Source organism: Aedes albopictus, chromosome 2 (assembly GCF_035046485.1).
Source record: "Aedes albopictus strain Foshan chromosome 2, AalbF5, whole genome shotgun sequence".
Taxonomy (NCBI): domain Eukaryota; kingdom Metazoa; phylum Arthropoda; class Insecta; order Diptera; family Culicidae; genus Aedes; species Aedes albopictus.
The window spans coordinates 179,800,316-179,871,066 of NC_085137.1; the positions used below are offsets into that span (position 1 = coordinate 179,800,316).

Genomic DNA, 70,751 nt, shown 5'->3' on the forward strand with positions numbered 1-70,751 from the left:
ACCATCTACGGCGGAGTGCAGATGGAAGACGGGACATGGAGAAGGCGAATGAACCACGAGCTGTATCAGCTGCTAAGAGAACCAACCATCGTCCATACCGCGAAAATCGGGAGGCTACGGTGGGCGGGTCACGTCATCAGGATGTCGGATAGCAACCCGACTAAAATGGTTCTCGATAGTGATCCGACCGGTACAAGAAGACGTGGAGCGCAGCGAGCTAGGTGGGTCGACCAAGTGGAGGACGATCTGAGGACCCTACGCAGAGTGCGGAACTGGAGACAAACAGCCATGGACCGAGTGAAATGGAGGCGGCTACTATGTACAGCAGAGGCCACCCCGGCCTTAGCCTGACCGGTAAGCGGTAAGTATGCATGGTTTTGGTTAGTGTTAGACATACCTAACGCTTTGCTCTAGCAGAATTAGTCACGAGTTGAAGAATTTCTATCTGAGCATTGCTGCATCTTTTTTGAACATTTTAATGTTACTTCACAAATATTGCGCTTCAGGAATCCCCGGTCAACAAACTGGAATCTTTTTACTGATTTGGTTGCGGTCACCACCATCCATTGACACTCCAAGTGATTTAGATGATGCCGTTGATACTACAACGTTCTTCATCCTTCCTGGAAGCTTTTGAAGAAGTTTTGCGTCTGCGGACGTGAGGACCACAAGTGGAACCTCTTAATGGAACTCCAATCTGGTCAAGGTCACGAAACAATGTAGAAAAAGTTGGAGCAGACGGCGTTCGGCTAGATCGGAGGCTTTCAGATCAGCTCGCAAAGTATATCAGCTAGCTCTTCCGTCTTCTGGACGATCTGGCTGGAAAAAACCTTTGTACATACGTTTCCAGTTTGATTGAAGTCAGTTGGGTGAACAAAATCCTTGCGTAATCTAAGGATTTTCAAGTGAACGAATTTCGTTTGCAAAATGTCGATTACACATTTACTGATGAGGAAGTTCTGGAATGCTTATTCAGTACATACTTCCCGGGATGTGTGGATAGGATGAACCTGATGTCTTTTCTTGTAGTTATGATTATCTGGTTTTTGCTCGGAGTACTGTATAGTTACAGTACTTTCAAATCCCCTGGAGCAGATGGGATATCTATATATATATAAAAATGCAGTGGCATACGTGGGACCGCGCATAACTTGCGAACGGAAGGTCCGATTTTGGTAGTCTTAGTTTTGTTCTGTTAGTTTTCACCCAAGGAAGGTTTATGAGGCATAAAATATGGGAAAAATGAGAGTTTTTGAAAATTGATCTTCCATACATTTTGACCGGGGACATGGTCTTGGCTAGAAACTTGAAATGTCAAAAAAACGCAGTAGGCAAGACAAAGTTTGCCGGGTACAGCTAGTATCCTATATTTTGCTTCAGATGGGATTTTATTATTTCAAACATGCTTAGAGAAAACTACTTGCTTGCAGTTTTGCTACATGGTATATTCCCAAATCCTGGCGGAATAATACTGTAAAGTTCATTCCGAAAGTGGGTCGAGCGTCGTATGAAGAAGCAAAGAGTTTCAGATCTATCAGTTTGACCTCTTTTCTTCTGAATTGATTGGAACGCATTGTTGGTCAGAACCAACCATCGTCCATACCGCGAAAATCGGGAGGCTACGATGGGCGGGTCACGTCATCAGGATGTCGGATAGCAACCCGACTAAAAGATGTCATGACCCGACCGGTACAAGAAGACGTGGAGCGCAGCGAGCTAGGTGGGTCGACCAAGTGGAGGACGATCTGAGGACCCTACGCAGAGTGCGGAACTGGAGACAAACAGCCATGGACCGAGTGGAATGGAGGAGGCTACTATGTACAGCAGAGGCCACCCCGGCCTTAGCCTGATCGGTAAGTAAAGGTAAGTATGGTTTATGGGACGGAAGATGCCGGTGACATAAACCTGTCAGCCGTTTCAGGTAAGTGTCACCCGACCCTACTAAGTGGATAGAATGCCGTCGCTACCAGCTCATCTGTGCATAGTTACCTGAGCATGTACTTTGTACCATCTATAGTACCTCCACCAGATGATGACGTTGAATAGGTCAGTTATCAAAGCAATGACCAGTATGCCGTAATCAGCATGATACTGGCGTTTTCCTAATGTGCCTAAGGCACTCCTAGCTGGGCACTGTGGAAGCGGTACCGTGTCGCATGTACAGAGTAGTTTCCGGATGTGTGGGATTTCTGGAAAGGCCCAGCAAAGCTCACTAGGCTGACTCTGCTTGAGCAATCCGTATACCCCGGTGCTCGGTCACCTCCCAGTGCCAAAGGGGGTAAGTCCACACTGGTGTGTGGATATGGCATATTGGTCGGACTCCATACAAAGGGGCGACCAAAACTCCCCAGGTAACCAATAAGCAGTTAAAATTGCTTTTATTTAGCATTATATGCGCCTTTAATGCAGGTCATTAAATGCTAATATGCCGTATATGCGCCATAAGTGCTAATTAAATGCAGGTTTTGGCCCAATATACCGCTGATTAAATGCTTATCTTTCCTATCCCCAAAAAATCGAACATAAACAAAAATATTTTCCCCTGCGCATTTCAGTCGCTTCATATTCTTCCCTTTCTATTTTTACTCTCTCTCTCTCCTGTACGACTTTGGGGCTGTTGTTTATTTTTGCAGTTGTTTTTTTTTTGCTGTTCCCGCTGAAATTGGGATTCGATCCCACAATCCTCTGGCTGATGATGATGCTGAACCGCGCTACAGGATGAGCTATAAAAGATCAGATAATGTGCGTTGATTTTTTGATCTATTAAAGGCTTCAGTGCCACACAAGCAGTTTTTTTGCTGTGTCCGGACAATGGCTCGGACAAGTGCTGATAATCAAACCATCCACATAATACACGATGGCATAATTGGTTTCTTTTTCCATGGGATTTATTTGGAAAACATTTGTTCTCTCATTGATTTGCTTCGTTGCTACCATTAAATGATATTACATCTGAATGGTAATACATCCTATAGTCGTGGCACATGATTTGAAAGGTTGAAATGTGTAACAATTTTAACATCGCTTATCTCTCTTAGCAGTTTTATGGCAATAAAGTAGCAGTTAGGATGCTTATTAACCAAAAAATATCGTGCATTTGAAATGCTACACAACAGCTGTCAGATTTTAAGCAGCGTTTGAATTGCTAATACAGAGCAATTCAGCAGTCGAACTGCTATGATACAGCAGCAAGCATATATAATGCAGTTTTATAGCTGAAATGCAGCTTATTTAAATGCTTATTGGTTACCTGGGTCCCATAAACGAGTTTGATGTTATTGAACTTTAGTTCACCTTATCGTAAAGCCAATTTAATGTACTTTTATGATCCTTGATTAAAAATATATCAGTTTTTTTAATTTCAATGAAACTTTCACTGTCAAAGTTACCTAAGTTATAAAATTTTTAAACAAATCATTCAAAAAAAAAAGAAAAATATCGATATTTTGAGAATGGAATATTAGTTTTATGTTATGCAGCATAGGGTAAGTGTGCCGATCGTTGTGGTAATAAGGTAAACTAATTCAAAAACATATGATCGTACCATCTAATGAAGGTTTTCAAAACGTTAGTCGGTAGTTTTCTATATAAATGTGCTGGGAAAATATAAAAACTATCGTTTCTCTCTGTTTTTGATCCATAATCGCTTGCCACAACAATAGGCACACTGTTCCTATTATGGAGGTAAAATTTAATTTTGGTTCCTATTGTTGCGGTATCCCATTGAAATCATATGGGATACCGCAACATTAGGAACACAGCAGCAGAAATATTAACAAAATTATTTTTTAATAGGTTTTTGGGCAAATCCTAAGCACACAAAAAGTGCAATCTCATAATTTAAGCATAATAGTGTAGTGGCAGGTGTTTAAATCCTGCTTTCGGATAATCTGACGATACCCTCAGGCTGGGTACTCAAAGGAGTACCTAAGTGAGTTCTAAGTTTAAGAGATCTGATGTAATCTGAAGAAAAGAATAAATGAGTATGTTTTAGACCATGGACACGAACGATCGTATTATTTCCAACTCTGTTAATATCTTAATAAAAGAAACTCCATTATTGCTATCTTTTTATAGAATATAACAAATACATCTATTAAAAATGACTTTGGTAATACTTCAGTCGAAAAACCGCCCAATTGCCATTACCGCAACAATAGGTACTACCACAACGAAGGGAACAATTACCCTATGAAAGCTTATTGTTGGACAGTTGGTGTGTACAGTAGGAAGAAATCCAAGGTTCCAATCTGGTCTCTTTTGCTCATTACACCTTCTGTTGAGCCGGATGCCAGCACTCGACTCCTGACGGCATTTGATGACATCACTTCCTAACACCCAGCCTACTTATTTATTCATAGCATTTATTGCTTGATTTATTGTTTCATGGATAATTCGCATACACTTGTTCAAACCCTCTCGACTAGCTACCGATGATACTGTACAGCAATCCCTTCATCTGGCAAGCATTGGATATTTAAGCGTATCGTACAATAACTTCTTGAATTCATGACGCTATACAACAGCGCTGAATTTTTTGCAACTGCTGTAGAAGCACCAGTTTCGGCCAGTTGGGTGTTTTGACCATAGTGCGTTATTGAGTCTATTGCGATAAATCGGCATAAATTTGTTTTTTTTACTAGTGGATCTTTATAAAACATGATGATTACAACTATGAAACCCATGGAAAAAGAAAAATTTTCCTAAAAAAAACAGGTCCCATAAAAAATACACGTGATTGGCCAAAATAGAAGCCAAAGTAAGGGATATGTCCAAAACTGACGCAGTGCTTCTATTTTGCCAGTGCTTATATTAATGCAAGCCGTCTTTCAGTGTAGGATAATTCATCTCGGAACACACGCTTCACTTCCCTTCCGAAGGAAGAACTCACATTTTGTGAGTTTTTCGGGAGTGAAACTCGATCCCAGGACCTCGACGTTATAGTCACGTGTCTTAACCATCACATCACTTCCGTTCCACAAACTTGTATTCCCTTAGCAGATATAGCACGTGCTGGTCCACGGATAACATGCTTCGGAAGTCATAGATGTGAAGTCCTACAATTGTTCCAATATTGGTCCGGATCATTATCTTATACAGGGTGCGGCAGAAAAAAATGCGAAAATTTCAAGGCGCTATCACACGCTGAATATGGGATATACATTATCACCCTTTAAAAAGTTTGCACTCACGAACCTAACACCCTGTATATGACTACTTTTTTCATGACAGTGTATCAGTCAACGTTTTTATTCTACCACTACAAAATAAAAATGAACCTATTTGATTTTTAACATGTGATTTTGTAAGCCTAAAAAGTTGGTGTCAATGAACTGCCCGCTAATGGTCATTAGACAAAATGGCTAAAAAAGTAAAAAATAGCTTCAATTCGATGAAAAACCAGGCTACCCAAGTAACCACGATGCTGAAGCCTTATTGCATGCAGATATACGGTGTACTTAGAGCAATCATTACTTTACATGCAAACTTAAAGTTGATTTAAAGTGGAAATGGGCAATTATGCGACTGCTTCAAGTTTATACCAGTATAATCTTAATTTGATTGTATAATTGCCCACTTCCACTTTAAATCAACCTTAAGTTTGCATGTAAAGTAATGATTGCACTAAATACACCGTATATCTGCATGCAATAAGGCTTCAGCGCCGTGGTTACTTGGGTATACTAATCCAGACCCATGAAGTTTCACATACCAGATAAAATAATAGTTATTTATGTAACGAGTTGCAAAATAATGATTTTTACAGCACGAGCCGTACATTTATTCAACGAGGCTTGTCGAGTTGGATAAATACGACGAGTGCTGTAAAAATCGAGTTTTGCAACGAGTTCCAAACAAATAAACAACAATTCTATAGAACTAACAATATATTATAAGGAAGTTTTCGATCTATATTTAGTGGGAAAAATGCAGAAAACGGGTAAATTTTTTTTTTCAAATTGATTAAGGAAAAACATGATCATCGACTCGCAAACGCTTCTTGCGTTTCTTCTCATGTCAACCGGTTCTATAGCCGACTGGTAGCATGCGAGCCTGGTGATCTCAAGGTTCTTGGTTCAAATTCGGCTGCCAACAAAAACTTGTTTTTATTGGATTGTTTAGTGAATAAAATATTACTATTTTCTGTAGCCTAATCGTGATTTTCTTCTTCTTCTTCTTCTTCTTTGTGGATCTACGTCCTCACTGGGACTTGGCCAGCCTCGCTTCAACTTAGTGTTCTTTGAGCACTTCCACAGCTGGTATTATGTTTTCAGTTCAAAACCGAATTAGCGATTTTTTTTTTTCGTTTACTTCCGCTGCTTTTGCCTTGCGTTAAACACAATGTCGGAAGTGGGGCGCTGTATTGTACACCTGGTACTTTATACAGCGCCCCACTTCCGACATTGTGTTTAACGCAAGGCAAAAGTAGCGGAAGTAAAAGAAAAAATGTCGCTATTTCGGTTTTGAACTGGAAACATAATAATTGAAGGGCTTTCTTTGCCTGCCATTGCATGACTTTGTATATTGTGAGGCAAGTACAATAATACATTATGCCCAGGGAGTCCAGAAAATTTTCCCGACCGGAACGGGAATCTTCGGATTGGCGATCCATAGCCCTAACCACTAGGGTAACTGGAGACCCGTGATTTTATTGGATTAAAATACCTTCGTTTTGACGGTAAAATTAACAAAACAGTTTAAATTTTCGTGGATAAATTGACAGTTCAATCGATAAAATGACAGTTCGGCCCAAACAAAAAAAAAAAGAAAATCGACCTGGAAATGAAATCCAAAAGAAATAATTTTCTCCTAATATTGTTTGACTGGTTGATTTTTTCCGAACCCTTTGTTCGGAGTACTTTTTATACTTATAATATTAGTGCATTTGTCCAAAAGTACACGCGGCAAATCCCTGAGGAAAGAAACAGCCGCGTTTTTTACTCTCCTTACTCCATTCTTATGAGAGATAACATTGCGGCGTTTCCTCAAGTGCGGCTGTTCCATTCCAAGATGGAATTTCGTACAAATGCGCGTTTGGAACATTACAAAGGCCGCGCTGTGAATCATATTCAGCACACCCGACAATATCACATGTTTTTATCTAGAATGACAAATTCGTATCCCTTGAATTTGTCGAGCAATTGGGTTCTTTAGGTGTATCCAGATTAGGCCGGAACAAATCTCATTTTCTTCTTTTGTCACTTTACCCGTTGACTCGTCAAGGGGAGGGATGATAAATAATAAATGTATTTGATGAAAAATTACCCAAACAATTAGGCAAAATCATCAAACTCATCGGATTTGTTAAGAAATTTTCTCTGCGACTCTAATTTCACTTCAAATTTTTAATTTTTTTGAATTATTTATTTGTGTCCCCTCTCAAAAAGTCGAATTCCGACCAAAGTTTTCCAAGAAAGGGGGGGGGGGGGGGGTCTGACATAAAAGAAAATCAAATTTGGTCTCAAAATGTCCGTCCTAAAATTAGTCCAAATCCAAGATTTCATCAATTTTGGTGCCCGGGAGCTATTTTTAAAATGAATTTGAAGTATGTATGGGGCAATTTTTTTGTTCGGGGCGAACTGTCACTTTATCGATTGAACTGTCATTCTATCCACGGAAATTAAAACTGTTTTGTTTATTTAACCATCAAAACAAATTAATCGGGACGCAATAAAATCACCTTATACTCAGAAAAATGAGCTCTTTCGATTGGGCCAAAGAAAATGGCAATTTTTAATTCGCTAAACAACCCAATTGCCTATAAAAAAAAAACTATTTTCATAATGTAATCAAATCAATGCATTGTTTTGTTTTCCGCCATTAAAAATGAGAATATGATCTTTTTAACGGGAATATAAAAGTTAAAACAGCCATTCAGAGATAATAGGTGAGTTTTTTTATTTTACGAAAAAAACAAAAACTTGACATTGTGATATTGAGAATCATTTGGACCATCCTTATTTTACAATATAAAAAAAAATGTTCAAAAAATATGAAGAAGATTTTCTGAGGGAACATTAGGAGCCGTTCATAAACCACGTAGACTTTTTGGGAGAAGTGGGGAAATGCTTGCCAAAGTCTACATTCCATACAAATTTTAAAATTATTAACGGTCCCATAAACTAATAGTTTAGGCGTAAAACATTGTCCAGCTAGGTACGGCTGTTGGGTCATTTGTGCATTTAAATTATACTCAATATCGAATCAACCCTTTATGTGTATTAGAATTAGTGCTAAACACAAGACCACTGATCATATACCAACCGCTTTAATTCATCTATCGATGTTCCGAATACCCTTGTTTCTCACCGCAGTAGGGCACTGTGCAAAGCCATTGAACATTTGAACTCGACTGCTGCTGCTGGGTGCCATGAACTTGATATACGATTTGGCCCTCAGTGTGCATAACATACCAACAACCTACCTACATCAAAGAAGGACTCAACCGAACGTGCCTCGTTATGCGATTAGCGGATGAACTATGATGCTTCCGCCTGACCGTGATAGATGCACCTAATCATTCCAACAGCGAATGGTTTGTATTCTGCTTATTTACCTGTTTTCAGATAATAATCGTCGAAAAAATGCAAAGGTTAGGCCGTTAGGCTTTTTGAGCTAGACGGCCGTAGACTTTTGTCCAGCAAGTGATGCTTGAAGGAGTTTATCAAAGCGGAACCATGCCATTGACGCGCAGGCAGCATTGAATGTGTGGTGAGGATATGCTGTGTTACTACCGTACATTGATTGATAAGGAAGTCTAAGGCATAGGGGCTTCGCGTTTGCTTGATTTGTGAATGCTGGCCCAAAAACGTGGACTTTCTATCGAACTTTCTGAGTGATAGCGTTTATATCTATGCATATGCATGCAATCGGTTCATAATAAGGCCTTTTCTTGGATTTCAGTTTTCTAAGTGCATATTTCAAAGTTTATCAACAATGTATTATTTCAAGAGTTTTTGAAAGAAAGTCTTATGGGTACGATTCATTGCATTCTCTCTTATCTTCAATGGGAAAGTTCCTCAAAGGCAGCGCACTCAACCACAACTGTAGAATAAGAACATTAAAAACAAGCAAAAATGTTAAAATCGCAGCAGCTCAGCAGGAATACGAATAAAAGTTGATAATCCAGTTTTACAGTTCTACTTGCGCACGGTGGCGTTTGCCTACACTCTTTCTCCCAGTTAGTGTTTCAAGTACGTTGTTCTAGTGATCGACTCAGCTAAGCAAGTTCGGTGTTCAGTGAAATCACAACAATTGTCAAACGTAAAGGTATCAAATGTGAAAATCCAATCACATAGTGCAACTCAATCGCTCCCTTGACATTCCTCCGAACGCAATAAAACAAGCGTAACCGGCTAGTATCTCGTAGGTAGGGTATCGGGATGCTTCGTTGGCATAGTCCCCTCGTTCGGCCTATCCCAACGTAAACCAAAAACTCAAACAAACACGCATAACTGGATATCGGAAAAGCTATACGCCAAACAACTGTAACATTTCGTTTCAATGTTAACACTTTGGAGCATTAAAATTGAATGGAAATGTCACTTTGTTTAGCTTTTGTAGACGCCATGATTCTTCGGCTTAATGGGTACTCTATACACATGATCATAAATGGCATGATTCTGGAACATTTCGAATTGACTTTTCAATAAATGAACATTTGATGCGACGGTCAAGGACGCTATTTTGAAGCTGTGTATTTGTTTTCAACGAATAATAACTATTCCACAAATTGAATGTGGGCCGAATATTGAGGACATTTTTTTCACTATGTACCCAAATCTTGGCCCATCAGTCAAGTGACATTAAAAACACCGATAAAGTGACGTCATAACAACATTGCTTGCGTAAGAACCAGAAAGAACGAACAGGAAGAAAGATTTTGTGTGCGGTGACTGTAAAAACACAATAAAAAGGGTTGCGTTGTTTTCGTTACTAAATTAAGAAAGAATTTTAGTTTAAGTGATTTATTTATAGTTTTTTGAAAATTTGGCTTCGAAAATGTAATTTAAAAGTAAGAATGGTGAACAAACAGAGATAATACTTCAGCAGAAATATTTTAAAATGAGATAATTAGTGGTTCTAGTGCGTAGAAAGCAATAGGCCAACGTTGTATCCACTAATATGCCAATTTTTGTACCATAGACCAACTTTGCATACCATCGCATCGAATCTTTTCAACTTCTTTAAGTAAATTCTTAAATATTTACGTTAGTTTACTTCCAAATGGTGAAACATGCATTGCCTAGAGTGTGTAATAGGCTCAACATATTATTCCTAGTGCTATTAATTCATGAGTTATGGTCAACATTGTCAAGGCGGCTTGCAAATTAGGCCAAGGAATGGTACATATACCCTATATGGTTTTCACACCCAAAAGGCCGCAAAAGAGATTGTTGTAATGTACGGTGGCGCTAAAGGCAATGGCATAGCCTCAAACAACCGGTGTTACACTTCACCAGGTTGATGACACACTTGATTTGGGCAGCCGGCGCAGTGTTTTCATTTTGTAACAAACGGTGGTGGAGGCGCGTACTTATCGATAGCCTCATTGCTTGTTAGTTACATTCGAAGCCAATGCCAATACATACCAATAAAAGAGAATGAACGATAAAAAGTCAGATACGGTTAAATGTCAGGATGCATTATTACCTTAATCGATTTGAACGCAACTTTTCAAAATTAAAAAAAACGAAGATTATTAAAAAAAAAAAGCTAAACATTTCTCAAATTATGTGGCAGAGAAATAATAATGAATAAAGGTATATGATGGTTACGTACGTACGTATCGTACATATTAGCCGTTGCTTTCTAAATGTCTACGCCGTACACAAACCTTAATAGTTAAAGGGTAAATGTCTACTTGTTAGATAGGGTTCAAAACGCACAGCACATTAATACAATGACGGCTTTTTATCACTCCATAATAGTGCAGGTGGAGCAATTTGGCTGAGTTTTAATGCAACCACCGATAAAAAGACAATAGTGCGTTAATGCAAAGTAACTTAAAAAAATGATATGTGTACCTATTGGCAGCGAACAGCGTATAAGAATATTAGAAAATGAAGAAACAACGAAGGACAGCACTGGCATTATCTATTAGTGAAAAACGAAATGTGTCACCTTTACATAAAGATGTAAGATCTGGGGCCTACATAGTGGTAAACGCGCACCTATACAAGACTAGGCTAGCGATGACGGGTTAGATTCTCGGGCAGTCCATAATCTTTTCGTAATGGAAATATCCTTGGCTTCCTTAGGCATAGTGAACCAACCTGCCACACGATAGTTATGTCAAAAATAGCTCTCAGGTTATAACTGTGAAAGTGCTCATAAAGCCTGTACTCGCAATATTCGAGACATCGAAGTACGGCTGTAGTTCTGCATTGAATACATCAAAATTTCCCAAATTTGGCATGGAAACAAAATTTCATGTAAATCAGTGTTGTACTTTTTGGTGTAGCCCTAAAACAGTAGAACACGCGCATATAAATTCGCACAGCACCAAATTTGGCTTGTCAACTTTTGCAATTTTCAAAGAAGTGACTGAAATTTTGAACACAAAGTATTTCTCTGTTCTGTGGCTTAGTGTGAAAGAGAAGAAGAGAATTTCATGAAGTGCCCTATTCCCGGTACACCTTCTGAGTGACACTATGATACATAGGATGGTGAAATTTTTTTTTGACTGTAGGTGTTTGTTCGAAAAGTCGGTCTAATTCTTCGCAATTCAAATCAACTCATGCGTTCAAAGTACGGTTGAGTAGAGAGCTTTTAAATTGAGATGGATGTAGCTTTCCTGGGAAGCTGACAAAACTGATTAAAGCAACGATGGACGGTGTGCAAAACTGCATAAGGGTTTCGGGTGAACTATCCAGTTCATTCGAATCTCGCCGGGGACTGCGACAAGGTGATGGACTCTTACTCTTCAACATTGCTCTGGAAGGTGTGGATGCGACAAGCCGGGCTCAACAGCCGGAGAACGATTTTCACAAAATCCGGTCAATTTGTGTGCTTTGTGGAATACATGGACATTATCGTCAGAGCATTTGGAACGGTGGCAGAGCTGTACACCCGCCTCCGGGACAATTCCCAAAAAAAGTGAAATTTTCAAGATGTGGTTTTTCTCCGTTCCTGAGTTATGGCCAATTTTGTGGAAATTGTCCAAATGTGCTACAGTATGCGGCAGGGAAAAATGCGAAAGTGTTTTTCAACTTCAAACCTCGTTTTCGTCCATTTGACGTCAACCAATCTATGTTTCAATGTTCCATGATCTCTAATAGGCAAATTTTCTAAAAAGTTTATTAAAATTTTTCCCATTTTGGTCACTAACCTTTACAGGGCGGCGCCTGAAGCTGAAGACAATCAGAATTTTCAAACCGCAGAAAAGCACACAGGTTGCTAAATTTTGTATCTGATAAAACAAAAATTTTAATTTTCTCTACAATATCATCAAATACAGGGTGTTAGGTTCATGAGTGCAAACTTTTTAAAGGGTGATAGAGAACCATAAATGGTGAAAAAAAATGTTCTACGCATATGGTCAAATCTCAACCGTTACGTAGTTATTGAACTCCCCATGTTTTTGACTCTTATTGCCTTAGCTGGCTATAACATTAAAATGGTCAAACTTATCGCTGTTTTTTTACCCTTATTCGAAAGATTATTGAATTTTCTATCATATGGCATCTTTCAACCGATTGGTTAAGTTAAATAACTAAGTTTTCTAGAGCAAAATAGCTAAAAATAGCGTGTTTTAATTTGTTTTTGTCAATTATCTTTAAAAAATGCGTAATAAATTAAAATTCTTTCTTTGGCAAAGTTGTGGCCCCTGTTTCTCTCTACAATTTGTTGTTTGACACTAAACTTCTAGCTCTTATCGTTTTCTTGCAATTTTGATTAAAATGTGCGGCACAGTGCGCAAAAAAGTGCTTTCCATGACAGTTGCAAATTTATGATCTGAAATGCGATGTTAAAATCGAAATTGCAAGAAAACGATAAGAGATAGAAGTTTGGTGTCAAAGAACGAATTGTAGAGTGGAACAGGGGCCACAACTTTGCCAAAGAAAGAATTTTAATTTATTACGCATTTTTCAAAGATAATTGACAAAAACAAATTAAAACACACAACTTTAAGGCTATTTGCTCTTGAAAACTTAGTTATTTAACTTAACCAATCGGTTGAAAGATGCCATTTGATAGAAAATTCAATAATCTTTCGAATAAGGGTAAAAAAACAGCGATAAGTTTGACCATTTTAAAGTTATAGCCAGTTAAGGCAATAAGAGTCAAAAACATGGGGAGTTCAATAACTACGTAACGGTTGAGATTTGACCATATGCGTAGAACAATTTTTTTCACCATTTATGGTCCTCTATCGCCCTTTAAAAAGTTTGCACTCAGGAACCTAACACCCTGTATATGTACTTATTTCTTTTAGTATATGAAACTACATGGCTCTGGATCAGTGTGGTCTGGTTGTTCATCGAATTTAAGATAATTTTCTTACTGTTATAGTTATTTTGTTTAATGACCATTGGGCGCGCAGTTTATTGACACCCGCTTATTAGGCTTACATTATCACATGTTAAACATCAAATATGTTCATTTTTATTTTGCAGTGCTAGAATATAGGGCACTGCATGGAACTCTCTCCTTCTCTTTCACTCTTACAGAAATTTTGTAAACAACAAGGCCAAGAAACGTCAAAATCCCATACAAAATCAAAACAATGCAGTGCCCTATAGAGCTTGCTGACGTTTATTCACCTTTCTCTTTCAAACATGCAGGCGGAATAGGATTTGTTGTCATCAGGAAAGGTTTCCCGATGAAAACAAATCCTATCCCGCCTGCATGCTTGAAAGAGAGAGGTGAATAAACGTCAGCAAGCTCTATAGACATTGACTGATACACTGTCATGAAAAAATAGTCATATATAACCCATATTTAGCGTGTAATAGTGCCTTGAACTTTTCGCATTTTTTCCTGCCGCGCCCTGTATATGAGCCGTTTGTTTGAAAAATCATAACTTTAGAACGAAGCATCGTAGACACAATGTTTTTTGTGAAATCGTAAGCAAATTTTCTCAGCAATTCAAATAAAAATACAAGATGAAAATTGTTTTCCACAAAATTTTTCACTGTTGAGGAAAATCGGTTGGAAAAGTCGGATAAACTATTTAAGAAGTCCAGAAAAATTCTCATAAAAATATTTTGTGGAAATTGTCCAGATGTTGGTAGATTTTTACCGTATCTATTATTAATTTGCACATAATTGGTTATAACTCAGGAACGGAGAAAAACCACATCTTGAAAATTTCACAGAGTATTACTTATGTAATTCCCTTTCAAAAATATTTTTTATAAGAATTTTCCGGACTTCCTAAATAGTTTTCCGATTTTTCCAACCGATCCTCAACAGTGGAAAATTTTGTGGAATCATTTTTATTTTGTATTTTTTTTTTATTGCTGAGAAAATTTGCTTATAATTTCACAAAAAAAAATGTTCGAATGAGTGTAATCAGTTCTGTACCCTTTAACCCTAAAAGGGATACCTTCATGGCCGCAGTTTCGTCATCTCGCTGAGTGTGTTCCATCAAAGACGAGCTCTGAAATGCGCCTGGGGTCCAATGGACCCCAGGTATCCCTTTTAGGGTTAATTCCGCCCTATAGGCGGACTCATTCCGCTCATTCGAAGAGGGTATTCTGCTTAGAGGGTTCGAAAAGTCGGTACAAGAAAAAAATGTGTCTACGATGCTTCGTTCTTGAGTTTTGATTTATCAAAGTAGGTGGTGTCTGTGGAAAATGTGTGTTTTCCACTGGAGTTTTCCAGAAAATTAGGCGACCCTGATTATTTTCAATTTAGTTTTTCTTCATACACATATGTTCTATGATGTTATGCATAGCGCTAAAAATTATCGCAAACAGTTGTGCGAAAACGCTAATAGATTTGTGCAGTTGCATTTAATCGTTTCGGTGTCTTCTTTTTTATCTGTATTAACGAGATTTTTAGCCCTAGGCTACTTCATCTCGGGACCCACGCTTTACTTCCCTTCCGAAGGAAGAACTCGCATTTTACGAGTATGTCGGGAGTGGGATTCGATCCCAGGTCCTCGACGTGATAGTCAAGTGTTCTAACCATCACACCAGATCCGCTCCCCATCGGTGTCTTCTGTGCGAACAACGCTTAACCAATTTCCACACTTAAGCGCAGTCTCGAGTTCGAAAGGAATCGCTCAAGAAACTTCTTGAGTGATTCCTGGCAGAAACTTTCTTCGGTGACTGCCATTTGAGCTGTCATTTCTTCACTACTGCGTACTGCAATCGAAGAAAAACCGGTTTCTTGAGCGATTCAGGTAAGGAATTTCCCATGTATCAAGATAGGCTGAGAAATTGCTTCTGATATGCATTCAGCGCTTTATTGTAGAAGACACGAAGATAATATGATGTACAGGTGATCTATGGACGATTTTGAACATTTTTGCGCGATAATCTACAGCGAAACACGCAATATTTCAAGAATAAAAAAGTGATGAGAATAATGAACTCAATAAGCGCAACGTGTAACTAAATCATAAAAAGGTTTAATATGTAACTATTTTCAGGTCAAAATACAATAAGTTAATTGCTAAGAGCTGTAGTAGCAATATGCTGAAATACACACCATTCAGGAAATTTATTCCAATTGTGTTAGCAGTGCAATTCAGGTAAGATATTAACTCATTTTTTTGTGGGCACCAGAGAATGTATTGTACCCGCATAAATATTGCGCTTAGCAAGAAAAATTTTAGTTTCACACTTTTACCGATCTGTCAGTCAGTTGTGCGCAAGGGTGAATCTCTTATCATGGGCAGTATCCATATTTGCATTACTTAAAACATACCCAACCGGTATCAACCGCGTTCGATCAGTACAAGACTGAATGCAACAAATAATGGCACAACCAATCGAATCAGTAACAATTCCAGAAAATATTGTTTTATTTCCATTTCATTAAAACAATCTCGAAAGGGACCATAATGAGTTAACTTACCTTTCCACACAAGTTATCAACAACAACAATCAGCCGGTGGGCGAGCGTCGATGTTTGTTTTGGTCGCAGACAATAGAAACGTGCTGCGAGTAGCTTTGGCGCGCAACGACGTCGTCTGCTTCCTTGCGCCTGATTGGCTGCGCGCAACTGCAGCGGAGCTGCGCGTAACTGACCGGCGCGCAAATTGCGCAACGACAGAAAAACTATACAAAATATTCGCAATATACACGAAACAAGTTTTCTCGTGATAGGGTGTTTTTTTTTTTTTTTTTTTTTTTTTTTTTTTTTTTTTTTTTTTTTTTTTTTTTTTTTCTTCTAAACCATAGGGGGATAATCTGCTCAACAGACACCCTAACAGAAGGTTAGGGTAGTGTAGGTCTGACAGGCCGTCTTCTACAACAAAAGTAAAATCCAGGACTACTCTCTCCTCGTACCCACTAAACCATTCCTATGGTCGCCAAACCCTACGTCTCTCCGGAACCACCAAGAAGGTATTGCTTCAGAGAGGGGCTAGTGCACATCGCACCCACAAGGTTAGCTGCGTAGCCTGCAGCAACGAACATCGATGACTCGTCGTGATAGGGTGTGGAACCGTTTAGGTGGAGGGGGTTCAATGTTGGGCACTTTTCTATAACTCATTAATTTCCAAGTCAATTTCTTACTAAGTGACTTGAATTTCTGTCACCGGTCCATCTTACCTACCCTATCCACCAGCAAAAATCGACGGTCAAAAAGTTATCAACCCTTTCCAGGCCATGGTGTCTGTAGAGCACCATAAATTTCAATCCTTGTATCTCTGAAATTGAGGTTTTTTGAATGTTGTTTATTTTAAATCATGATTTCACATGTTTTTCTTTGTGTAATGGCATTCCGATTCCACTAAGTATGCGCATACAAAATAGATGTTTTTGTTAAAAAAAATCACAAAAAGCTATTTTTTCGACAAAAAATAATAATGGCAATCTTTGACGGCTTAATTAATGACATGAAATGAAATAAAAATAGTTTCCTATTTACCGTGATTTCGGGTGAAATTGATCTTTTTTTGTAGTTTTTAACTAATAATTTTTGAATACTAATCGATATGGTTAAATTAAAGGCTTTAAAACAAGTACGACCATGCTTTTCATCAGTCAAAGAGGTTAAAAATTCTACCGCAAATCTTTTTATTACAAAAAATATCATTTGAAATAAAAAATTTAAAAAATAATTTCGGGGTGAAATTGATCAGTCAGTAAAATGTTTTTGTAAGTGCTGAAAATACGTTTTCCTTCTGTATTAATCACCCCGGAATGCGAAAAGCTATGCAAAATTTTTACAAGTTTACTATTTTTTTAATTATTTAAGTTTAAAGTCTAATAAATCCTTAGAAAACGCCTGAAAGTGTGCAATTTCCATACTAAATATGTTATAACTTCCGGAAAAGTACAATTTTATGCAAAACTTCCAATATTTATAGAATTATTGATGACAAAATCGGGTTTCGCGAATACTTGGCAGCAAGAAATATTCATTCGAATATTCATTACAATGTCATGTCATGTGCGATACAGCTACGGTAACAAAAGTTTGAAAGTGTCTTTGAAGTTCGCCTGACAGGCACTTTCGGAAAATATTTAATTTTATACAGAAATATAAGACTTATGGGCTGTAAAACATGTAAACTCATCATTTAATAGCTCTTGAGCCAGATGATGAACATTTTTTATAAACTGTTCTAAATTTAAACCGTTATTTTTAACAAATAAAAATGAACCTCTCGTCGATCAATTTCACCCCACTGATCAATTTCACCCGAATTCACGGTACTATTTATATGTGTAGCCATACATTGAAAAGAACGGAAGTATGTAAAATCTTAATTTGATACAATATGGATGATGCATGCACCGCTGGGCACATGGCGTGCAAAAACTAAATAGTTTTCCAATGTAATATTATTTGCATCCCATTCTAGAATTCTGGTGGCATAGAAGATAGAAGTTCGTAGTTTTTTTTAGAACAACTTGTCTCGAATTGTAATGGATTTGTATAAAATCGGCTCGGAAAGGGATTTTTGAGGATTATCAAATGAAGCATCCTGTGCTTTTATCTTTTTAAACAAGAAAAATCAAAAAATAAAGTTCTCAAAATGCCTGGTGGTGCTTCAGAGCACCACCTTATATTTCAGTTCTAATAGCCTTGGACGATAATTTTGACATAAAACATAAAGATTTTGTTCTACCATTTTGAGCAAAAGTTGTCAAAAATATTTTAAAATACAAAAAGAAGTCATGGGCGGGATAGGGTTAAGGCCGCACGGGACGACATGTAATTTTTCCTATCTTCCCTCTCTTTCTAACAATTTGCCTCGCGATTTTGAAGAAGCAAATATCAATTTCCACTGCACTGACGTAGCTGATCGATTGTGCACCACAAGTGAGCAAATGAACGATTAAATTTCTAGTCAATAATATGAAGTAGAAGTTGAGATTTGCATCTTACTAGCAACAGAGCAATGGCGGACGATTCAACCACCGTCCCGTCCGGCCTTAAAACATTTGTGCGCTGTTAGACGAAATTTATAGTTTTAATGCCCTTTGCTCGGAGAAGCAAACAGTCTTTTCAACTAAAAATATTTATTTATCAAATGAATTCATGTTAAAGCAATTGTGTACATTTTCAAGTATTTTACGATACACTCCTTACGAACATGTATGGTTTCAAGTGCACTGCGCTCTACAAACCAAATCTTTATTTCATGAATAGATCTCACAACTACCGGACAGCACTGGCACACACTACATACCGGGCCATGTGAATATATTCACATGTTATGATAACAAAATCCACTCGAAGGGTGGCAGTCTACACAGAGATATCTATAGGTGGGACTAACGCGCTATCGCACAATAACAACACCAGTGCGTATTATCGCCTCATGGGAGATAGAACTGCGACATTACCAGCAAAACGAAAAAGATCCACAATTTCTTGTTTAGAATTGCATCTTCTATTGGAAAACTGTTTCAATCGTCCAGATTCCTTCTTAGGTTGCTTCATTCCCATCTCATTTGCAGCTGCACCATGTCCACCGGGCAACAAACGGGGCGTCCGAAGGTTCTAGTAACCAACAAGGAAACCCCGGAGAAAGGTATAACAATTCTCCGCCACAAGTAAGTCCATCAGAAACTCGCACATCATTGTTTGGTCAAGATAACAATACGCTGTTTCTTTGTTCCAGGTGTGACGTGATTTTTCCAGAGAATGTACCAGCAACCAGGGCTGATATCCTGAAGCTCATTCCCGGTGTAGACGGTATCATGTGGGTTGGCCACTACGCGCTGAATGGAGAGGTTCTGGACATCGGAGCTCCTACGTTGAAGGCTATATCCACCATGTCCGCCGGGATGGACTACGTGGACCTTGAGGAATTCAAGCGTCGTAACTTCCCACTGGGATACACTCCGACGGTGCTGAATGATGCCGTAGCCGATGAAGCGATCGGACTGATGATCGCAGCCGGCCGGCGTTTCCATGAAGGTCGTTTGAAAATCGATAACTCTCAATGGCAGGGTGGACCACAGTGGATGCTCGGGCGTGACATCAAAGGAAGCACGATTGGAATCATTGGTTTGGGGGAAATTGGGCTCACCATTGCCAAACGTTTAAAGGGCTTCGAAGTGGGCGATATTATTTACAGTGGAAGAAAGCATAAGCCCGAAGCAGAATCAGTTGGCGCGAAATTCGTTTCGCAGTCCGAGCTGCTCAAGGAGAGTGATTACGTCTTTGTTTGCGTACCGCTGAACAACAGTACTCGCAATTTGATTAATGCAACCACCTTGAAGCTGATGAAACCAACAGCGGTGCTGGTTAACATTGCTCGCGGGGAGATTATCGATCAAGACGCTTTGGTTGATGCCCTGAAGAATGGAACGATTTTTGCAGCAGGCTTGGATGTGATGACCCCGGAACCACTGCCCGCCGATAGTGAACTGTTGAAGCTTCCCAATGCCGGTAAGAGGCCATGACCACAACTTGTAAGACCTGGAAATTTAATTACATTTACCATTGCTTTTCAGTTGTTGTGCCCCATCTGGGCTCGGCCACGCAGCGTACCCGTGAGGATATGTCGGTTATTGCAGCACACAACGTACTCGCCGGTATTGCTGGAACTCCGATGTTGGCGCCTTATCCTTACTGATGTACCTCAATGTAGCTGGTGGATGGATTTTGAACCGCGACCTAATGCCTTTACATGTGTATTTTTAAACGTTTCGCTATTTATATATTGAAAACTAAATTATTGATTATATATTTTAGAAGTAAAATTTCAACGGAAATTTATTAAGTAGGTTAAGGTACTGAGAACTCTCCGCGGCGAAGCATCCTGCTTTTTAACATTCAATTTCAAGAAACGAAATCCCTAAGTTTTTTCAACTAATCGTGTGTCATGCCATTGCAGAATTGTTCGCATAGCATGATCTTCTTGTATGCCCTGACTCTGTCTTCAATCTGTTATCAATAAGAACGGTCTGACACTTGTCTTTGGTAAAAGGTTAGATTTCCGGGCGGTCGAAAAATGTTTCGTATTAGATTTGGATGGATACCTAATGGATTTTTGTAGCTGAATGAGTGGATAAAAGAAAACAACGTAGTCAACAATCTGTGGGAGTCTATCTACGGAACAGTGAGCACAGCAGCGTGGAAGGTGATAGTTACTGATCAAAGAAGACACAGAAACGGTTGAATCGATGATGAGTGCCAGAAAGTGACGAATGAGAAGAACGTTGCCATAAGCCGCACACTGGGGCAGGATTGAAAATACACGGGAAAAACCTCTAGCTCGTCGAGATCCACACTTGGTGTCTTCAAAGAAAATAATTTCTATGAACAAGGTCGATATTCTGAACGGTAGCATATTTTTCTTACGTTATTCGCATAAAAGTCCTAAAAGTCATTTTGGCCACCTTTCATTTTAGCGGGTATGGTGTCTTCGGCAAAGTTGTTCGGCTATTTATGCTAAAAACGTTTGCCGAAGACGTCAAATTTCCAAAGCCTACTGTTCTTGAGATATTAGACGTTTTATAAAATATGTACCTATCTAAAATCGAGTTTTTTCATTAAATTACGTTCGTAAACAAATTTAATGTCCGTTTTCGAGTTGTAAGAATGAAAAATACTAAAATTAAACATATACCAAAGAAATTAGTTGGAAAAAAACAAAATATGCATTGATTTTTTATAGAAAGTTCCTGAAAATCACTCAAAATGTAGGGTAATTCGCCAATTGTTGAACACTACCCAAATGTTGAACAGTTTCTGAAAATGTTATTACATATAAATTTTACTTTAGTAATATTCCATCAACGTAAACGTATGATGTAGATGCGTATACATGTGTGTCATGATAATACTCCAATAAAGTTACAAAATTATACATATTTCACGTCAAAAGCATCGATTGAAAATTTTGTACCGCTGATGACACAAAAACTGCACAATTCTTAAGATTGATTTTAAGAAATTGCTGTTACGAAATAAGCTTTGCTGGCAAATCGACCGCAACTATCAAAGTCACACCATAGTTACAAGAACAACAAGGATGTCCTTAACAGTTTAATATTGTTAAAAATCACATTTTCATTGTAATTTCATTTGAAAAAAATATTTTTCTTATCACACTGTCATTATGCATCTAAAATCCAATTGTTGAACGCTTGGCATAGCCTACAATGTTAGCATGACCGCCAGATTTTTTTTTTCACTTTACCTAACCGTGAATTTCATGGGGTTTCAAAGACGTTCCAGGGGTGTTCCAGAGGGCGTCAGGATGGTTTCAGGGATTTTCAATGATTTTCAAGTGCGTTCCAGAGATGTTCCAGAGGGATTCATAATGCTAAGGGGGTTCCAGCAGTATTTCAGGGCTTTCCAGGGGGGTTCAGGAGCGATCCACGGGTTTTCAAAGGATTTCATTGCACAATTTACAATTTGTTTGAAGCTTAAAAATAACTAAACCTGTGACTAGATTGCATTTATACTTCTCATGGTTCACTAGGCAACATACAACGTGGTTATATATCTGCAAAAATGTTGTAGGGTGGGACGGGGCAAGATGGGTCACGGGGCAAGATGGGTCAGTGCCATTTTCGGGCGCATTACTCATGTTTTGTTTAGATTAATAATTTTGTTAGATGACCAGCATGAATATACAAAAGTTTGGGGCATTGATTGAAAAATTATTCACTCTCATTGGAAATAAAAAATAAAATGGTTTTTAGCCATTTTTCTTATGCGATACATTCCATATAATCTCCATATAAACGGCCGCGGGGCAAGATGGGTCACCTTCAATTTTGAACGTATTTTTGGAGCATTCAAAAGTTATTTATTTTTTATTACAAGACTATCTTATAAATAACTTCAATCAAGCGGAATGAACACTCAAAATTATAACATAAAATTATGATAATTTTTTAGTGAAAACATCGATTTTCAAGACGCCTTAGGACCACTCAAATCGTAAAGTTTTTTATATTCCAAATAAATCTACAAAATGTTTACTAGTAGCTCTTGTTTATTCAGTATGGATATGGAGCATATATCAATGCGGAACAAATCTTATATTTTGACGTTTTTCGTTGAGAAAATGTGAATTACTTAAAAGGTGACCCATCTTGCCCCGCACTTTTTTCACGGTGCAAAATCGATCACTTTTTAAAACTGCTCGTTTAACATCATATTTTGTATTTAATGAACTTTTTATCGACTTTTAGCATAGCTAACTAGTGTATTAAAGAGTAGCGGACGAATACAAACCAATACGGTTTGTATTTACAAAGTTATGGTGATCCATCCTTATGCGACCCATCTTGCCCCGCCCCACCCTACTAATTCACACAAAACAGTAAACTTTGAACGCTATTTAAAAAAAAAATCATCAAATATCACGTCGGTGAAAAAAATTTACATGAAAGCTTATGTATTTTTTTAGGTGATCGCCGATGAAAAAACTTGCACGCAAAAACGGCTACCCTCAAAAATGTGTTCGGCCTGCACATTTTTAGTAAACATCCATGCCGCACATGACTGTGTTGGAAACACACATTTTTTTTAAATTGCTGGTACGCTCACATGAGCATTTATTTTGCAATAATTTCGACATGGCAACCTCACTGAGTTTATAAACCACCTTCAAATACCGAAAAATATTGATATTTTGCAAAAATGTGAGCGTACGAATAATTTTAAAAAATGTATTTTTCCAACACAGTCCCTGTGCGGCATGGGTGTTAACCAAAAATGAGAGTTTTTATTTTAGAGAGTGTCCGAACTTGCCCGACTGCAAGAACGTCCTATATACATTTTGCGTGATTTTCAGGAACTTTCTATAAAAAATCAATGCATATTTTGTTTTTTTTCAACTAATTTTTTTGATATATGTTTAATTATAGTATTTTTCATTATTACAACTCGAAAACGAACAGAGTTGTAATAATGAAAAATACTATAATTAAACATATATTATTACAACTCGAAACGAACATTAGACGGGCTTGGTGGTCTAGTGGTTATCGCTTCTGATTTATATGCAGAAGGTTCTGGGTTCAATCCCTGGCCCGTCCCTTTCCTCCTACTTTGTATCTTTCTATATACTTTCCCTCTGCTCTCTACATATACAACTCATGTATATAAACATGTTCATAGCCGTCGCTAGAACAGAAACGGGTTGAAAAAGCCGTTTCCCTTCCTTCCAAACTTTCACAGCACAGTGTCACAATCCTATTAGAAAAACGCCTACAAGTTATGCAATCAAGCGAGCTGTGCCGCACATCTTCAAAATAATAAAAACACACAATTCTCTCACCTTCCTCTGGTATCCACACACCAATGTGTGAACCTTCTGCCAACCAATTCCCACCAACACTCCAACATCCGCATGAATTTGTGCTGGCGCAGAGGTATATTCGGACAGATGTGGATACAAACGATTGCAATCATCACTTCCTTACCCCTTCCCCACATTGACCTGCAACCTGACGTGGCAGGCGCCATTGTCGCCTAAAAATAGAAGATCACCAACGCTCACACACTGAAGATGCCTGCTAGTCCCCGGCAGTTATCTCATTGGTCCTTGTGTGAGTGTAGCTGGTCTGGCGATACTGGAGTAGCATCCACGGGCGGTCAATCAAGCTCAAGCTCAAGCTCAATTACAACTCGAAAACGAACATTAAATTTGTTTACAAACGTAATTTAATGAAAAAACTCGATAATAACGTAAGAAAAATATGCTACCGTTCAGAATATCGACCATGCATATAGAAATATTTTCTCTGAAAACACCAAGTGTGGATCTCGACATCTCGACGAGCTAGAGGTTTTTTCCGTGTATTTTCAATCCTGCCCCAGTGTGAGCCGGATGTTAATGTCTCGTACATGGCAGAATACAGAGTGGTATATGGAAACTGAGCTGTCAAGTAAAGAAATCAGCGCAGAAAGAAGCAGTATGAGAAGAATGTACTGAGGCGCAAACCAGTATGAAACAAAATGATATGCGGAAATTTGTTACGATTACGTCTAGGATGTAGAAATGTTGTTATAGTAAGTCTGTACGCGAATAGTAAACTGCCCCCACTCGCATAACAATCCCATTTGACTTTTCATCACTTTTGAGTTAACTTTATGAATAGTCATCATTTTCGATGTGTAGAGTCTGTAGAGTCATACCTTAAGTTGGTTAGCTTCATACCCCCTACCGAATGTAAGTGTAATATCCTATCCCTTGAGACAGCGAACGACACACACGAAGAGAGAAGGGGGATAACGGGGAGAGCGAGAAAGGTTGGTCCAGGGACCGGGATACGAGACGAGGACGCTCTGATAAATTAATAAAAAGTGAAAGTATTTCTACGTGGTTTAAATCCGACCGTATTTCTATTATCGGCTCCGAAGTATACCTCACAATTTGGCGACGAGGATTTCGGAAAACGTGAGTATTAGCGATGTTATTTCATGTTTTACGAACTGGATACTGCACTGCTTGTTGTGTCAAAATGGCGGGTGGGTTGAAGATTTTTTTTTCATGTCGAAATGGTCAGTATTAGTGAGATCACGAGTGAGATGCAACAGTACGTGGCTGCCGGGGAATCTTGTTAGAAATTCCTATAAGAACGCATCATCATTTGTTTTGATATGGGAGTGATGTTACTTGAATGGAAAAGTGTACTATTGATGATTCTGATGATGTATCGTTTGCTTCCATGACAGTTCTTCATAAGAGCTACATTGAATGTTGGTTGTGGAAAAAAAAATCAGCCCGGTGGTGTACACGCTAGTTCGGGAATACCCATTAAATGAGTCTCAAGTACCCATTTTTCGAAGGAGTACTGAGCTGTCACATAATGAGTATTTTTCAAACTTCAAATAATGGGTGTATTTTCCACATTTTGGAGTTCAGCCGGACAACCTCACAATGGGTAAATAATACACATGGATAGGTTTGACGAATGACGCCGCCATTTTGAAAATCGTCTTGGAAATTTTTTTGTTGTGTTTAGAATACTCTTTCAATTCGTGAAATCCGGCGGCTGCTCAATCAAATTCGGGTGAAATTTGGCAGTGAACGGGCGACACCAGAAACAAGCCGATGAAAATACATTCCGGGAGCTGGAAAGTAAGTTTTTGACTCGGTTTTTGATCACTTCATCCATCTCCAAGAAATGTTTCCTAAAGCTTATTTTAATGAACTTTCAGGGCAGAGCAACGCCAAATGATGGACATCCAAGAGGCCAATCTTGATGACGGACATCGCCGGACTTGTCGCAGAACATAAGGCATGAGATGAGCTACGGTGCTACCGGTGCAACCCGAGGTGCAACCTACCCAACCTGCTTCGAAACCCCGTGTGCATGGCAGAAAAAAATTAGGTTTATTTTATAGATTGCATCTTTATAATATGTATCAAAATGGTTCATTGGAATAAAATTTAAGAGTAAACGTAAAGAAAAATTCAATTGTTTTAATTAAAGTATTTGTGCTTATAATAGCTGGTCCGGCTGAAAAATTTCCAAAACTGCGGCATTTTTACCCATTTATTATTGAAAAACAATGGGGCATTTTTACCCATTTATTATTAAAAACAATACCCATTTTTTGAAGTTCGAGTCGAATACCCATTAATGGGTAAACGGCGAATACCCATTAAATGGGTTAAGCCACTTTAGTTCGAAATGGGTACTAAAGTACCCATTAATGGGTATTCCCGAACTAGCGTGTACCTATACGACTGAATCAAAGAGGTGTTCAAGTGATTTGAACGAAACAAATGTTGAACTAGTGCCATTAGCTGTAGCTTTTGGAGGTGATCACAACAAGATCACGGGTATGGATATTATGTGTCTATGGCGATTGCTGTAGAAGGTGGTTAATTGTAATTGAACACGGGTCTCTGGTAAAGGTACCTGCAGTAGTTGCTGCAGGTGGTGGTCAATGATCACGGGTGTAGGAAGTACCTGTAGTAGTCGCTGCAGGTGGTGGTCAATGACCACGGGTGTAGGAAGTACCTGTAGTAGTCGCTGCAGGTGGTGGTCAATGACCACGGGTGTAGGAAGTACCTGTAGTAGTCGCTGCAGGAGGTGATCAGTAACAATTGACCATGGGAAAATATAAAATCATGCAGTAGTCGCTGCAGGAGGTGGTCATTCACTTCGACCATGGGTAGGAATCGCGATAACAGCGCTGTGACGTGAGCAACGATCATGGATTACAAAAAGGACTAACTATTGATTTGATGCATCAGCAGATGTATATGAGTGGTGCATAATAAATAAATGATGATACAAACCTTACTAGCGTTTATTCTTACCAATGGGCAAACGACTTTTTATATTCGTCGACTAGTTGAAAATTCCATCATATAATCTTTAGGGTACTGTTGGGTCACTGATTGCATTTCCATTCAAATGAATCTATTACAGATGGATAGCAGTCGGGCCATACAGCAGTTCCGGTGTGACGATATAGAAAAACATCGTCTGTTTAACGAGTGGAGGGTTTGGAAAGGGGCTTTGGAATGCTACTTCGAAGCATATGATATCGAGGACCAAAGAAAGAAGCGAGCCATACTTCTTCATTTGGGTGGCCCACAGTTACAACGGGTTTTTCAAAACCTTCCTGATCGCGAAAATTTTCCACTTGTATCTATTGAAAAACAGTGGTACGATGTTGCTATAAACGCACTTGACGGATTCTTCCAGCCTTGCCGGCAGGATTGCCTAGAACGGCATAAATTGAAGCAAATGAAGCAAAAAGAAGGAGAGAGGTTTGCCGATTGCATGCTGCGTTTACGCCAGCAAGCGTCAGATTGTGGGTTCGATAAGTATTCGAACGAAATCCGGGATGTTCTGACAGACATATTTTTGACGGACGCAGTAGTTGAAGGCTGTGCGTCCACGGAATTGCGACGTCGGATTCTACAGCAAGATCGTTCACTCGCGGAAATAGAATCTTTGGGAGTCGTTTTGGAAAGCATTGACATTCAAGTCAAAGATTTAAATGGAAGTTCCAAGGTGGCCTCAAATGGTCAACAAGCGTTCAAGATAACTGCTGCAATCAAGGGAGGCCACGATCGAATGCCACAAAATACACGTCGCGATCCGATGAAGTTTATCCCGCCGCGAGACAATCTGTCCTACCCAAAGATTATCCGTTGTTACAACTGCGGTCGTCGTGATCACATCTCAACAGATAGAAGATGTCCGGCGCGTAACATCGTGTGCCATGGATGTAAAGTGACTGGGCATTTTGAGTCTTGTTGTCGTCTGCGAGGTTCTAAGAAGAAGGCTTTGCCAGATAAAGATCGTATTCGTGCCGTCGAAGAGGACAAAGTTGCAGGCCCACCAGTTCAACATAACCCCGAGAAGACATATTATGCATTTTATTCAGGAAATGATACCAACGTACTTTCCTGTGAAGTGGGCGGAGTAAAACTGGATCTTCTGATTGATTCAGGCTCCGATGCAAATTTAATTCCGGATACGGTTTGGGAAAGCTTGAAGCAGGCTAAGATCAGAGTACGTCAATGCGTAAAAGGAAGTGGCCGGATCCTTAAGGGTTACGCGAGTGATATGCCGTTACCCATATTAGGTACATTCGTGGCAGATGTCAAGGTTGGAACTAAGTCGACAGCAGCTGAATTTTATGTTGTACAAGGTGGACAACGATCCCTGCTTGGGGACAAAACATCCAAGGAGTTAGGGATCTTAAAAGTTGGTTTGGATGCCTACCACGTGACAAGTGATGATAAAGCGTTTTCGAAAATAAAAGATATCCAAGTTCACATTCATATGGATCCAAATGCGAAGCCTGTATTCCAGCCCATACGTCGGGTCCCGATTCCTCTCGAAGATGCCGTAAATCAAAAACTTGACCAGTTGCTGACCAAAGACATCATCGAGGTGAAGCAAGGTCCAGCCTCTTGGGTATCGCCCCTTGTAGTTGTCGGGAAGCACAACGGTGAACCCCGTATCTGCTTAGATCTGCGACGAGTCAACGAAGCGGTCCTTCGTGAGAGACATCCTATGCCAGTCGTCGATGAATACATAGCGAGGTTGGGCAAAGGAAGATTTTGGAGCAAGCTGGACATCAAGGACGCCTTTCTGCAGGTCGAGCTAGCACCGGAGTCGCGGGATGTTACAGTGTTCATCACAAACAAAGGATTGTTTCGTTTCAAAAGGCTTCCTTTTGGTCTCGTTACGGCACCCGAGTTGTTCCAAAAGGTGATGGATCAAATACTGGCAGGTTGCGAAGGGACGTCCTGGTATTTGGACGATGTGATCATCGAAGGAAGCACACGAGAGGAACATGACGAGCGACTGAAACAGGTACGTTGACAAGTGATTGATACAATGCAAGGGGAAATAAGTGATGCGTTGATGTTTGATTAATTTTATTGAAATTTGAGTTAAAAACAAAATAAAAATAAATAAAGTTGTCTGTTATATCATTCTATTAGGTGCTGAAACGTTTCGAAGATCGTGGAGTCGAGCTAAATTGGGATAAATGTGTGTTTGGGGTAACAAAAGTTGACTTTTTGGGCCATACAATTTCTTCAGACGGGGTCATTCCGGCAAAGGATAAAGTGGTGGCTATACAATCATTCCGGCGTCCAGAAAACGAGGCAGAAGTGCGAAGTTTCTTGGGGCTGGCCAATTATCTTAACAAGTTCATACCCAATTTAGCTACATTAGACGAACCACTCCGAACGCTTACAAAGAAAGATTCTAAGTTTAGCTGGACTGAGCAACATCAACAGTCGTTCGATAGCATTAAGGCAGCTATGGTCGAGATCTTACGGCTGGGGTTCTTCAATAAGGATCATCGAACTACTATTGTGACTGATGCAAGTCCTATCGGATTAGGAGCCATACTGATTCAAACTGACTCGTTAGGGAATAGCCGTGTTGTTACGTGCGCTTCAAAATCCCTCACTGATACCGAAAAACGCTATTGCCAGACGGAAAAAGAGGCCTTGGCGATAGTTTGGAGTGTGGAGCGTTTTCAGATATATCTATATGGTCGCCAATTCGATATTCTAACGGACTGTAAGGCTTTAGTATACCTGTTCACTGAAAGGTCACGGCCGTGTGCAAGAATAGAACGTTGGGTTCTTCGCCTTGATTACTTAGTGACCCACATTTCGGGTGACAAAAATCTTGCAGATGTCCTGTCACGGTTGAGTTCTCTTAAACCAGTGCCATTCGATCAGAGGGAAGAAATGTTCGTTAAACATGTGGCCTTGTCATCAGCTACGTCCGTTGCTCTTCGTTGGGACGAAATCATTGAAGCATCGCAGAAAGATTTAGAGATCCAAGAAGTACTTGAAGCGGTTGACAAGGGAAACATCGAGGAATTGCCTATCTCTTTTCGAGTGATTGCAAGCGAACTATGCCGATTTGGAGAAGTTTTGCTAAGATCCGATCGAATTGTGGTGCCTGTTTCGCTGCGTGATAGGGTAATCAGAATCGCACACGAGGGGCATTTAGGAATGCGTACAATGAAGTCCCATCTACGGACTGCCATGTGGTGGCCAAAGATGGACCTGGCGATCGAAGCTTTCGTTAAGAAGTGTAGAGGATGTCTTCTAGTCTCCACACCTGATCCTCCGCAGCCTATGGTACGAAAGGAAATGCCAAATGGTGCTTGGGAAGACATAGCGATAGATTTTCTTGGCCCGCTTCCAAATGGAGAAACACTGCTTGTTGTTGTAGATTACTACAGTCGTTATCTCGAGGTCTGCGAAATGCAACGAATTACCACAAAACATACTATTGACGAATTAGGTAAAATCTTCTGCCGCTATGGGGTGCCACTAACTATACGAGCAGATAATGGCCCACAGTTTAGTGCAAATTGCGAGGAGTTCAAAAGTTTCTGTGAAGAGTTTGGCATCCGATTAGTCAACACAATTCCGTACTGGCCTCAACAAAACGGTGAGGTTGAAAGACAGAATCGTTCCATCCTGAAACGCCTCAGAATCGCACAGGAATTGGGTCAAGACTGGAAACAAGCGTTGGTTCAATACATCCTTTCGTATCATGCTATTGCGAATCTTTTCTGAAATCCGCATACTGGCCAACAACTTGTGCGCCGACAGCCCATGCGCCGGGTTGTGCGCCATACAAAATGTAAATAAACAAGTGTCAGAATGGTTCGCGCCAAGAGCTCAATCTCTCCTAGGGTTCGGATTTTTTGTCTAAAACATTGGACTTCCCTATGTCTGGAAATAATGTACAAGAAAGATATTATTAACGGTAACAACGCTTTTACTTCATTAAAACACTGATTAATAGTGATTTGGCTAGTGAAAAACTTGGCGCATAGGCAATCGGCGCGCAAATTGTGCGCTGATGTGCGGATTTGTGTTAATCGTCGCAAAGTGCCCAACACACATTATACCCTGGCGCACAACCTAGAGGTCGAAGAGAAACTTATCGAAATGCTGAAAATTCTTGAGAAGCTCAATACACCTCATCCAACTACAGGGATCTCTCCTTCGGAATTGATGTTTGGCCGTAGAATTCGTTCAAAGCTGCCACAACTTCCGCGTAGCTCCCAAATAGATGAAAACGTGCGAGATCATGACAAAGTCCAGAAAGAAAAGGGGAGAATGGCAGCTGATGTGAAGCGTCGTGCACGAAGGAGTGCCATATATGTTGGTGATCGAGTTCTACTAAAGCGTATGCGTAAGGAGAATAAGTTGAGTTCCACTTTTGGCCCAGAAGAATATGTTGTAGTTCGGAGGAGTGGTGGAGACACAACAGTGCGTTCATCCGAAGACGGTAAGGAATATCGAAGAAACGTAGCTGACCTAAAGCGGATCGAACCGGAAGAAGCAGCGCATGCACCGCATGGCGAATCCGAGGTTACAATTGAGGGAAGTCCGAAGGAAGCACATCACCATCAAGGTCAGACCGACCATGTGCCGTTGGAAATCGCTCCAACGTGTTCGAAGCGGGTACGGAAGGAACCCTCCAGATTTTCGGATTATATTCCACATTATTTTGAGTTTCAATAAAACCTAGAGAGGGTTGTAGAGTCTGTCGAGTCATACCTTAAGTTGGTTAGCTTCATACCCCCTACCGAATGTAAGTGTAATATCCTATCCCTTGAGACAGCGAACGACACACACGAAGAGAGAAGGGGGATAACGGGGAGAGCGAGAAAGGTTGGTCCAGGGACCGGGATACGAGACGAGGACGCTCTGATAAATTAATAAAAAGTGAAAGTATTTCTACGTGGTTTAAATCCGACCGTATTTCTATTATCGGCTCCGAAGTATACCTCACACGATGTACTTCCAAAAACAATAATAAAAATTACGAATATTTATGTCAATGTGTGAAAAAAATACCAAGTCATGAGCGTCCCATATGAAAAGTACCCGCATAACAGTCCCATCATGGATTTTTGTGTCACGTCACGCAAAACTGAACAACTTTGTAGTGATTGTAATAATATTTTTTTTTTGCAATTTCCCATCGTAATAGGCTGTTTTACCTCACGCAAATTTGGCAGGAAAAGGCCTACTTTCCCACACCAAATTAGCAGTGCGATAATGGTTCATTACAGCACTGATTTGCGTTGCGTAATGAACCATTACAGCACTGTATTTCAGTTTTGATTAACTTCTTGATGCTTTCTGGACGCAGTTTTGAAAAAATGTGACAGCTGCACAGTAAGGAGTGTATCGTAAAGTAGTTGAAAATGTTTACAATAGCCTCAAAAATAGTTTAATACAACTTTTAAGAAATTTTATTTTTGGAGATACTGTATAAATCCTTGAAAAAAGAAATAGCTTTTATGATTTTCTAAAAATATTCATTTAACTGGGTTTTTATCCAAGATTACTGAGCACATGTTTTTAAAATTTTGCACACCTTCAAAAAAAATTAAATTGCGAAAAAAGTTCGATAATGTTCGAAAATTGTTAACTTTTTTGTGTAAATATATTAATCTCCAAAATGCTTATGATATAGCCAAATTTTTTTTTTCAAGAAAAATCTGCACTGCATTTTAGCGCAATTCTTAAAAATGAAAAAATGTCATTTTTGAGGAACCCCTTTTTTCTATGCTCCTCCAAATCATGTTTACGCAAATAAAAAATACATAAAATGAAAAATTCACATTTTTTAAAATAGGATATGTTTTTTTAATTTATGGACAAATAAGTTAGAGCAAAAAATGGAATTTTATATCCTTTTAAAATATTAAAAGCAGAACTTCAAAGTTTGACCACAAAGTAGGCGTTATTTGGAGTGGACCATTTTGTAGATATTGGAGATTTTTCTATCAAAAATATGAATTTTGAAAGTCGGTGTTGAATGATATGTTATGTATACATAACTGTTAACAAGCATCAATATTTTCCAGAATTTTTATCGTACAAATTTTATTCGCTACAGATTTTTCAAATGTTGAAAAATCTTAACAAAATTGCATTTTGTGCAGATTTTTATTTTGTGAGGTGTATTCATTTAACCATATTTTGAAAAATACTAAACATTTTCCGATTTTTTTCAAGCTGTTCTAAACTTAACTATATTGTGAAGATTTCATAGAAGAACCGAAGTAAAAAGACCAACCCAGCTTCGAGATAGAGCATCCTGAACATTTTCAACTACTTTCCGATACACTCCTTATAACCTTCTATGATAAGACTTTCTTATACATGGTTATAAACATCAGTGTGCAGTTTGATGAAAGTTTTGATAAAAACTATCCTCAAGCGGTAATTCATGAAATTACAAAAAAACGTTGTACGTAACTCGGTGCAGAACTCGATTTTTACAGCACTCGTCGTAATTATCCAACTCGGCAAGCCTCGTTGAATAAATGTACGACTCGTGCTGTAAAAATCTTCATTCTGCACCTTGTTGCGTAAACTACTATTACAGTTATATATTCATGTGCAAAGCAATCTGTGAAAATTTCGAGATGATCGAAATATTTTTCAAATTTTGGCGATTTTTCAAAGTTTTATATGGAAACAAGTTTTTAAACTTCAAATGTCGTTTTCTCAATTCCTACTTTTTGCAAATGGGACTGTTATGCGAGTGGGGGCAGTAAACACCAATGTAAATTAGTTTGAGCATAGCGAGCAGTATACTATCACCTTAAAAGCCGAAATACCCCTCGTCCCGAGCGCCTACGCAATTGATAGCACGAATTCCGCGAGGCCACAATCGAGTACAAAGGGGGCACGTGAGCTGCAAGTGGCGGTCAGGTTACCACCACTGACTGTGTCTGGCCGTACCGTGTATGCACCAAACTTTGCGCAGTTAAGAAAAATCAAATTTCTAGTCGTTATAAAAAATACAAACAAACAAAATATATCATGAACAACTTGCTCATACGATAGACTAATGATCCTTCTTTGAGTCTGCAATATAAAAAAAAATCATAATATTAACCAAAAAATACTTAAAATAGAAAAACTATTTCATTGCCTTGTTCCTAACTTTGCGCACAAAATCTTCGATTGCTCCTAACTTTGCGCATGGTGTGCCTAACTTTGCGCATGCTATGAATTGCTCAAAAAGGTCATCAAAAATACTATTATTTAATGTTTTCTTATTAAACCAAAGTTGTTCAGGTAATGTGCCCTTAACTGATCTTTGTTGAAATACTTTGTCCTACGAGGCAGGGGAAACGGAGACCTCCGGAGTTCTTGAATTCGTCTGCGATTCCTACTAGGCACTTACCGTGTGGACAATCCAAACTTCATGAGAGGTTTTCCAGTGTCTAGAGATCAAAGGTAAAAGCTTCCTGATAATTGATGTGACCGTTACGGATAGGAACAATAAGAGGCCATTTAAATATGACGTCCATATTTTGGGGGAGGGGGTTGGGTTGTTTAAAAAGTGTGATATGCCATGTATTAGGTACACTATGAAGCGTGACGGAGCGGCTCGGGGGAGAAGGGGGTTCTAAAATCCTCAAAAATGGTAAACGTCATATTTGAATGGTCCCTAACATTGACCGCCGAGAAAGCCAAATGAAGGACTGTTCACAAATCACGTCACATTGTAGACAGACGGAGAATGCCTGCCGTAGTGCTACGATTCATACGATTTTCTACTAATTTATATACAAAATCTGCTACATGGTGGAGAGGCAGGCCTGAAATTGTCAGTTCTAGTGTTACATAATATTTGAATGGTTCGTAAGTCATGTATTCACGTTCAACTTGCATTTACTAAAAGTGCGCAAAAATTAGGAACACAGTGCAAATAATGGTTCCAAACATTGCGCACCACTATTTCCTAATTGAATTGAAAAAAAATATTACGAACTGTGATTGATATTACTAGAATATCACCTTTTTTGTCAATTAACTGCAAAATTAATCATCGTTGTACAGTTTTATCGAGGAAAATGTTGATTTTTAGTAAAGTTAAGGTACCCCGGGGCAAGTGGGACCTAAAAAAATGCTAGTTTGGTTTTGTCAAGCCAAAAAATTCTAAACATAAATAATTTTATAATTCCAATGGTTTTAAAAGACATTGTTGGTATATTTTTTCTTATTAACGGGCATTGAAACTGTTTCAAAATTTTTAAATTCTGTATATTATGCATATAATGAAAAGTGGAGCAGATCTTCATTTACACCGTATCACGGGGCAAGTGGGACCTATTGGGAATTTTTGTTCAAATGACCTAATATAGTTGCTGCATATATGTAAGGTAGCATAAATTATAGATATCTTATGCGAATAACTTTGTTTAGCGATTTATGTTGGAAAAGTTTTGTGGTATCGTGCATAAATTACGTAACACGTAACGTATAATATCGAACCACTGAGAAAAAACAATGATTTAACTCTAGCAGCGCGTGCAAAACAAATTGATTTTACTTATACGAAAAGCGCCCTAAGATTAAATTCCGAAAGATTTCCATACTTGCTTTTCATATTACGTAGCTGATAAATATCGCCAAAAGATATTTCAAGATTTACAGATGTTATGTTTTCCCTAAAATAATTTTACGATCATTAAATACAAATTTTTAAATCGTGAACTTTGAATAAGTCGTTTTCCAATTTTTTTCATACTTTATGGCCGGTTCCTTAATATTCAGAAAAACTCATTATGCAGCGAAAAACGAAAAAAAAATAATAGAATTTGCTTGAACAAAAATATGAAAAATAGATGATTTCAAAAAAATATGTTCTACCCATGACTTTACCATTTTAAACAATAGCTTCATCATCAGAATAGAAGTAATTAAGTGTAATTCAACGACTGTTTACTTAAGACTCCAATTTTTACTTCACTTTTGTGTAAATTTCGACTTAGGCTGAAGAAAGCGAGATCAAACTATGAAATTGTGTTTGTTTACTCTCATAGGTCTCACTTGCCCCAGATGCTGAAATGCACTAGGGCATGTGAGAGCAGTTAACTAAAGGTAATAAATGAAAATAAATTACAGCTTTTTCGCTTAAAATAATTTGCAAGCACTCCAAATATTATCCTGAAACCGAAAAAGTTTTACTTTATCTGTTATTCTATTTTTAAACGACGAATGTAGTAGAGTACGTTAATTTCACTTAGTGAATTGAAAATTACATATGATCAACAATAACATCTATGGTCTCTTTATGGTGAGAACAATAATAATTTTTGAATTCAAAGTATCCGTTGGTGTGAAACCTATGTTTTCTATGAAGAATGTTTGCCTTAAAACTAAAAAATAAAAAAGATTATAGCTGTAGGTCTCACTTGCCCCGGATTCTCACTTGCCCCGGGGTACCTTACTTCTTGGCAACCGTGTTAAAGCGAGGCAAATTTTGACGTTTTTGTGTATTTTTTGTTTATTATTCAACATAAAAAAAGATTTAATGGCAATTAAATATTCGTCAAATACTGTTTATGTTTGCACAATGCTACTGCAATGATTAAATTGGTAAAAATGTTGACATTTAGTTATTTTCTTCGTTATTTTACAAGAATGCGCAAAGTTAGGTGCGCACACGGTACCGACCGTAAGTGAAGCAAGATGAACCTCGCCAGCAAAATAAACTAATAAGCCATCATGATTTAGGCACATCAATATTCAGGATTCGCTCTTCCAAACGAGGACGGAGTTCGCACTGGCCTGGGCGCACGTTCCGCTAGGCAGAGTGAGTGACACGTGTACTGAAATGTTGCTTGAGAACTAACGGTACTATTCTACCACACATAGGCAACAAAAGCTTCAAGTCCGGTATCAGCGACGCGAGATCTTCTTCTGCAAACCAACGAGCCCCGTCACAGAGTAAGCATACCTAAGCACGCACCTCAAATCGATCCCTAATTACAGATTTTGACAGGGCTTTGTTGCACATCCCACAAATCACGGTTGAGGGATCCACCGTCGGCCACGAGACTCGATCCGTTGTGCCGATCGCGCGTCGAGATTAGGCCAAAGCTGGTAGAGCGAACCAAAGGGAACACCAGAAGGGCATCGCGGGGATACGCAACACGGCAGACAGAACGAACAGTTGTCGGCAAGGCCGAGGTCGATTGGCAATCGAAATTGCGTTCTCAGGGCACCATGGAAACGGTGGCCGAACGCAACACGAGGACGAGCAGCCAGGCATGAGATTGCGTGGTCGAGGTTGAACGTTGAACCCCACGGTCGGTGAGCGATCCCACTAGATTAGGCAAAAATTGATCTAGAATAAGAAAGATTAGTAGGGACAGTTAGGCTCTCGAACCATGAGCAATAAATGAAAATGTTTCACGTAGTTTGGGCTGCGCACATTGAATATCGTATTTTGAGCAATTCCCGATCCCTAGTGCGGGCAGAGCTTTTTCGAATAACAAATTTTACAAACTGTACTTGCAGACAGACAATGACTAGTATGGTTGCCAGGTGAGGAGAGGTGTGCGTTGTGAAAGCATTTCTAATGTCGAATTCGTTTTTGATTCAGTTCCAACCTGGGTTGGAACTGGATGAGATCACAGTTTCAACCCCAACCCGACTTCGGTTTCGCTTGTACTAAAGTTTGTTTGACGTTTGTTTGTTTACACATTTTCCGCCAATCCAGTTCCAACCCAGGTTCAAAAACGAATTCGACATAAGAGATTTTGATGTTTTCGAACGTTTCATGGAAGATAGTAATAAACTGGCCCCTTTCGCACAACAGTCCCATGTAAATGGGAAACCCAGCAAAAATGGGACTGTTATGCGAGTAGGGGCAGTGAACAAGGTGGCCACTCAGAACAGCAAAAAAAATCCGAGTTTTTTCGGTTTTCTTGGTAACTTTTTGAATATTTTCATAGTTGCAGTAGAAATAAAGGACATAGAATCCCAAAATGGCTGCCACAATGGCCGACTTTGGCACCTACTCACGATTTCAAGCACACAAATCTCTTCGTAAACAAAACCACCGCACCTGATCCTCTTATTTTAAGCTTATTACAAATGAGCAAGAACAGAATAATAAAATGGCGTATTGAGGCTCAAACTTCCACCGGGCGTAAAGCTGGTCGGCTTCGCCGATGATATTACCCTCGTGGTATACGGCGAGTCGATAGAGGAAGTGGAACTGACAGCAACTCACGCAATTGGCATAGTGGAGGATTGGATGAGGTCGAGACATTTGGCACTCGCGCACCACAAAACGGAGGTGGTGGTGGTAAACAACCGCAAGTCTGAACAGGCAGTGGTCACCACAGGTGGATGCACGATCAACTCTAAGCGCTCACTGAAGCAATTGGGGGTCATGATCGACGATAAGCTGAAATTCGGAAGCCACGTAGAATATGCCTGCAAAAGGGCAAGCATGGCGATAATGGCATTGTCAAAGATAATGTCAAACAGCTCGGCAATAGTCTCGAGTAAGCGTAAGCTGCTCGCGGCAGTAGCGGTCTCCATACTACGCGTACTACTACGTAGCTACGGTATGGCGCCGCTGCATGGTCGAAGGCGCTAGTGGTTAACCGAAACGTGAAGAGACTTGAGAGTACTCACAGGATGATGTGCCTTAGGGTGGTGAGCGCGTACCGCACGGTCTCAAAGGACGCGGTATGTGTGCTAGCGTGCCTTGTAGCGGGCATGATGCCCATAGCTTTAGTGGTGGCAGAGGATGAAGAATGCTTCGAGCGACGCGGCATAAGAGGCGCGAGGCGTATCGCCAGAACCTCGTCTATGCTGAAGTGGCAGAGCGAATGGGATTCCTCCAGCAAGGGTAGATGGACACACAGGCTCATACCGAGCGTGTCCAAGTGGACGAGCAGGCCCCATGGCGAGGTGAATTTTCACTTGACTCAATTTCTGTCAGGCCATGGTTGCTTTAGGTGGTATCTGCACAGATTCGGACACGCAGGCTCCCCCGCATGTCCGGAGTGTGCAGACTGCGACGAGACCGCGGAGCATCTCTCTCTCTCTCTTCTTGGCGTAACGTCCTCATTGGGACAATGCCTGCTTCTCAGCTTAGTGTTCTATGAGCACTTCCACAGTTATTAACTGAGAGCTTCCTCTGCCAATGACCATTTTGCATGCGTATATCGTGTGGCAGGCACGAAGATACTCTATGCCCAAGGAAGTCAAGGAAATTTCCTTTACGAAAAGATCCTGGACCGACAGGGAATCGAACCCGTCACCCTCAGCATGGTCATGCTGAATACCCGTGCGTTTACCGCCTCGGCTATATGGGCCCTGCACCGCGGAGCATGTGCTCTTTGAATGTCCACGTTTCGTGGAGCAAAGGTCGAGTATGCAGGAGGTATGCGGTAGAGATATCACGCCTGACAACATTGTTGAAAGGATGTGTATGGGGGAGGACAAGTGGGACTCCGTTACTTCCACGGTTTCTCGAATCGTACTTGAACTACAGAGTAAATGGCGAGCCGAACAACAGCTAGTTGAGTTGGCCCCCCTTCCCCATCCAGGAGCTTGAGTTCAACGGGTAGTCTAAGTACTAGCCAGGACCCGAGCCTCCAGGGGAGAGTGAACAACTTAAGGCGGTAGCTGGTGGAACGCTTACTATTAGAGTGTACTCATGTATGGTCCCCCCCTTCTCGAAGTCATCCCTAACGGGCGTACCGCGAAGGTAAGGAAGAGAGAGAATGAGTTTTTAGTGGGTCGATCCCCACATCACCCGAGGAACCACCTCTTGGGTATCTGTTGCAGATTTTCTCATTCTATAAAAAAAAAAACAAGAATAATAAAATGCACTGTTGCTTGAAGCTTGCTTCTTGAGATTTGTGCGTCTGAAGTTCTGATGCACTGTTGTAGCGGGATTTTAAGACGTTTGTCCTTAAAAGTAGCCTTTTCAGGAAAATTTAAGTGAATTAAGGTGAATATATAATGAAGCCACCCCTCGAATTTTAAAGAGCACAAATCTGAAGAACCAAATGTCCCTCTACGCTGAAAAGTTGATCGATTGATCACCCGCTGATGATGACCAATCGATCAACTTTTCAGCGTGGTGAGACATTTGGTACTTCAGATTTGTGCTCTTGAAAATTTGAATGGTGGCTTCGTTATATATTCACCTTAACATTTTCAAAACCTTACATTTACTATTAGTACTCAGAAATCTAAATTTACTATTTTTTTAAGTCATTAGACACATTCTACGGGCCCCGTAGGATCAATACTCATTTTTCAAAGTTGAATTTTTGCATATTTCACATTACTCTTGTCGTTCAAAAAAAGATTAACAATAAATTCGTAATTTTAAGGCATTTAGGCACACTATTCATCAAAGCTGCCGTATTTTAAACACCGACGCACTGATTTTTAAAAATTCTTCCAGGATTAACAGATAAATGTATGTAGATTTTTTAGCATACAAAGAATTATAATTATAATACTTTATAACTCTGAGGTATGGCTGGTCAAAGTATAGGTTTTTTAAGCATTGTAACATCACGGAAAAGCAACTTTTATGAAATTTATTCAAACTCGGAACAAGTTTCAAATTTGAAATTTTGTATGGTCTTTGTACTCCAGAATATCTTTCAAATGAGACTTAAAGAAAGAAAATCGGTTCACTGAGTTTCAGCTGGTTGAATTTTGCGTGGTAACGTCACGAAGAAAAAGTTCTGTGTAAAAGACCAAATTTCTCTGGCTTGGACGGCTTCTGCAGTGGGCAAAAGTAGGGTGGGGCGGGGCAAGATGGGTCGCAGGGTAAGATGGGTCAGTGTCATTTTCGGGCGCATTACTCATGTTTTGATTATGTTAATAATTTTGATAGATGACCAGCATGCAGGGGCGTACAATTTCGTTTCAATGATACACTTTCATGCAACATTTGAATGAGTCACTTCAAGTGTTTCATACATTTTTCTAATGACTCGGTCGTTAAAAAAAACTTTTCCACTCATCGTAGCACTCGGTAGTCTCCCACCCGGTCGCATTGCTTGTGCTTCACCCGTCAGAGCATTAGTGTCTCACTGGTGCGCGCTAGTCTCTCAATGGTTACGGGCGCCGGTTAATTGGATTTAAGTGGTCGAATTTGTTATCCTCTTTCATAAAACATAATTATCATTCTATTGGCGTGCACCACTATTTAAAAATGTGGTTTAAATAGTGTTTTTAGCATGTTGAAGTATTTCAATGACTCATAAATGAAACGAAAATCCAAGTGTATCATCCCATGTTTCATACACACTTGTTTCTGTAGGAGCAACCTAGGATAGGATACGACAACTAGTCAGCCCAAAAGGGACCAATTTGGGGACCAATAATCTTAGCAACGCGGAAAAACAAGACAGCAAGCTGTGAAATTAGACAAAGAAGTTGCAGGTGTCACATCCTATCCTAGGGAGCAACGAACGAGTGTGTTGCTGGGTGAGAGACGAAGCATCCCAGCAGTCCGTTCGCATGGGAAACGATTTGCTACAGTCGTCGTACGTCATGTTTTCCTTTCGAAATTGCACGACCCTGCCAGCATGAATATACAAAAGTTTGGGGCATTGATTGAAAAATTATTCACTCTCATTGGAAATAAAAAATAAAATGTTTTTTAGCCATTTTTCTTATGCGATACATTCCATATAGGGAGGGGCGGGGCAAGATGGGTCACCTAAGGAAGGATCACCATAACTTTGTAAATACAAATCGTATTGGTTTGTATTCGTCCGCTACTCTTTAATACACTAGTTAGCTATGCTACAAGTCGATAAAAAGTTCATTAAATACAAAATATGATGTTAAACAAGCAGTTTTAAAAAGTGATCAATTTTGCGCCGTGAAAAAAAACGGGGCAAGAAGGGTCACCTTTTAAGTAATTCATATTATCTCAACGAAAAACGTGAAAATACAAGATTTATTAAGCATTCATATATGCTTAATTACCATAATGTTATGTTATAACTTTGAGCGTTCATTCCGCATGATTGAAGTGATTTATTAGATAGTCTTGTAATAAAAAATAAATAACTTTTGAATGCTCCAAAAATACGTTCAAAATTGAAGGTGACCCATCTTGCCCCGCGGCCGTTTATATGGAGATTATATGGAATGTATCGCATAAGAAAAATGGCTAAAAACCATTTTATTTTTTATTTCCAATGAGAGTGAATAATTTTTCAATCAACAGCCCCAAACTTTTGTATATTCATGCTGGTCATCTAACAAAATTATTAACATAATCGAAACATGAGTAATGCGCCCGAAAATGACACTGACCCATCTTACCCTGCGACCCATCTTGCCCCGCCCCACCCTAATCTCCATATAAACGACCGCGGGGCAAGATGGGTCACCTTCAATTTTGAACGTATTTTTGAAGCATTCAAAAGTTTTTTTTTATTACAAGACTATCTCATAATGACTTCAATCATGCGGAATGAACGCTCAAAATTATAACATAAAATTATGATATTTTTTTAGTGAAAACATCGATTTTCAAGTCGCCTTAGGACCACTCATATTGAAAAGTTTTTTATATTCCAAATAAATTTATAAAATGTTTACTAGTAGCTCTTGTTTACTCAGTATGGATATGGAGCATATGTGAATGCGGAACAAATCTTATATTTTGACGTTTTTCGTTGAGAAAATGTGAATTACTTAAAAGGTGACCTATCTTGCCCCGCACTTTTTTCACGGCGCAAAATCGATAATGAACTTTTAATCGACTTTTAGCACTGGCGTAGCCACGGGGGGGGTTTTAGGGTTAAGCCCCCCCCAGAGCCAAAATTTGTGGAACAAAATTTCAGTATAAAGCGCTTTGTGACGACAAAAATTTTCGGCTGCGCCGCTATTTTCAAACTACGAATACAATTGCTCATTACTGTTTATAAAATGTAAGTGTCAAACCAAAAAAGGTATCATTGACCGTTGAAAACCACTCCCAGAGACAATTTCTGGCTACGCCACTGACTTTTAGCATAGCTAACTAGTGTATAAAAGAGAAGCGGATGAATACAAACCAATACGATTTGTATTTACAAAGTTATGGTGATCCATCCTTAGGTGACCCATCTTGCCCCGTCCCACCCTATAAATTCATGGGATCAAACAAATCTCTTCTGGTGTTCGTCTAGCATTTGGATATTTCATCAGAAGTGCAAAATAAAATTGTCAGAAATTCAGCTTCATGTGGCATTTTCAAGAATTTTTCCGGGTTTCTTCGGAAAATTTATTTCTTTTTTTTTTCACCAGTTCAACAAAAATTTCTCTGAGAATACAGCAGAAATTTATAATAAAAAATAGAAATTGCTTTATTAAATCTACTGAGAAAGCTTTGAGAAATTTCTCCAGAAACTAATCCCGCAGCTATTACTAAAAAAACCTTTAATATATACTTCCAAATGTTTTTACGACTTATTTTTAAATTGTCAGAATGTTCTACGCTTTTCTCCAGAACTTTTTTTTATCTGTATTAACGAGATTTTTAGCCCTAGGCTAGTTCATCTCGGGACCCACGTTTAACTTCCCATTTTGCGAGTTTGTCCAGAACTACTCATCCAGTCTTGTACCGATTTTTCGAACCCTCTAAGCAGAATACCCTCTTCGAATGAGTGTAATCAGTTTCGTACCTTTTAATTCCGCCCTAATTGCTTATCCTTTGACAGATACGCGTATCTGTCAAAGGATAAGCAATAGGGCGGAATTAAAAGGTAAGAAACTGATTACACTCATTCGAAAAAAAAAGTTTTTCAAATTAAATATAATTCACCCTGGCCTTTAAAATCAATAGAGAATTGCATACATTTTAGATGTTTTTTGTCTTCATTAACGTGGCTTTTCGTCGTAGGTGAGTTCGGCACGAGCCTTTTTTTAGAAGTCGTCAGAGAGTCCTCATTGGAAATTCCCGAGACTAACGAGAATTCCCGAGCTTTTGCCAGTTTTTCCGAATTTCCCTACTGGGTGGCCACCCTGAATAAAGATTCTGTCCAGGATGGGAACACTCACTTGCAAAGAGTTATACTCACTTGCTGTTTTCTCAGCTCAGAAGCGTGGAAAGTGGCTTACTCTGATCAGCCAACTTTTAGACAAAATAACAAGGCAAAAATCGTTCATACACCATTCCTTGATAGTACTCTTCTGAGCTGAGATAACAGCAAGTGAGTGTAACTGTTTGCAAGTGAGTGTTCCCATACCTGGACTCTGTACAAACTTTTGAAAGCATTCATTAAGGATTTCTTTGATAGCGTTCGAAACTCATATAAAGAGAATCACTAAAGATATTCCTGATTTTTCGACATAGTAAATACAGTCAAGAACAAATCTACAGATATCTAGCTTTGATTAAATTACAATGAAGAATTTTGAAAAAGAATTAACCCTAAACAAAATAGATTGGATGAAGTTCTAAGTATTCTCTAATGATCATCACTTTTTCATATCGCGAAAATTATCCAATTGCTTTCTTTACAAACACTTTGCCAAGACCATCAACAATTAATCTTATCTGCTTCTTCCTATATTACACCACCACAGAAACCGATCACTTATACGCCGGCTGACTGTTCGCATTGCCCGGCAAAATAAATACACTTCAAGTGAACCTACTTAGTACAGTGCAGCTCAGCAACAAGGACAAGGTGATATGCGCTTCAGCCCGTTGCGATTAATCAATCATCTCCCGAAAATGCTCGAAGCAGCCGTCCTGGAATCGCACTTCCCGGCGAACTATCGTCCCAAACTCCTAGTCACCTGCTCGGACGTACCGGTAAGCTACATCGAAACACTTCGGCGCAAGTTAGTTGACCTTGGTTTGGCGACCTCTCTAGCCAGCTGATTGTTGTTCCATTCCAGATGCGACGTAACCGTGTGTCCTGGCAGTAATCGGAATGAAATCCTGAAGGCCACTCCCGGTGCGGAAGGAATCCTCTGGCTGACCGCCGATCGACTCGACGATGAAGTGTTGGATGTGGCTGGTCCGCAACTAAAGGTGGTGTCGACCCTAACGTCCGGAATGGATTACGTTGATGCCGAGGCGTTCCGAAAGCGGAGGGTAGCTTTGGGTCACACGCCGAAGGTGGTGAACAATCCAGTGGCGGATATAGCAGTAGGATTGATGATTGCTGCCGCTAGACGGTTTCACGAAGGACGAGAGAAGATTTTGAACTCCGACTGGGAAGCTACGCCCCAGTGGATGCTGGGACAGGACGTACCGGGATCGACCGTAGGTGAGGTTTACTTAATAAGGTTGTTAGGGCCTATCCATAAACTACGTAGACTCTTAGGGGAACGGGGGGAAGAGGGCTATTTCAAAGTCTACGCGCAAGTATAGAAGTGAATTTACGCAAAGTTGCGTTACATATTTGCACAATCTCAATCTGAACTTTGCGGTTGAGGGATTGAGTGCTGGGGAAAACTGAACAAAAAATTAGATAGATATGTCTTTCTTCTCCAACAGGTATCGTTGGATTTGGTGGAATTGGTCAAACCATAGCCAAGCGGTTGCGGGGATTCGACGTGGGACGTTTGCTGTACACAGGGCGCACCAAGAAACCAGAAGCCGACCGATTCGCAGCGAAGTATGTTAGTTTCGACCAACTGCTGCTGGAAAGTGATTTTGTGTTCATTGTTTGTCCCTTGACGAACGAGACCGGCAAGTTGTTCAATGCTGATGCGTTCAAAAAGATGAAACCGACTAGTGTGCTCATCAACGTCGCTCGTGGTGGCATTGTAGATCAACCAGCCCTGGTGGAAGCCCTGCAATCTGGTGCGATATTTGCGGCCGGATTGGATGTCATGACACCGGAGCCACTTCCACCCAGTGATCCGATTATGAATCTTCCGAACTGCAGTGAGTATTTAAACTTTAAAGCTTAACATTATGCAAAGCTACAATTCAATTGTACTCTCACTCGTTTTAGTTGTCGTGCCACATCTAGGAACTGCTACACGCAAAAGCTTGGAAGACATGTTTTGCATTGCTGCACGAAATGTGCTGTCCGTTTTGGCTGGCGGCCAACCAGTAAATCCCTTCATTTAAAACTTTCTACTGGACAGCAATAATATGTATTGGCAAGAAGCACGAGACTCGATTTCTACGTATAATGGCGAGATATGGAGCTTATTACCAACAAAAAAAACTCTCAAGAAGTATTTTACGTCTATGGTTAAATTACTAAAAACACTAAAACGTGCAATAAACAGCTCGTTCGTCGGAATATTGCAGGTCTCATGTTCAACAAAAATAAATCGATTGATAAAGGCTGAAATATCGTATCGTATGAAAAAGTATCGTCTTATATGCTCAATTGGCAAAATCGAAAAGAACTAAAGTGTCTGTTGGGATTTCCGAAGATTAAAGCTGAAGTTTCTCGAAAAATTCTTTAAGGATCCCTTCAGGAATTCTTCCCTTGAACATTACCACAAATATTCCAAATTTCCTTTCAGAGATTCCTTCATGGGTCCTTTCACGGATTCTGGTAGACCTCCTCAAAGCACTTATTAAAGAAATCAAGAGATTCATCAATGTCATTTTCAAGATTTCCTCAATAATTTCTTCGAGGTATTCCCAGAAATAATCCAAAGATTCTTGAAGGATTTTTTGGTTTTTAAAATCTATAGTAGCATACTTCACGTGAAAGGTTGAAGGGAAAGAACAGACCCATTATTTAAATCAGGTTGATGACAGGAACCCCCGAGCCTTTTCATCTAAAATGGAGTTTTTGCTCCGATTAAAAAACCATTAAAATCAGAAATGTTAACTAAATCGAGGTAGACTTGTACTCTGTTTACGGAATGGATCCCCGAATTTATGATTTCTTTCCAGTAACGACACGATTAGTATCATACCAATCTCTTCTATTCACTCTGTATCATCAAAACCTTCGCCGTTAATTCCTCACCCACTTCTTAGCTCCATCTATAATGAGCATAAGCCCTATTCGCCTCACATTGACGATGCAGCTCCTGCTTCCGCTTAATCACCTTACCGTGATTGGCCGCAGCGTCCAGCACCTCCCAGGCCATCTTTTCCGGAAAATGCACGGTGCGCTCCTTCTCGCGAATCGCTTCCAACAGCCACTTCATGGCCAGGAAATAAGACCTTTGCTCCGTAATCGGTACCGGCACCTGGTAGCGTACTCCACCTCGCTTGATAGGGGTCAACTGCAACAGTGGCCGACAATTTTCCACCGCCGTCCTCAGCAGCACCCGAGGGTTCAGCTCAATCTTTGCCTTCTCCTCTTCACTTTCCGCCAGATGATACCGCTCCAACTGATGTCGCTTGATGTTTTCAAACCCCTTCTCCACCAGCTCCCTCGCGAGCACCTTCTCGCCCTTCTTCATTACATAATTTGTAAACTTGCTAACCAAATCGTCGTGGAACACCGAGCAGGAATCGTTGTTCCGGGCGGCCTTGATGGGAACGTGGGCTATTTTGGAAATCTCACCACTTTCCTCCATGGCCGTGAGGGTTTCCTTCTTGAAGACCGGTTCCACGAACTGCGGTCCGTACTGGGACATAGCCGCCGCCGGGAGATGGCATGTCGTTCTGCAGCTGCAAATTGTGTCGCAAAGAAAGTGTTACAATGAACTAAAATCGAAGGAATTTTTACTTACCGCAGAAGCGCGTTGCTTACTATGCTACGAAGCATATTCGAAATTATCGTTAAATCTAGGAAAAATCCTAAATTTCAGCGATTTTTTACGAATTAAAATCTGTTTTGCGTTCACAAAACATGAAACACGCACTTTTCAGCTCCACTGGGAAACTGACAGAAAAAATTTGTGAAGTACTAGAATACAGTAGAGGACTGGGATTAAAGATGAATGGTTTTGTCAAGATCTAGAATAACATGCGAAAAAGGAGTACGCTGTGTAATCACCTTAATGATGCGCAACAGAAAAAATAGAGGCTCCTAAAGTCTGGAGCAACATTTGAAAAGGGCCCAAGAGGTCTTGTGTCTTTTTTCTAAAATGCTCCGTAGGGCATAACAGCAGCCCGCCCACGCAAATGAACACCGTTATCCGAAAGATCGATGTTTGCTCTATCTGATAACGGTCTTAGTTTTTGTGAATAAGCTGAGGGGGGCTCAGGAGCGACGTGTGAAGTCATTGTTTACCAATGCTTGTATGCCCTTTTCAAATGTTGCTCCAGAAGTCCTATCGGGATTCTTGTTTTAAACCACAATATATGGTTCAAGAGTACATAGGGGAAATTACCTATTCTCGGCCGTTTTGTTCTCTTCGTCTTTGGGGTTTTTTTGAAACCTATTGAACTCAGAGTTGGTCTCAAATCCTTCCCAACTAAGTTAAATTATATGGCCAAGTTTCAGGCAATTTGGCTGACAAAAACCCCCCATGACGAAGAGAACAAACCTGCCGATAATACCCATTGTCACCCTATTTACTCATTTTTTGACGTTTTTAATAACCATAGTTGAAAATATATAATTTTTATTTTTTTAGCCTTTTGTCTCGTCCCTAGCTTATAACACATACTTTGAGTGATTTTTTTTCACCGTGTATGTCAGATAGGAACAATGAGCCACTTTACGAAGTGACAACAATGTTGATGATGATATTGATTTTCACGGGTTATTGGACGCTACCTCCTGTCAAAATTCATTCATAAAATCGGCTCGTAAAATGGACTATTTTGAAATCCCAGTGCGAAAAATGTCGAGCTCAGTCACACAAGGTTGACCTCAAATGTCAAAGTAGAACTATTTACCATTTTACTTATTTCGAATTTTCTCATTATTCCTTTGTTTTTCAAAATCGAGTAAAGTACAATTCTGATTAGAATACCATGCTTGATCGTATTATTCAATATACACTGAGAAAAAAAGTATAGTACTGTGAACCACGGCATTGTGGTTAATTTTACCATTCCCAAATATCGTAAACACAACCAAAATATTATTCACACCTACCACGAATCAATAAAATTTACTATGCTACATGGTAATTGTGGCATGGTGAGGCTAACAATATACACATTCAGCAGTACTATTTGATTTTTACCATTCACCGAGCAAACATAGTAATATTAACTCCAAACATGTTTGCCCAAACTTTCAACACGTTCGAGCTCACAACGCAGCATAGTTGTTGTAAATATTTAAATGCTGTATTAAGTTTCCAGTTTGCTGTGTGTCGTTTGCTCCTCCGTTCGCCATCTTGACAAATTTCTAAAAACTCCGGACTCGAAACCGGAATAATTTTTAGTTGAAGCCCCCGGGACCGCGGATAATAAATTTAGAATTTAGTCTTAAGGTGAAGATATAACGAAGCCACACGTCAAATTTTCAAGAGCACAAATCTGAAGAACCAACGGATTACACTGAAAAGTTGATCGATTGGTCACCACCAGCGGCTGATCAATCGATCAACTTTTCAGCTCTTTGCGATATTCTGTTCTTTAGATTTGTGCTTTTGAAAATTCAAGGTGTGGCTTCGTTCTATATTCACCTTAAACGCGGCAAATGGATCCAGAAGGCCCTAAGATAGCTACTTGGGCGGACCGGGGAAGTGCCGATCAAACAACAGCGGCCACTTATGCGGCGGAAATGTTAAATCGTCACTCGCGATCCGGACCCGGAGTAACTGTTCTGTTGACCATTTCTTCGGTATCCGTATTTAAACAGCAAGAGGTAAGTTGGAACAGTTGAACAGAAATTGGTCAGATTCCTTAAACTCATTCTGAACCGCCTGAACTATCCTTTCAGGTAACCTTTGCCGCAACTAGACCATTTCGTGGACTGCAGCACCAAATACGACGACAACCGCTTGCAAAATCCGGTAGCCCATGGAGAAATTCCCCCTGCAGGACCAGCACTGGCCCTCCAATTTGCTCATTTTGCGTGGAGTTCCCTCCGACTTCAAACAGCGGAAAACCCGCATAATCACTAACAGTAAATTCAATGTTTCTTATACTGTAGATGACTATTAGTAATTGACATTTAACTATTTCACAGACTATCCGAGATAAGGGAAGATTCAAATATTACGTCCATCAATTTTTGGGGTTTCTAGACCCCCCCTCCCCCCTCTGTCACGCATTTTCCCTATACCTATTACACGTAGTGTCACACTTTTGTAGAACCCCCCCCCCTCCCCCAAATGTTGGATGTAATTTTTGAACGCTCCCTAACAGTAAGATAACCATTCCATGTACAGATTTACCAGTTTGACAAATGGTAAGCCGCCAAATTACAGTATGTGGAATAGGCGGTTAAGATAGGTTACCATAAAAAATCGCTCGTTTTCTCGAACAAATTTTTCGCAATACAGTAAAGGATACAGTCAATATACTATCCAGTTTTTGTGGCAATCCACTGCATAGCAAACGGTTAGAGAACAGTCTAACAATAAATGTGGAAGGAAAACGAACAATGTATGTGTTATTATTGGTTTATGGTCTTCCATTGTATTCTAAGCTTGTGGCATATGGTTCAGCTATATTAAAACCGTTTAAAAATAAAAAAAAGGTTATGCGATAATTAAAGATCTGTTTTATTAAATAAATATTTCTCCACTAATTCATCATACCGTCAGCTGCGTAACCTGCATCGACGAAGGAGCATCTCGGGCTATTCCGGATGGGCTGGGTTGTGATGTCGATGTCTACTGGAATTCTCCGATTTGTGACGTGTTCCATTTTGGGTCCGGTCGCACCCACGGAAATTAAAACTCACTTCCTCCGGTGAAAGCAGATTTTTGATCGCGAGGGGCATACAATTCTCGCCCGTAGCAGGACGAATTCTTCCTCCTCCGTTTTGGGGAACCCCTCCAAGTCGCACTCTCAAGTTCGCGTATTCTGCAAAATAATGTACATTCGATGAGATATGGCACAAAAAAATAATTTATGTGTCACGGAAAGCTTACCCTTGTTTCATCCAGACCGCTCCATGCACTTAAAACCGTTCTTCGAGGCAATTTTCAGTTTGTTGACGCTCAGTTCGTGGGCGAAAGATTTTGTTTTTTTTCTACAAAACTGAAAACTGAAAAGTTCAATCGGTACAGATACCAATGAAAGCTACTATTTGGCAAACTGTCGATTTTAAGTGGCATACAGTGAAATACATATGTGTAAGTGTGTTGTGCAAATAAAATCACAAACCATTTGATAAAAGGTCATTCCATATTGCCACCATGCCTCCCGAGTTTTCATCCTTATATTATTTGACAATTTCTGCACAATATGATATGTTGTTACAGCTTGGGATGGGTTACATGAACCGTTATTTATGATCGAATGCTTCGAGTTTCACAATTTCAACAGAAAAGCAACAGTTCGTGGTACAGTAACAGTAATAGATAAAGGAAACATACTGTGTGGACTGTAATACAAATTGTATTTCACTATGCGGGAAGATTGTGTTTATACATTATAATTGTGCTTATTCATGTTATTTATTAATATTTGTTGAAAACCAATAAAGTAATTGAATTTACTCATAAGCAAATTTTTTAAATGTAAACTAAATAACTGAGCACCATGAACCGAACCACCTACATAGTAACTGAAACCATTTCACGATAGTTAAACTTACTATGCTTTTGCATGTTTTTTACCATGCGCATAGTAAAATAAACTATGAAACCCCATTCAAAAATACCATGAAATGTAAACATTAAGCGGCATGGTAAATTCAACCCCTTCCATTGTACAATCGAGCAGGAATCATGGTCTACCAAAATCAAGTAGTAAAAGTGTTTTATTTTAACCCTCGATACAGTCAGAATTACCATGTCCCTTTTTTCAGTGTAAGCATGACTTCGTCTTTAATTTTAGGACCCTATTCTACACTGAAAAAACCAACATGGTAATTTTGACCGTTCGAGGGTGAACTTAAAACACTTTTACTACTTGATTTTGGTAGACCATGATTCCTGCTTGAACGTACAATGGGAGGGGTTGAATTTATAGCGCATTTAGTTCACCACTGGACTATCGCACTAGTTTTCACGAGTGCGAAAACGCTAATAAAAGTGCGCGATTGCATCAAATCAACCCGGTGTCTTCAGAGCACTTGTTCTCCATAGATTGAAGAAATAGTGCGCCGAAGACATCAACCTGATTTGATGCAATCGCGCACTTTTATTTACGTTTTCGCACTTATAATGTCGCAGTTCGCAGTCCAGTAGTGAACTAAATGCGGTATACCATGCTGCATAATGTTGACATTTCATGGTATTTTTGAATGGGATTCCATAGTTTAATTTACCATGCGCATGGTAAAAAGCAAGCAATAACATAGTACGTTTAACCATCGTGTAATAGTTTCATTTACTATGCATTTGGTTCCGTTAATGGTACATTCATCTCTTTTGTTTAGATTTAAAAAAAATCCTTATGATACATTCAATAACTTTATTGGCTTTCAACAAATAAATAACATGTATAAACACAATAAACATAATGATTATCTTTCGAAAGCGCCATTGGCGTACGACGAAGCTTTTTGGAAACGTGCGGCTAAGTGGATTTCGAGGCATGCATCGGCGGAACTGAAGACAGATCCGGCAACGGGCGAGGGGCTGGGGTTTCCTGGAAACTGAGGCCGCTGGCGCTGCGATGCTGTTGAGCTGTTACGATTGAGATTGTCCTGACGGAGACTTTTCCACAAAGTTCACTCCCTCCATTCAGTCCCGGGCATCAGGAATAGTCCTGAAACTGTTACAGCTGTTCCGTGTGCTGCCTGGTAGCCGATTTGTTGAAAGTGGAGGTTTCTGCGTCGTTCGTTTTCGGAGGTACTTCCTTGATTCTTCTATGGTTTGAGAAACGGAGCGACCACCGAAGTGGGAGTCCTGCATCTTCGGTTTCATTGCAAACGGTGGTTTGGCATTCTGAATACACCGCGGTGGAGGCGGTTTTAGAGGAGGCTCCACCGTAACCAAAAACATCATGCAATAAGTGTCGGAACTTCTGGCTGCCCTTTGGGTGATGAGAGTTGCGTGTTTTAGATTCGTTGTCTACCGGTAAACAATCGTTAACCTCCCACGGTGACGGTGGAAACTTGGGTGGAACAGGCTTCCGGAAATACTGGCTTCTGTTAGTGACAGCAGGTACCGAGGTTCTGTGATTTTTAATGAATAAGGTATATAATCAATATTATTTGATTTAATCAACTATGATCCAACTCACTATGAACGCTTTCCACTAAGTTTTCTGTTCACTCAATGCACAATTCCACAATTTTGCTTTAATTATCTATCACAAATTGTTTTTTTTTTTTTATGAAACCGACGTGGCAAACATTTTATTCTGTGGAAACGGCCGATAACAAGAAAAACTTACGGAAAAGGTGTGACTAAGCATGAGAATTGTATTGGAAAACATGAACGTGGTTCTCACAATCACCGAATAGCGTAATCAAGATAACCACGTTTGATGGTATTGATTACTATGCGCTTGATCGTCAAATTATGGTAATTGTAAGGAAAACATAGTAGTCATTACTGATATCATGTTCATTACGACTATTTTTCGGCATGGTAAAATTAAACATGGTTGAATTATAAATTTTACTGTTTTTTTTTCTCAGTGAAGTAAGAGAATACACCTTGGACCCACAGACAAAGAGACGTAACACTCTTATAATTCTCATCGTACACCGATTTAACCAGGGGTTATTCTCCCTGGATTTAACGGTGTATTGTAAAATTTGATAGTTGGCCTAACTCAGTTCTTTTAGCATTGGACGAAAACGTTTCCGCGACTATGATTTGAATCGAAAAATATTCAAAGTGTTTCGTCTGTTTGTCTGTGGTGGACCCGCGGGGGTCCACTGTACACGGTAAAAATTCTGCACGCTTGATGTAAGGGAAAAATCTCTTAACTATTCAATGTCCTAATCAACATGATCAGAAATGCTTTTCCTTTGAGATCAAAATGCTGTCAGTGTTGATTTGAGGACCAAAACAAACCCACCGGAGAAATCAACTGAAAATCCCTTCGATTTGCACTACTGTAAAAAGCAATACGATTCAAAGTGAAGAGCTGTTGATTTGGTAATGACTGTCTTGGGTATAAAAGTAAATATAGATGACAGGTGGTAGAAAGTGCTTCGCTTCGATTCACACCTCTCTAACAGACGTGAAGTAGTGTAGAGGTAAAACAGTTGATCGGTGTGGTGCCCATCCACCGAATTTTGTGTCACGTCCGCGTTTTGGTGCCCATCAGCAAAATTCACCGGAACGTCCACGTTGCGGTGTCCATCGGCCGAATTTTCTTGCGCGTCCACAGATCTGGCTGGCTTGGGGTACTCCCGTCGTTCCATCCCAAACACTAAAATTTGCACCCGTCCGTGGCAAGCGTCGTCAACTGAATGCCGAATCGTACCACAGATCTCCGTCATGCACCCGATCCCCGATCGTTCAAAGAGGGATCGGAGAGTTTACTCACCTACACTCTCACATTCTCGACTGCCGACAAGAGCGAAAGAGACGGAGGAAACGCACATGATCGCACACACATGCGCGGCTGTACCCGTTCCTCTCATTAAAGACCGTTTGCTTCTCACTCAGCTCGCACACTCCGGTTGCATGATGCCGAACCCGACAATTATGAAGAAATTCTCCCACTCTCTCGCGTGATTCTTCGTAGGCTGTTCGGTTCGGTTTTTGTTCTGTTTTTTTCTAACTTCCGCCTTGATCGGTTGGCAGAAACCCCTGGAGCTGAAAATGCTCCAACTATCACGGAAAAGTAAATCGCGCTGAAACTGAACTGTGAGGATGGTATGCACTTTACCAATTTATTTCAATTTTTCATAATAAGGCAATCAATACAACGTTATTTATTTTGTTTTGTTTCATTCATTTTTTTTTAATTCATTTTATTTGGGCTCACGGTATTTCCCACATTCCATCCCGTCTCTACTCTCAACAGTAAATATTATACACAAAACGGTCATCAAGCTTCGCCGGTTTCCGCAGAGTATCGCGTTGTCGTAAAACTCTTGTAGTTGTGTCATCGGTTCTTCCAGTGTTCGCTAGAGAGTGGCTTGCACCCTCCTCAAGGGCGGGCTGGGTTTCACCTGTAATCTCTTCGAGGCTTGTGTGATGATTCAATGGGGCTCTCCTCACATCCTGAACGTTTCTGGTATATTGAACGTTCCCACTGTTGACCAGAACAACTTTAGCTCCCTGCCTTGCTATTACAGTAAAACGTTCCGATGAGAATGTTGGATCTACCTTCGATTTCTTTTGTTGAGCCATCAATACCGTGTCACCGATGCGAATATCAGATTCTTTGGCCCCATGTGCTAAGTCTGCATACTGCTTGCTCAGAAACTTGGCTTCACAGTCTCGCTCCCTTACATCCAATCGATCCAATTGCTTTGTTTCCGACCCGCTCCACAGGCTAGGGAAGGTGCCTCGATACCTCCACCCGACCAACAGCTCAAAAGGCGTAACGCCTAGCCGAGAATGAGGAATCAATGTATTATGTTTGTGGACGTAAAGTTGTAATGCTTCTCGCCAGTTTACGCCGTCCAATTTTGCGGAAGCTACCGCCTTGATCAGACCCTGGTTCTGCCGTTCGACTATTCCATTTGTCTGCGGACAGAGAGGTATCGATTTTCGGATTTTCACTCCTCTTTCCTCCCAAAACTCAATGAAAACCGAGCTTTGGAACGGCGGCCCATTATCGCTTTGGATAATCGTTGGGAAACCCCAAGTCCGGAAAGTTTGGCAAAGTGCTCTGTTGGTGTTGTTCGCATCGGTGTGGATCATCTCGATTACTGACAAATATCGAGAATATGTGTCAACAACCACCAAAAATGTGCCCACTCCAGTCCCAGGAATGGAAAGAAAATCAATCTGGATGATCTCCCAGGGGCCTTCCGGAAGCTCTCTACTGGACAACGGTAGAGGTGGGTTTTTACGAGCCAGTACTGCACAAGTTTCGCAACTTTTCACAAACTGTACTACATCCTGTGACATGCCTGGCCACCAAAAGAATCTGCGCATGATTCTTTTCATTGCGACCTCGCCAACATGACCCCCGTGAGCCGAATTCATAGCCTTATTTCGCAAAGCTTTCGGAAGAACCGTACTTTCGCTCTTAAATATGAGATCTCCCAAGATGTGTAGCTCTTTCTTGTGGGCCTCAAATTTTTGCAAATGTTTCGGCCACCAGTTCTTTTTTACTGCTTCCTTCACATCCATCAGCTCATCGTCTTGTCCAGAGAATTGTTCGATTTCATCCCATGTGATTTCCATACACCCGGAATCTAACGTGTACAGAAAGTTGTTAGAGTCTTCCTCCTCAAAGGGAATGGGATTCTGAGTATCCTGGATCAATCTAAACGATAAACGGTAAATTATATTACCCTCACCCCTGTTCTATGTGTCACTGAATGGTTACTAACCTTGAAAGGGCGTCCGCCACATTTTGCTCTCCAGGTACTCTCTTGATCTCGAAATCGTATGGCTGGAGTCTCAACGCCCATGATTCAGCCCGGGAGACCGCTCTTTTACCCAACCGATGTTGCGAACTGAATATAAATTCATTGGCCTCCGAATCTGTACGGATGACGAAGAAGCGACCTAAGAGATAGTACGAAAAACGCTCTACCGCCCACACAACGGCTAACGCTTCCTTTTGCGTTTGTGGGTAGCGTTTCTCGGGCGCAGTTAATGCTTTTGACGCGCATGCAATAATCCTTGGGGTGCCCTCAGAGTTGTGTTGCACTACTACTGCTCCCAGTCCCGTTGGAGAGGCATCTACAAATAGCTCAACATCGTCCGTGACACTGTAGTATCCAAGTTTCGTAATGTCGTTTAACGCATCATTCCGCAAAAAGTTAAACTCCCGTTCCTCTTCCAAAGTCCAATAAAAGTATACTGAGTTAGCCAGTTTTCGTAGATTCTCTGTCTTATCCGCACGATTTCGAATGAACTTGTCTGTGAATGTTACGAGGCCCAAGAAGCTTTTAACCTCGGAACAGGTTGTTGGTTTCCTGAAATTCTTTATGGCGTCTATTTTATCGCCTTCTACCATCCATCCATCTGGGGTCAAGATGAAGCCCACAAACTTCACTGTTTGGCTCCCGTAAACGCACTTCGAATCGTTGAGTTGGACGTTGTGGCTCTGGAAACGGGCTAGTACTTCTGCGAGATTGGCATCGTGTTCCTCTTTCGTCTTCCCGTGAACTAAAACATCATCCAAATAGTTGACTACCCCCTTGCAACCACCCAGGATGTTCTTCTCCAAAACTTCCTGGAATATGTCAGGGGCATTACATAATCCGAAGGGAAGTCGAATGCACCGGTATACTCCAAATTCCGTGTAGAAATTTGTCAAATGGCGCGACTGTTGATCCAATTCGACATGATAAAACGCGTTCGACAAATCAATTGTCGAAAACCAACGAGCGCCATCCAATTCCGCAAGGATCTTTTCTAGGGTAGGCATTACAAATGGTGTTCGGTAAATGTACTGATTTGGACCTCTGAGGTCAATAACCAGTCTGAAGTCTTCGCCACCCTTTGGGACAACAAGCACCGATGAGCAAAAGGACTTGTCCATTTCGTCAGACACGGGCTCAATAATATCTGCTGCTATCAATTGGTTTAATCTCTGTTGCACCATCGGTTTTATCGCTAACGGAATGTTGGTGAATATATTGCGGCAAGGGGCCACGTCCTTGTTGTAGTTGATCCTTACTGGTGGTATATTGAACTTCGGGAACGGAGTGCTACCAGAAACGGACAATATGTCCGCTGAATGTAATCTTGCATCGACCCAAGAAACGCTTTTGTCTTCCTTGAACGTTACTGGGACTTTCATTCCAAGCATCAGCACGCAGTATCGAGTAGCTGTCGGCCTACTTAACAACGAACGCCGTTCGTCTACCACATAAAACTTTTCCATCAGTATCGGTCGATCGTCCGAAATGAAAAGATGTGCTTCGAAAGTAGCAATAACCGCAATTTCACCTGCTGTGGCATATGCGCGGAGGGATCTATCTGCTTGATTTTTAAGGTTATATACGGAGCTGCTGTAATCTGTCTTGCTCATTAGCTTTTGAAATAACGTATTTGTGAAAGTATTCACATGTGCGCCCGAATCAATTAAAAATTCACACTGCATTCCTGCAACCGTGGCTGCTATTATTCCTTCGTCCTTCAAAACAGTCATAGGAGACACCTCTTGAGCCAGTTTTGCGATCTCAACCTGTGATGGAATAAACACTAATTAACAGTGAACGCATAGATCTTTCTTCGAATACTGATGCTATTGATTTCCAATAATACCGTTGACGACTAACTTATTTCAGACCTTGTTTACATGGAATAACTTTTAATTAAATAAAAGATGCTATAAATTTATTGTTTGAATTCATTTTATTCAATAAATGAAAGCATATCAAATTATTTTGATAGATTAAACAATGAAACGAAATCAATCATGAAACAAATTAAACGACAACGCCTATGAATGCTGTCACAGGTATAAAAATCAAATATCGGTATACATTATCATTAATTTCCGGGTACATCACTTACATTCTCCGGTTTTGGTTCCACATCCATCTCTTCGACTGCTGCTACCTTCTTGATGCTCGCTTCTGGTATTTCCGATTTGAACTCGTTCATCACAGCCGATCTGAATGGAGCCCTGCAAACTCTTTGAAAATGACCAACTTTGCTGCAGTTTCGACAGATCTTGTCAATGGCTGGACATTCCGAAGGCAAGTGGTACACGTTTCCACATCTCCAGCATCGTTCTCCGCGGTCATAGTTTGTTCCTCGATGCCCGGGCGTGTCACGACGGGTGTTGCGTTGACTAGCGAATTCTCCGAAACGTGATTTGCCCCGAGAATTGAAAGCAGGTGCCGACTGATACGGGTGGAAACGACCACGGGCTGCTTGGTTCCTGGGATAATCTGCTCTTATCGGTGCAATGACTGCCGGCTCTGACTGAATGTGTTTTTGCCTGTAGTACTCCTCGTTTAGTCGAATGGTTTCGATCTCGCGAACTTTATCGACCAAGTCAGTGATTGAACCCCCTTTGTTCAGGATTCGTAGCGCTGCTGTCCGTACATCACGATTTCGTGCCTGTCCTGCGACTGTTCCGGTGATTTCTTCGAACTCTTTTCCTGTACTGAATTCACATAGCCGTGCGGTTGCTGCAACGCGATTGACGAACTGCAGATCAGACTCATCTGGTTTCTGGGACATTAGCGCAAGTTTTCTCCTCTGCAACATAATGTCTGACCCCGAACCGAAGTAGGCTTTCAAACGGTGCATTGCATTGGCAAACGGCTGTGTTTCTGCAGAGGGAGCATCCTCGGTGGAGCTTGTGTTCTTGAATACCCCAAGTAGTCGGGGCCCGGCCTTGATTTTGAACAGGGTGAATCTGGTTTCTTCATCTTGAATCCCTGCCAACTTCATCGAGTCGATCAACAGGTCCTTCCACATCTCAAAAGAGTGTCTGTTGATGTCATCGTCGTCCGCCAGTGGAACACACTCCGGGACGTTCAGCGAGGACACTGAAAGCTGGGTCACCGATGACATGAAACGAGTTTCTTCGGCGTTCGTCACCGTTGCTGCTCGACGAGTACTACATGGTCTTGGGGCTCCATCGAAGTCAACGCTGCTCTCCTCGACAACACATCGACTATTGTTCAAAATGTCCGCACGTGCTTTCAAAGCCTCCTTTTCCGCACGTTCTCGTGCCAGCGCCTCCTCCAAAGCTAACATACGAGCCTTAGATTCCTCCAGCTCCTTACTTAATGCTTTGAACTTGTCGGTTTTCGATGATTTGTCCGTCGTCTTAGACGCCTTAGCGACTTTAACTTTCTTCTTCTTTGACGTTGGCTCGCTGAAACAATCAAATAAAAAATTTCTCTTAGTATCTTATGTACAAAGCGTAAGAATTGTGCATCTATATGTCCAATTTTAAAACCACATCTAACCAATTTTTCTCTATGCAGTACAAATTATTCCATTCTATTCACTAAGACCACAGACAAACAGACGTATCCCTTGGAACAAATTGCGAAAAAACTCATCGTCACGAAAACATAATCGCCCAATGCTAACCAGGCTTTGCTACGCAAACCACTCAGTAGGTGGCAGTAGTGAGCAAACGTCAAACAGGAGCAAAAACGATGCGAGCGCCGTAACCGAGCGATTTGCGAACTACAAAATATTTGAACTAACCGTTAAAAGGGTAACGATGAGAAGTGAGTACAGTGAGACGTCTGTTTGTCTGTGCTAAGACTGTGTCTTCTGGAACTTTCTTTCATTATCGATCACATCAATTTTCTCTTAGCGTTACTTTTAGTATCCAAGAATTTTGCATTATACAGTGGAATGCAAGATGATTGCAATACAAACATAGAATAAAATTCATTTTTCAACAATATCCACGCGATCGTACATCACTTCTTGCTTCTGGCACACGCGTTCTCTAAAAGCTTTAATTTCTACGCTGATTTGAGACCCCATATAATCTTTCTCTTGGCGTCCAGTCTGAACAATAATTTACGTTGAGCCATTTTTATTTAACCCGAAACCATTCGTTTTCACATTTTTCCACCTTTGAACACTGTAAATTCAGATATGTTATAATCATTGTTCTTTTTCTCATGCCGCTCATTTATTTTTGAACTTTTTTTTTCAAATTTCGACAAAACTACTTTTTCACCCTTCCGTCAAAAAAAGCAAATATATATATTTGAAACACAGCGCTTTTCCGTCCTTCCGTCGGAAAGCATGCAATAATTGCGCTTTTCCGCCCTTCCGTCGGAAAGCACTCAATAGTCTCGTTATTCCAGTTCCGCCCTTCCGTCGGAACGGTTGCTATGCTTTGCGTATTAAGTCTTGATAATTTTAAAATTTTTCTACCACGTTTCCATCTGATCAACTTTCCACTGACATTTGCCCCACCATCTATTCCATATTTTTCATCCCGACGCATTTCCGCCCTTCCGTCGGAAAGCATTCAATAGTTCAGCCACCCTTATGTCACTCCTCCGTTGGAACACGTTCGCAATTTACATAATCCATTTCCAACTTCCATAGTGTGTCCCTTCCACGATTCCGCTTGACTCCAGCAAATTTCATCCATTCGACACCTTTTGTTTCCCCTCGCGGCCATTTTTAGCTACAAATGCCGGTTGCCCCATCACTGCACTAACCGCTTACACCGTATTCTTCACATAATCACCCAACAGTTTTTCCCTGCTACTTACCGCATGGGAGCGTTTGCTGCGCCATTGTGGTGCCCATCCACCGAATTTTGTGTCACGTCCGCGTTTTGGTGCCCATCAGCAAAATTCACCGGAACGTCCACGTTGCGGTGTCCATCGGCCGAATTTTCTTGCGCGTCCACAGATCTGGCTGGCTTGGGGTACTCCCGTCGTTCCATCCCAAACACTAAAATTTGCACCCGTCCGTGGCAAGCGTCGTCAACTGAATGCCGAATCGTACCACAGATCTCCGTCATGCACCCGATCCCCGATCGTTCAAAGAGGGATCGGAGAGTTTACTCACCTACACTCTCACATTCTCGACTGCCGACAAGAGCGAAAGAGACGGAGGAAACGCACATGATCGCACACACATGCGCGGCTGTACCCGTTCCTCTCATTAAAGACCGTTTGCTTCTCACTCAGCTCGCACACTCCGGTTGCATGATGCCGAACCCGACAATTATGAAGAAATTCTCCCACTCTCTCGCGTGATTCTTCGTAGGCTGTTCGGTTCGGTTTTTGTTCTGTTTTTTTCTAACTTCCGCCTTGATCGGTTGGCAGAAACCCCTGGAGCTGAAAATGCTCCAACTATCACGGAAAAGTAAATCGCGCTGAAACTGAACTGTGAGGATGGTATGCACTTTACCAATTTATTTCAATTTTTCATAATAAGGCAATCAATACAACGTTATTTATTTTGTTTTGTTTCATTCATTTTTTTTTTAATTCATTTTATTTGGGCTCACGGTATTTCCCACAATCGGGACTCTGAAGGTCCTGGTATCGAATCTGGCTGCGGATGAACATTTTTTTTTAATTCTAGTTTTGAAATCAAAACATTGTCAACAACGAATTGATGCGATGTTCCATTAAAATTGAAGAGGCATTGGATGTTCTTTGTCAAATGATATGTAATTGATAACAAACTGATTGAACAGTAGTGCGATTTCAAGTGCCAATCAGTTCATATCACAGTGGAGATTTTTTACCGTGTAGGATAATTTAAGCCAATTGTCAACCAGTTGGAAATGATTGTTTTATGAGAAGTATAAGGTGTTTTGTATGGTTTTTGTAGGAATGACAGAATCTGTTGCGCAATCGTTAACCCTAAAAGGGATACCTGGGGTCCATTGGACCCCACGTGCTTTTCAAAGCTCGTCTTTGATGGAACACACTCAGCGAGGTGACGAAACTTAGGCCGTAAAGGCACCGACGAACCGACGTGACAGTGGCGATCCAAAACTGTCCCCCCTAATTTAACGGTCGACCAGCGAAGCGAGCGATCGCTTCTGTCAAATCAGCGCAGATGCGAACCGTTTCGTATATGAACACACGGGGGTTTGGTCTCGCGAGCTATCAAATCATCGCGAGCCGTTATAGAGGTGGCGATAGTGTTCGGCTATTTTTCATCATGGCGTCGCGGACAACAAATTTGAATTTATTTGTTCTAGCTGTCACGTCGGTTCGTCGGTGGTAAAGGTATCCCTTTTAGGGTTAATAAAGACAACGTCATTAGATAATTGTATTGTTTTCACGATCAGAGCAATTTTCCAGCTTCTGAGAGGTCCACTATTGATTTATATACCCTGCGATAGGCCTTTCTAAAGGGATTTCGGATGAAATGATTGCCTAAATCAATGGGCTTCCAAAATAAAAAGTTAAATTAAACAGGGATCAATACTATACTTACAATCATGCCTAATCTCTACCGAAAACTTTCTGGAAAGCTTGCTCGTTGTAGACTTCGCCGTATTTGTGTACGATCCTATAGACGTCGCCATTGTCGTGATTTTTGATAGGAAAGTAGAACTTCAACAATGAACGGCCCAGTTCCGACCTGGGCACTATGTCATCGATCGAATGTATTCGATCCTGTCGTTTCCCGTTGAAGTCCACGTAGGAAATCTTCACCCGTTTGCACTCTTCATCGGTGTAAACGTAACCGACCAGATTGTTGGTCAAGTAACTGAATAAAAGCAGCGTGAGGGTGGTGGTGAGTCCTGGGGGGGATATCGTGGATTAGTTAATTAGGATTAATCAGGTTCAAGAATAGGTTTACCAATGGACCCGCAAATCTGCGCCGTCGTGACACTGAAGATGTCTGCGTAAGCCAACCCCAAGCAGATGGGCACGGTGGCACCAGTGACCCCAACAGGATACATTTTAAGTCGTTTTACCGACGCTGTGAGTACGATTCCCGGAAAATGAAAGATAGGATTCCAACTTCCATCAGTGTTCGGTGCCGCCGGAGTTTGGGTCCCGGTTTGAACTCTTTCTTCTTGCGTTGGTGACGATTCTGTGGAACACTGTTGCACCAGCCTCGTTGTGGATGCTGCCGGGGTACGGTGAAAAAGTTGCACTGCGTTTGCGATCGAAAATCGCCCCGCGGGACACAGACGGAGAACGCTCAACATGCTGAGCTGTTTGAGGGCACTAAACTACTATCGAGAACACAGTTTCAGTTTATTTTCGCGAAAATTTCACAAATTATTATTTAAACTTTAATCACTAAAATCGCTAAAATCAGAGTTGAAGCGCGTGATGCAATCGGTCGGCTCGAAGACGGAACGTACTAGATTGAAAACAAATCGCTGTCAAAAGCATTTTGCAGGCGGCGGCGGTCGGTCAGCGGGTGACAGCTGATTTCAACACACGTGCGTTTGTTGATGTTGCGAGCTGATTGCTCTCGTGAAGTTATCGAAAATTTTACATTTTTCTGCTAATTTTGGGTGTAATTTGAAGCAAAATGAGTGTTAAAATAAAAACCAAAGAAATGTAAGTACGAGTAATGTTTTAGTTTTTAAATAATTCATTTCTAGTCATTGTAGAAGATTGTTCATAGTTTCACCTTTTGGTTGCTTATCGTGGGACGGATGGGGTGTGATCCTATAGGATGAGGGAGGGTGTGCTCGGGCATTTGTTTTGGTACAACAGGTACAGCAAAGTCTCGATTTTACGCACTTGCTAGGGATTCAATTTTGTATTTAAAATAATTTACGAGGAAGATTTTTCATTTCAATCGATTTAAATCAAAATCTGTTGTTTTGTTTTTTGACTATTCTGTCAACTCACGTCGTTGACGTGGTCGCGCCTGTGCTATCCAACACAAACACATAATGAAACGTTCATCCTACATTTTCAGATACGAGGTCCAGAAGCAGTACAAAGCCTTCTACACGGGCGGCTCCGTCCAGTGGACCGCAGATGGAACCGAAATGCTGTGCCAAAATGCCGGGGCCATGAATTTGGTTTCGGTCACGGACGATACCGTCGAACCGGTTGCTTTCGGCGATGCCGATGAATCGGACCCAGTTTACACGTTTGCCTTGTGTCAGGATAGCGTGGTTTCGGCTCACCGATCCGGACTGCTGAAGATGTGGGATAAAAGCTCCAGGCAGGTAACGAAAATGTGGCGGGGGCTACATCAGGGTCCGATTACGAAGTTGGTGTTCAGAGAGGATGGTGCGTTGATCGCGAGTGGAGGCACGGATACGTCGGTTCGAGTTTGGGATCCCAAGGAGCAGGTCTGCAAGGGAACGCTGAGGGGATGCCAGGGCGTTGTTAATCTGTTGGTGTTCCACCCGGACGTAGAGAGTAAGGTGCTGCTGGCCGCTGGTGACGATGTGAAAATTAACGCTTGGAACTACGAGACGAGGGAGTTAGTGAAATCGTTTGAGGGTCACTTTTCGAAAGTGACGGGGATATCGTTTACAAGCGATCATAAATTCTTGGTATCATCCGGTCGAGATAAAATCCTGATATTGTGGAACTACGAAACGCAACAGGCGGTCAAAACTGTTCCTGTATATGAGAGTTTGGAAAGTGTGATTGTTCTCCCAAAAGGCGTTCATCTGCCGGGTCTGAAATTAAAATCGGACAAAGTTTATGCAGCTTGTGCTGGCGAGGAAGGATTGATCAAGGTGTGGGAAATGACCGAAACAAAGATTGTTTTCAAGCAGAAAAACAGCTTGGTCACGAAATCTGCCGAGGAGGGAGGCCTAGCCATAACGAATTTGCTTTTCAACAAGCAATCATCGAAATTGGCCATTGTTAGTGCTGATCACAATATCATCATTCATGATTTGGAAACATTTGAATGCTCCAAACAACTATCAGGATTCAGTGATGAGATTTTGGATCTCATACTGTTTGGAAAGAAGGATCGTTTCCTCGGAATGGCCACCAATAGTAACGATTTCAAGATTTATGACACCACGAATATGAACTGCCAGTTGATCAAAGGTCACACTGATATCGTTTTGTCGTTATCAGCTAATCAAAACTATATACTTTCGTCATCCAAGGACAATTCTATAAGGCTGTGGCGTTATGATGCCACCAATTTCTCTGTCCAGTGCATTGCCATCGGTCTTAAACACACCAATGCTGTTGGAAGCATCGCTATAAGTAAAGTATCCGGAAAATTCGCCGCCAGTGTCAGTCAGGACAAATGCTTGAAAGTTTGGAAAATACCAAAAGAGTTCAACGATACTACAGACGAGAAGGAACTCACCCGATTAAACTGCACACTGACCGAGCTGGCACACGAAAAAGACATCAACTGCGTCTGTATATCGCCAAATGATCGCCTGATTGCGACCGGGTCCCAAGATAAAACGGCCAAATTGTGGGATGTCAGCAATCTCAGCTTGGTTGGAGTTTTCCGAGGTCACCGCAGAGGAATCTGGGCCGTTCGGTTCTCCCCCGTGGATCAAATCCTGCTCACCAATGCGGCCGATTGTTCCATCAAGTTGTGGTCCCTCACGGACATGACCTGTCTCAAATCACTGGAAGGTCACGAAAGTTCCGTACTGCGCGTGGAGTTTCTATCCCATGGGATGCAACTGCTTTCCGCCGGGGCCGATGGCCTCCTGAAGTTGTGGTCCATTAAAACCTCAGAATGCCTTCAAACATTGGACAAGCATGAAAGCCGTATATGGGCTTTGTGCGTAACCGAGGACGAATCCGTCTTCTACAGCGGTGGTTCCGACTCTCAGCTAATCAAGTGGAAGGACGTTACCGACGAGAAACGTGAACGGGAAATGAACGAACGCAAGGAAGTGCTCCTTCAGGAACAGGAGCTGAACAACCTCCTACAGGACAAGAAACTGCTCAAAGCCCTCCGCCTAGCCCTGAACCTCGATCGCCCCCTAATGACCCTGAAAATCATCACCTCCGTCATCAAAGGTCAAGAACAGGGTCTCCCAGACACCATCCACATACTCCGAAACGACCACAAGGAAACCCTCCTGAAACACGCCATCGAATGGAACACCAACAGCCGAAACTGCCGTCCCGCCCAACTGGTCCTGAACATCCTCCTACAGCAAATGCTCTCCGGTGAGTTCCAGATCTCCGAGCTGAACAAACACCTGGAGGCAGCACTGCCCTACACCGAGCGGCACTTCAAACGGATGACCGAGTACGCCAAGGACCTCAAGTTTATCGAGTATACGCTGCACTGTATGCAACCGCACGCTACCACCACAACAAGGAGTGGCAATAAAAGTGACGAGATGTAATTACTGTCCGATCCCAGCGTTATTTTGTAAGTACTCACATCTTTGTACCCGTTATTTAATCCGAACGAAACCCTGGTAGCTAAGTTGTAGGTCTCAATAAGACACAGATAGCCATTGACGTAGCTAGAGGGACTGGGGCCAAAACTGTCGTAACAAAGCATAGCTAAACTCTTTTGGTAACTACGAACTCTTTTTAGAACGAACCCAGAATTTTCTTCATGATTTCCTTGAAAATTTTCTCCACTGGAACATAATGGAAACCCGTCCGAAGATTTTTTTATAAAATGTCTACACAGGCCCGGATTGAGGATTGTGGGGGCCCGGGGCCCGAGCGGATGTGGAGGCCCCTCGTAGAGATGACCAAAAATGTTTTTCGAACAGTACTTGAGTAATATGAAAAATAAAGCTAATGTTAGCAACCAAAAAAGGTTTTTGTGAGGGCCCCTAAAATGTGGGGGCCCGGGGCTCCTTCCTGAATAAATCTGAATCAATAAATCTGCATTCCTGAATAAATCTGTGGATGAACTCCTTAAAGATTTCTCTAAGAATTCCTGGATGACTTCTTGGGGAATTTTCTTGCTCCTGTACTGCCCCCACTCGCATAACAGTCCCATTTGCAAAAAGTAGGAATTGAGAAAACAGCATTTGAAGTTTGAAAACTTGTTTCCATATAAAACTTTGAAAAATCGCCAAAATTTGGAGAATATTTCGATCATCTCGAAACTTTCACAGATTGCTGTGCACATGAATATATATCTGTAAAAAATATTACAATCACTACAAAGTTGTTCAGTTTTGTGTTACGTGACACAAAAATCCATGATGGGACTGTTATGCGAGTACTTTTGATATGGGACGCTCATGACTTGGTATTTTTTCACATATTGACATAAAAATTCATAATTTTTATTATTGTTTTTGGAAGTACATCAAAAATGATGACTATTCATAACGTTAACTCAAAAGTGATAAAAAGTCAAATGGGACAGTTATGCGAGTGGGGGCAGTGTATGCCTCTAAAATTATCTTAAAGAATATCAATACAAGTCGCTGAAGGAATTCCCCTAGGAATCCTTCAATTAACTCAAAAAAACTCCAGATATTCCTGGAAAAAAAATATAAGTGAATCCCCGGAAAAGATGATGGACAGATATCTGTAATTTGTGACCCCTGAATATTTTTTTAAGTCCCAAGATGAATTTCTGAAGGAATCCCTGGGCTTGGATTATATCTTCCAGGAAGCTTTGATTTCAGGCATGTGGTCGATGTGCTTTGCAGTAATGATTGGAATAGCTGAATGTATAATCAATGGCAAACAATTCTGTAAAAATCAGATCTTCAAGTCATCGTCATCTGATATAGTTATACTGATCATTATGCTGCATAGTATATCGAATATTTGTCGAATTCATTTATGTGCCGGGAAAATATAATTCCAAGTTGGTGAGAATATTACAAACTGAGGGAGGGTAATAGGCCCAGTCAGACCCCTGAATGGGCAATGTGGGTTAGTGTATGGGAATGCCATTGAAGGTTTGTAATATTCTCCGATGCTTTCGAAATCCAACAGGGCGCGTCCCCGGGTTGCGAATAGGGGGAAAAGGGAGATTTTTCGCATTTGTAATGTAATCAGCCAATGTGATATTATCTCCTATGGTGTTGTAGTGCGAATGAATGATCTCATTCTATGGGAATTCGAACCTTGTAATGTATTGTTTATTAACTTCAATTTTCTAAGCTTGACAAGGTTTTGAAGACAAACATGAGATGAGAGAATTTCCTAATAGGAAAGTCACATCAGCAAAGCTTTTACATATAAAAATGCTATCCATGGGGTCATGTCTAGCATTTAATATGTATGGCAATGACTGGTTCTTACCTAATAGGGGTACTACAAGACCACGCGGACAATTCGATTAAGGGCTTAATATATTTACCAGAACTGAAGGAACATTTTTTCCGGGTGACTGGCGAGTTGGAGAGGGTAGAAGTTTCCGTTTGTTATAATTGACAAAATAAACAATCGGGCGCTTTTTCTTTCTTTGACTTGCTTGGTACCGTCAGTGTACCAGTAGCCGCTCATGACCCAATAGCCGCTCACTGTTGCAAAAATCAAGTTTTCACGCATAAATACACTCTTTTCGTCGCTGATTTTCTTGGACAATATAAATCATATAAAAGCAAAGCCATTTTATGCAATATTTACCGAATAACATAAATTTTAAAAACAAAACAATAGATTTTTTTGAGCGGCTATTGGACCCAAAAAAGCTGCAGGAAATTTTATGTGTTCCAATAACCGCTCACGCAAAAAATACGTGAAAATCGTAAAATCTGTCGATTTTAGTACACAGTGTATTTAATCACTATTATACACTTTCACTGAACAGGAAAAAATAATTGTAAAAACATAGAGTTGCAAAAATAATTCACTTTTCCGCATAAGTCTATTTGAAAGATGGCTTACATTTGTCCGTGAGCGGAATTAGAACCACTTTGGTCTCACACAAATTGTAATAAAGTCATACTTTTTTGAAAAGTTCTACATAAGTCTTGTTTTCTATCTGATTGTGCTTAGATTAAACTAACATAAAATGCAAAAACATTACAAATTGGCTTACCAGTCATTTCACAGATGATGTTTTTCTGCAAAACTGGCCTTAGATGAGCGGAATCTGGTACCCTGATGGTATGTTGTGGATTAATGTTTTTTTGGTTTTGGAAGGTATGCGATTCACTATTTTGCCTTAAAATTATTTTGCATCTGAATAGCATTGATATTGTCAAGTCTGTACCAACACCCTAATTCCACACCAAAATACCCTTTTCCTATCCCATGGCGTTTATGTGGTCAGCAAAGACTATTCAGCCATTACCCCTCCTTATCATCGGCTTTGGACTGACTTGCGCTCTCATTGCCCCACCAAATGCTGCAAAATGAAAATGAAAATGAAAAGATGAATTTCTGAAGGAATCACTACAGGTGTTCCTGGAACAATCCCTGAAAGAGCTATCGGAGAAATTCCGGGAGAAACGCCTAGTGGAACTCCTGCAGGTATACCCGAAGTAAACTCTGTAAGAATCCCTAGATGAATTTCTGAAAGCTTGCCTGGGCCAATCCCTGGATAAATTGCTGGAGGAACACTTTGAGCAATTATTGGAGGAATCTCTGGAGAAGTTCCTTAAGAATTTCTGACAGAATCCCTGGAGAAATTGCTGGAAGGATTTCTGAAAGTATACCTGGAGGAATTCCTGGAGAAATCGCTAGAGGATTTTTTGTATGAATCCCTGGAGGAATTTCCAGGATTTCCTGGAGGCATCACAGAAATTCCTGGACGAATGCCTGGAGCAACCCCTGGATGAATTCCTAGATGAATTTCTGGTGGAATCTTAAGAAGAATTAAGGGAGGGGCCTCTGAAAGAATTCCCGGAGCAATCCCTAGATGAATTTCTAGAGAAATCCCTGGGGGAATTCCTGGATTAATCCGTGGGGGACTTCCTGCAGGAATACCTGGAAGAAATCCAAGGGAAATTCCTGGAGAACTCCATGGAAGAATTCCTGGAGAAAACCCTGACAGAAATCCTGAAGGAATTCCTGGATGAATTCCTGCAGGATTCCCTAGACGAATTCTTTGAGGTTTCCCTGGGGAAATTTCTGAAGAAACTTCTTTAGGAATTCCTGGAGGAAACCTTAAAGAAATGTCTGGAGAAATTCTTGGAAAAATCTCTGTAGGAATTCCTGGACGATTTCCTGAAGCAATTTCTGGAGGAATGCCTGGAGGAACTTCTAGACAAGTCCTGTCGGAATCCCAGGATGCATTCCTGGAGAAATCCCTAGAAGAATTTCTGGGAATCCCTGAGATAATTTCCTGGAGGAAATTCTGGAAGAACTCCTGAAGGAATCCATTGAAAATTCCTAGTGAAGTTCCTGAAATCATTGCTGATGGAATCCCTGGCGGATTTCCAGGAGAAAATCCTGAAGAAATACCTGGGATAATTCCTGAGCAATTCTTGATGGAATTCCTAGAGGAGTCTGGACGAATGCTTGGAGGAATGCCTGGAGGAATTCTTGAAGGAACTACAGGAAAAACTCCTTTATAAACTCCTGGG

The 70,751-nt window shown here is 40.6% G+C and overlaps 6 protein-coding genes and 3 long non-coding RNA genes across 9 annotated transcripts; 6 read left to right on the forward strand and 3 right to left on the reverse strand.

Annotated features, from left to right (window-relative positions):
* Positions 1–18,907: 18,907 nt before the first annotated feature.
* Positions 18,908–20,339, forward strand: LOC109397530 (glyoxylate reductase/hydroxypyruvate reductase). Its single transcript, XM_029858973.2, has 3 exons — positions 18,908–19,184; positions 19,253–20,025; positions 20,091–20,339. The coding sequence occupies exons 1-3, from the start codon at positions 19,096–19,098 to the stop codon at positions 20,210–20,212; spliced, it is 984 nt and encodes a 327-aa protein (XP_029714833.1). The 5' UTR covers positions 18,908–19,095; the 3' UTR covers positions 20,213–20,339.
* A 1,780-nt stretch (positions 20,340–22,119) lies between these two features.
* Positions 22,120–22,898, reverse strand: LOC134286150 (uncharacterized). The gene is made up of 2 exons (XR_009996852.1): positions 22,723–22,898; positions 22,120–22,356 (listed from the first exon to the last, which is right to left on the reverse strand). It is a non-coding gene; the product is annotated as an uncharacterized LOC134286150 (long non-coding RNA).
* A 2,592-nt stretch (positions 22,899–25,490) lies between these two features.
* Positions 25,491–26,016, forward strand: LOC109400610 (uncharacterized). The gene is made up of 2 exons (XR_002127787.3): positions 25,491–25,681; positions 25,762–26,016. It is a non-coding gene; the product is annotated as an uncharacterized LOC109400610 (long non-coding RNA).
* Positions 26,017–27,305: 1,289 nt separating this feature from the next.
* On the forward strand, positions 27,306–28,898 carry LOC134286282 (uncharacterized). Its single transcript, XM_062847875.1, has 2 exons — positions 27,306–28,079; positions 28,383–28,898. Exons 1-2 carry the CDS (start codon positions 27,306–27,308, stop codon positions 28,896–28,898), a joined length of 1,290 nt encoding a protein of 429 aa, XP_062703859.1.
* A 7,647-nt stretch (positions 28,899–36,545) lies between these two features.
* On the forward strand, positions 36,546–37,198 carry LOC115258781 (uncharacterized). Its single transcript, XR_003893828.2, has 3 exons — positions 36,546–36,686; positions 36,749–36,820; positions 36,876–37,198. It is a non-coding gene; the product is annotated as an uncharacterized LOC115258781 (long non-coding RNA).
* Positions 37,199–44,457: 7,259 nt separating this feature from the next.
* On the forward strand, positions 44,458–46,182 carry LOC115258755 (glyoxylate reductase/hydroxypyruvate reductase-like). Its single transcript, XM_062850799.1, has 4 exons — positions 44,458–44,707; positions 44,765–45,138; positions 45,369–45,761; positions 45,832–46,182. Exons 1-4 carry the CDS (start codon positions 44,556–44,558, stop codon positions 45,948–45,950), a joined length of 1,038 nt encoding a protein of 345 aa, XP_062706783.1. The 5' UTR covers positions 44,458–44,555; the 3' UTR covers positions 45,951–46,182.
* A 569-nt stretch (positions 46,183–46,751) lies between these two features.
* Positions 46,752–47,688, reverse strand: LOC109397548 (small ribosomal subunit protein uS7m). Its single transcript, XM_019669851.4, has 2 exons — positions 47,528–47,688; positions 46,752–47,465 (listed from the first exon to the last, which is right to left on the reverse strand). Exons 1-2 carry the CDS (start codon positions 47,560–47,562, stop codon positions 46,820–46,822), a joined length of 681 nt encoding a protein of 226 aa, XP_019525396.2. The 5' UTR covers positions 47,563–47,688; the 3' UTR covers positions 46,752–46,819.
* Positions 47,689–62,757: 15,069 nt separating this feature from the next.
* Positions 62,758–63,677, reverse strand: LOC109397520 (transmembrane protein 186). The gene is made up of 2 exons (XM_019669820.4): positions 63,179–63,677; positions 62,758–63,119 (listed from the first exon to the last, which is right to left on the reverse strand). The coding sequence occupies exons 1-2, from the start codon at positions 63,531–63,533 to the stop codon at positions 62,818–62,820; spliced, it is 657 nt and encodes a 218-aa protein (XP_019525365.3). The 5' UTR covers positions 63,534–63,677; the 3' UTR covers positions 62,758–62,817.
* A 62-nt stretch (positions 63,678–63,739) lies between these two features.
* Positions 63,740–66,678, forward strand: LOC109621499 (transducin beta-like protein 3). Its single transcript, XM_020075528.3, has 2 exons — positions 63,740–63,894; positions 64,262–66,678. Exons 1-2 carry the CDS (start codon positions 63,866–63,868, stop codon positions 66,639–66,641), a joined length of 2,409 nt encoding a protein of 802 aa, XP_019931087.3. The 5' UTR covers positions 63,740–63,865; the 3' UTR covers positions 66,642–66,678.
* The last annotated feature ends 4,073 nt before the right edge of the window (positions 66,679–70,751 follow it).

Bases quoted from the DNA above. Each gene is read 5' to 3' on its own strand.
- LOC134286282 (XM_062847875.1), top strand. From the start codon at position 27,306: ATGAAGCAAAAAGAAGGAGAGAGGTTTGCCGATTGCATGCTGCGTTTA. The intron at 28,080-28,382 runs GTACGTCAATGC...CCTGTATTCCAG, and splicing joins TGAAGCAGGCTAAGATCAGA to CCCATACGTCGGGTCCCGAT.
- LOC109397530 (XM_029858973.2), top strand. From the start codon at position 19,096: ATGTCCACCGGGCAACAAACGGGGCGTCCGAAGGTTCTAGTAACCAAC. The intron at 19,185-19,252 runs GTAAGTCCATCA...TCTTTGTTCCAG, and splicing joins ATAACAATTCTCCGCCACAA to GTGTGACGTGATTTTTCCAG. The intron at 20,026-20,090 runs GTAAGAGGCCAT...ATTGCTTTTCAG, and splicing joins GTTGAAGCTTCCCAATGCCG to TTGTTGTGCCCCATCTGGGC.
- LOC109397520 (XM_019669820.4), bottom strand. From the start codon at position 63,533: ATGTTGAGCGTTCTCCGTCTGTGTCCCGCGGGGCGATTTTCGATCGCA. The intron at 63,120-63,178 runs GTAAACCTATTC...TATCCCCCCCAG, and splicing joins GCAGATTTGCGGGTCCATTG to GACTCACCACCACCCTCACG.
- LOC109621499 (XM_020075528.3), top strand. From the start codon at position 63,866: ATGAGTGTTAAAATAAAAACCAAAGAAAT. The intron at 63,895-64,261 runs GTAAGTACGAGT...CTACATTTTCAG, and splicing joins AAAATAAAAACCAAAGAAAT to ATACGAGGTCCAGAAGCAGT.
- LOC115258755 (XM_062850799.1), top strand. From the start codon at position 44,556: ATGCGCTTCAGCCCGTTGCGATTAATCAATCATCTCCCGAAAATGCTC. The intron at 44,708-44,764 runs GTTAGTTGACCT...GTTCCATTCCAG, and splicing joins ATCGAAACACTTCGGCGCAA to ATGCGACGTAACCGTGTGTC. The intron at 45,139-45,368 runs GTGAGGTTTACT...CTTCTCCAACAG, and splicing joins CGTACCGGGATCGACCGTAG to GTATCGTTGGATTTGGTGGA.
- LOC109397548 (XM_019669851.4), bottom strand. From the start codon at position 47,562: ATGCTTCGTAGCATAGTAAGCAACGCGCTTCTGCG. The intron at 47,466-47,527 runs GTAAGTAAAAAT...CACAATTTGCAG, and splicing joins GTAAGCAACGCGCTTCTGCG to CTGCAGAACGACATGCCATC.